This window comes from Medicago truncatula, chromosome 2 (genome assembly GCF_003473485.1).
Source record: "Medicago truncatula cultivar Jemalong A17 chromosome 2, MtrunA17r5.0-ANR, whole genome shotgun sequence".
In the NCBI taxonomy this organism is placed as follows: domain Eukaryota; kingdom Viridiplantae; phylum Streptophyta; class Magnoliopsida; order Fabales; family Fabaceae; genus Medicago; species Medicago truncatula.
In genome coordinates, this window is record NC_053043.1 from 2,645,776 (window position 1) to 2,697,766 (window position 51,991).

The window sequence follows — 51,991 nt, forward strand, 5'->3', positions numbered from 1 at the left end:
CTAAAACGCCTTTTGTTCCTGCTAGTCGATATATTTGAGTAGTATATATCTTTTGAATCATATCATTAATTAAAGGGGGATGCACCCACTTTTAATTTATTATTATTTAGATTAGAAAAAGAAAAATGTGCAAAATGTAGTGGATTATATATAGTATTGTGTGACTATTCATTTGATGTTGGTTTCATTTCTTTGGAATGGTCTGGTGGTGGAGATGGCTTTTGTTACCTCCGTTTTAGAGTTACTTCTTCTCTCAAAGAATGTATTTTTAAATTAGGGCATATGCGACAATGGCTTTTGTAGCACGTATCAAATAATTGTCTCTGGCAGCCAGTGAATCATTATATATATGGTCCAATCTTGTACATTTTGATCTTCCCCATTACGATTCTTATTGTTGAAACATAAAGAGGATCAAATATTACAATTGAATATCAGTATATATTTTTTTTTTGGAGGAATTGAATAATGTTCCATTATTCGATAATATATTTATCTGATATATATATATATATATATATATATATATATATATATATATATATATATATATATATATATATATATACACTTGTATTACAAACCTCACCATTAGATTAAATATTTATAAGGTCATGCTAACAAATGTCAATAGATTATTTTTGAAGGAAATTTTTTTAGTGAAAAGAGATATTGGTGGAGTTTAAAAAGAAATGTTCAAAGATACAGTACTAATTCAATCAAGTAACTAAACTACTAATCAGACTCCATGATAACACACTTGATATTGCATATAACGAAACTTTTTTTTTTTTTTTTTACCTCTAGCATGAATAGCCAAATATAAAAGAACACGTGGAACAAGTGAAATAGATTCGAAGACAAGACTGAAACAATATGTTACCATGTAAAAACAACATACCATAGACCAAAAAGAAAATTTACACCGCATAATTAGATGATTTTCCCCACAAAGTATGCAAAGTGTATCCTTTATTTACATCACCAGTTTCCCTTTTGTGATACATATATATTAACTAATTTTTTGTTTTGTTTTGAAAGAACTAGATTGTGAATCTTATTGAGTAAGATTAATTGTAGTAGAATTGCTCAAAAGCCCCTTAATTTATTGGAACATATATCTTTTGACTGACACTAATATATCAAAGGCTTAATTGCATTTTTCACCCCTATCTTTTGCCAATTGTGCGATTTTGCACCCCATATTTTTAAACGAGCGATTTTGCACCCCATCTTTTTCCCCCTTTCTGATTTGGAGGCCCCCCCACGTATTTTAGTGATGATGTGTCTGATTTTGATGACGTGTCTTCATTTAATGTTTGCCACGTGTGTAAATGTAATTTTCAAAAAACAAAAAATTGATTTTGGAAATTAAAAGAAACGGAAAAAAAAAATTTGGTGACCAAAAAAAAAAGGGAAAAAAATTGACAGCTCTGCCATGAACAGAACCGGTAATCGATATTTTTTGTTTAAAAATAATTCTATGAATAAAATCCAAATGGAAAAAAATTAAAATAAATAATTAGGGTTTTTTAATTGATTTTTGTTTTAATTTTAATTTTATTTTAATTTTATTTTTTTAATTGGTTTTTATTTGTATTTTATTTAATTTTAATTTAACAAGATCTGCATTTTCTTTTAATTTCCAAAATCAATTTTTGTTTTTTAAAAATTACATTTACACACGTGGCAAACATTAAATGAAGACACGTCATCAAAATCAGACACATCATCGCTAAAACACATGGGGGGCCTCCAAATCAGAAAGGGGGAAAAAGATGGGGTGCAAAATCGCTCGTTTAAAAACATGGGGTGCAAAATCGCACAATTGGCAAAAGATAGGGGTGAAAAGTGCAATTAAGCCTATATCAAAACGTATCTTTTGATCAATCTTTTTTTAAAGTTGAACAACCTAGAGGGTCTATAAAACAACCTTCTTAATTTAGTTATACGCTGATAGAATCATCAAATAAGCTCGAATCTCTTACCTCGATTTTTTTTGGGCCAAGATCAAGGACTTCATGGCTCCTTTTTTTTTATTCATCCAACAATATTTTGAATTAATTGTTTATAGATTTTTTAGATTTGTTAAAATAAACAATTCAATAAAGTCATTTCTTTCGGGACAAAATTTATTTATTTCACTTGAAAATATAAAAATATAGTCTAGGGAAAAAGGTTATGTCATGCGGATCAGCTTTAATTTTGGGAGCTTTTTTGTCTTGGTGACATATTTAAATGGGGCAATTTTTATGGTACACTCAATAAAATTGAGTGTATAGGTACACCCATATGTTAAATGAATAGTTTAATGAGTTATTTTTTTAGAAAAAATATATTTTCTATTGGTTACAATTATAATAATTATATTTTATTTCTCAAAAGTGTCGGCAAATCAAAATTCAATTTTTTTTTTAATTTTTAATACCCATCCATAATAGTGAATATTGATTTTTTTTGGATAAAATGTTAAAAAATTAGTATGATTCTTATAAAGGATGAAATGACGTTTTTTCTTATAAAATAATATTTTCTAAAATATAAAAGTTGATAAATATTTATTTATTACATAAAAATGATCGATAACTTATTGATTTATGAAATAGGTGTACTGGTACACTTTAATTTAAGGATGTACCAAAGAAACTCCCTTTAAATGGGGATTCTTTAGTATCAAAGACTTTTTGGCCCCCAAACGTGTGGGTTAAGGTCATAGTTTGAGGCCTTTCAAAATTGATAAGAATATATGCAAGAGTTTCGGAGTTTAGTCGCTTCTTCTACTAATTTTCTCACTCTTCATAGGTTGTAACAAAGTAGTAACCATTAATATTTTTCAATATAAAAAAAAAAGTAGATTAATATTTTTGACATAATTTAATAAGATTTTTTAATTTTTGTTTCTAGGAAGATTATTTAATTCATGGTATTTGTCAATTAAGGGAAAAAAAATAAATATTTTAAACTCGCAATTGGACCGTTGGAGAAGGCTGGACAATGAATCAAATAATCAAAAGAGAAATAAGCTTAAAGCTAAAGAATCCATTTATGAAAAATGACTAATCATAAAAAAGTACTACTTTAGGAAATAAAAAATCTAATAAATGGTAAGTATCTCTTGGCAGAAGGTTATCATTTATATTCATCACTTTTTATGTTGATCGGACGATATGAATTGCATCATACCATACCTTTAATTCAAGCATCTACACATCATTTCCAGTTTCTGTATATATATGTCTGCAGGAGTAATCCATGGATATCAAATCTTTTTAGAAACGTTAGGTTACTTCATGTAAAAGAATATACTTGAAAGGAATTTGATAAAGTGCATGCAATGCAATGCTGTGGAAAGTAAAAGACATGAAGCATCATTGTGATGTTAATAATTAAAGTATGCGTATTATGACTATACAAAAACTTTTCTTTTGTTGTTTTGGCAAATCAATTACAAAGCCTGTGTTACAATCTTGTAATGCAAGTCTTTATGGAAAGCTTGAAAAGGGTTCTTTCTTTTTTGATTTTGCAAATTATTCATATAGCAAAGTACTGCTCAAATTATACTATCAAATTGCATTGACATAGGCCTGTGTCATATTATTCCATACCAAGACTTGACAGGCTCTACCCTTAATTGAATGTACTTTTGACACTTTTTAGGGTTGTCAAGTTATATATGCATCCTTGACCTATGTATGAAATGTTCTCATTTGAAAAGACATGAGGAAATAAGTGTCCAGCACATTCTTATACATATATATATATATATTTGGCAAATACCAACTTGTGCCCTCAAGGACACATGTTAAAGAAATCATTATAAAAATATACGTATGAAAAGTCGTGCAGTCAACATTTTAAAAATTAAAGTATCACTTTGTCAAAAAAAAAAAAAAAAATTTCCAATGCAAAGTTGCTCTTTTTGATTCCTTAACATGTGCCTTAGGGCACAAGTTAATTTTTTTTTTCTTAGTCATACAGATACTTGATACTGACTTGATCATACCAATAATCAGTCTATACAAGAAGAATTTGAAATAAATGCCTTCAACAAAAAATATTATGTGATAAACGTGACTTCTTTTTATGTGTTCCTTGTATTTTTCAATAATGACAAGATGATTACTGTACTGAATATACTCTTTTGGTACAAATATTCGGATTAATAGTTAAGTAAATTATCATTTGTTTTAAGACGAAAGATCCAATTGAGTTCAAAATTTTCTTGTGGCTTAATTAAATTCTTTACAAAAAATATATCTAAGTTGGTCTCTGGTATTATCATAAGGAGAATGTATTAGTCATAATCAGTTGCGGATCTTGATATCATTTATTAGGATGCCAAATATTTATGGAATATATATTAAAACAAAAGTGTGTGTTTAATATGAACCCCTCAATAATGATTGGACATTTACCATGTTCAGCAAAAATTTTATTTTATAATACAATTATGCGGGCTTTAGAGACAAAGAGTATATATGCATGGCCCACAAAAAATAGTATTAGTTGTTCCTTGCTTGTCATTTTTTGGTTGTACATATATCACACCTCTCTATAATAAGAACGTACAAAAAACAAAAATAAAATTTATAATAGCAGTAATAATAATGATAATAATAAACTTAATTAGGGTTCATTTTTTTTTTTTATATAATTAAAATAGGAGGGTCTCGACCGACTAGGTCCATAGTAGACGACTCATATTTTATACATATGTTACATATTAAATATAAATAGGGTTGCAAACGTCCACAAGTACTAGTTCAACTGGCAAAAATGTCAAAATTATTAGGTTAAACGTCGTGATCGAGTTCAAACACCCGCTCCTCCACTTATGTGTGTGAGTTTCTATTATTTTTTTGTCTACCTAAAAAAAAGATTGTAGACTTCGAGTGCTGTCTTGATGTTAGGATCCAAAATTTGTTAAACATTTATGTCAGTCAGGGCCGGCCCAACCGAGGGTGCGGCGGCCTAGGTCCATGCCCACAGGGAGCCTGCATTTTTTTATGGAGTAGGGGGTGTATATAGAAATATTTTGTTTAATGGGGGTGTATATAGCAAAGCTGATCCAAACATTTATCAGACTTCAGCCCATCGGCCGTTTCACCTTTTTTTTACAACCCAACAACATTTCATTTTCACCCCCCAACCCAGCACTTTCATTTTCACCCCACAATTGATTAAGCAAAACGCAAAACTTAGAAGTAAAACGTAAATCGCAAAAGCAGCAACACGTAAAATACAAAGTATCTACTCCTTCCCAGAGACCGAATTTGTTTTTTTTTTTTAAGGATGTTTTTTTGGGGTTTTAGATTGAAGCTAACCTGAATGTGTATTTAGGCATCACAATATAATATGATTTTTATCATGAAAGTTTCATATTTGGGAAGGGACATCAAATTTGGTCTTGTTGTGATTTTCGATAAGTAACATAGCATATTCTATTGAAAAATGATAAAAGGTTTTCATGTTACTGGTTTGAGGGAAGTATATTTTATACTATTGTGAATTTATGATGACGAATGATAATACAACTCTTTAAGAAATTTTAGAGGTAGTAAATCAAATCAATTAAATAATCAAATTAAATAATGAAACTTATATAAAGCTTGACTATCATTTTACTTAGCTTTCTTTGTTGGGTTTGGTTTTTTTTTTTTGGTAAGTGTTGGGTTTGGTTCGACCCACACAAATATTTTTTATTTACTTTTATTAATAATAATATATAAGACGAGATGCATTTGAAATACGATAGTTGAGTGTCAAACTGTCAATATAGTTGGAATTTCAAAACATGGTAAGGGCCCTTTTATTAAACTTGGTATAAGGTCCATAAAATGCTAGGAACGAGCTTGTTAAACCAGTCACAAATATTGTCATTTTTTTCAATATTTCTTCATCACTTTTAACTACAAGTATTTTTATTGTTCATAGAGATTTTTGTTTTTAAATCAGCTGACCCATTTGGTGCAATAAAGTTTGATTGTTGTTGTATGGTACTATTAAATCAGTCATATATTATCCCCGTGAGCATAGCTCAGTTGGTAGGGATATTGCATATTATATGCAGGAGCCGGGGTTCGAACCCCGGACACTCCACTTCTCCACAATTAAATTGTGTGAGCTCTAGCCACTAAGCTACTTGACAAAAAAAAAAATTAGTAACAAATTTTAAAGTTATCAACACAGGTTAATTAATTGTCCAACTCTTTTCCCCCTTTATGTTACAAACATGACATCTTATTTGATTAGACTATATAATAATGGATACAGAAATGTAGTGGAAGATGAAAAATCATTGTGACCCTTTGAGCTTCTTTGCAATTCCAGCAAAGTATTTTCCCTGATGGAAAGCTTGAGCCAATTCTAACTCACTAGGTTCTCCTATTTCATGTTCCCCAAAAGTTCCTGAACCATATGGTGATCCACCCTTCACGTTTTCCATCTCAAACATTCCAGCACCAAATGTGTATCCAATAGGTACAAAAAGCATGCCATGGTGAACAAGCTGAGTAATAGATGTAAACCTGAAAATTTGAAAAACCATAGAACAAATAGTTACTTTGCTTGTGTTGACTTATTTTTGTAATTACATCCTATGGCGAAGCTAGCCTAAATTCTACGAGACAAACAAATAGTATATTTTATGAATCGTTTATTGACATTTTTTTCACAATGACAATTGAGAGAACTCTCTCAATTGTTAATTGAGAGTTTTTTTTTTTGTTGTGTAAATCAGATATCTTCCGTATGAAACTGTAAAGACTAATCTCTCAAGCATTATAGAATTTAATTGGATGGTAAACTCTCCTTAAGAGTTTTAACGCTGTTGGATACCTAAGACTGGATTTCAACCCAAAACCTTGGATAACCTAGAAAGTGTTAGTTGAGAGTTTGAGACCGAAAGTGTTTTTATTTATTGAAGCAATTGTGACGGAAAGTGTTAAAACAAGAAGAATAAATTAATCTATCAAATGATATATTATTTTTTTTCTGTCGGATTTCTACAAACTTTTTATAAATAGGCTTAGTTGGGGTAGTTAAATCTACATTATTAAAATTTAAAATAGTATAGTATAAAAATACACTAACTTTCTTCTAAAAAAAATACACTAACTTATTAAAAAATTATATTATACATATATACTTTTTAAAAGTGGGGGAAGCCTTGGCACACTACCCACCTACCCTTATTCCATGCTAAGTTGATTTATTTGTTTAGCTAAATTTTAGTTGATCGTTTTTAATTTCTTTTTTTCACACACTAACAAGTGAAAAAAAATAAGATTATTAAGGTGCGTTTGATTTGCTAAAAAATGAAGGACAGGATAGAACAACTCTAGTTGTCCAGTGTTTGATTTGTAAAACTGTTTCAGGTACAGGACAAACTGGAGGCAAGGAGAGGACAAAAACTCATATTTTTGTCCCTCACCAAACCACAGCACAACTTTTTGTCCCACATACAAGTTGTCTAAAATACCAAAATAGCATTTTGTTCCTCAAAAATCGTATAAAACAAAAAATTACTCAATGCCATAAAAAATTTGTCCAGTGCTGTTCTGCCTTATGTTGTACTGTTCTATCTTATACTGTTCTATCAAGTACTTGTTGTTTTGCAAACCAAACACACCCTTAAAGTTTGAAATAGTGTGGCAACATATCAAATATTCCTGTAACTTTTTCCTATTTTTACAATACACTATAATAGTTGACTCCTTCTCGAACTATGTATATATGAGAACTTTAATACATTGAGCTGTTCTTATTTTATTACTCAATAATTTATATTCTAAAATTATATTAGATTTTGAATTGAACATGACTTATTTTCTTAAAACCGGCTTGTAAGATAAAAATATAAGAATTAGAAAGATGAGAAGGATGAGTGACTAACGGTGTTTCCTCTTGGCCACTTCCTTGAGAAGCAGTGGAGAAAAAGAAGCCAGCAGGCTTTCCTGCAAGTGTTTGTTTGTTCCATAAACTTCCAGTTGCATCAAAAAATACTTTGAATTGAGCAGACATCATTCCATATCTTGCTGGAAAACCAAACAAAAAACCATCAGCATCAGCAAGCTGTTTAGGTGAAATATCTGGTACTTCACTCCTTGGAGGTGCTTTCATCTTCCTTAGGACTTCTTCAGACAATATTTCAGGTACCTGCCAGAGTTTTGCTTCTACTCCTTCTACTGATGCAGCCCCCTTTAGAATCTCTTCAGCTAGCTTCTCAACATGTCCGTACACAGAATGGTACCTAAACATGCAAAGTAAATTTCATATGAGGATAGAGGATATGATATATATACTCTTATTGATCTTGTGATACTACTAATTAAGCAAAAAACCGAGAAATCTATGTTTGGAGCAGTTGCTAGGATTTGCAACTTTTACGTCTAAACGTGTTTTTACACTGAAATTTATTTTTCAACTTACTTTTACGTATTATGTCAACAAAAACAGTAAAAAAAAAAACACTCATTTTGTATCCAAACATAAAACGCGTCAAAATCAATTTTACAAAATCAGTTTTGATCGATCATCCAAAAACCAATTAGACACTAAGAAGAGAGAGGAAGAAGAGCTTACACAATGTAAACTTTAGTGGCCATTGATATAGAAAAGGAGTTGGTGAATGAAATGAATACATGTTACTCTCTTCTTATAGAAGCCCCGAATTCTTTAACCTAACATTATTATTGTTTTGTTTATATACATAAATATAAACTAAGGTAGTTTTGTTTAAGGAGTATAACATGAACTATAAAAAAATTATTCCATCAGTGCACGACAAGTAGTCACCATTTGGTCAAAAGCAAATAATAATCATTTTTAAAATCTAATCGCCAAGATTGAATGATTGAATAAATCGCCCTTTATAAGATGTATGTTAAATCCTTACAAAAAAAAAGAAGTAAAAAGATGTATGTTAAGAAAAATGCTATAAGCATATTTTTCTCAAAAAATGTATGTTAAATAAATGGTTAATTTCATATATTTTAGTGATTCATAAAATACTTTAATTGATTATTATCACGACTCTACATTTGTGTTATACAAGGTTCTTTTTAGTGTTGTTTCTATAAATAAATTAATTTTTATATTAATTTATAAATATGAAAATTGTATCTTTATAATCAATTTTTATAACAAGCATATTTTTTGTATCCATATATGTACAAGAAGTTGGATCAATTTTCTGTCAAGAAAAGAAAATAAAGAACTCACGATCAGTTGATGTCATCCGTGACTAAGCTAATTTGTCTTTCCTATATATTTAAATATTTGTTTAAAATTGATAGCAGAAAGGGCCGGCAATGAACCGATACAACTCAAATAAAGTTCAGAACTCGACTCGGTAATTAGTTCGTTGAACTTGGTTCATGAACCAAACGAGCCGAACTTGAGCTAAAAATTAAGTTCGTTAACTAAATAAGTTGAACTTGAGTTATATATAGTTCGACTCGTTTGGTTCACAAACTGACTCGATTATATATAGACACACACAAAGCTAGGTAATAGTATTTAACTAATAGTAAAATATAATAGAAGCAATATAAAACAACAATGGTAACAGAGTGGACCTGGATAGTTTTTAGCAATGAAAATATGTTGCTTGTAGTGCCATAGTGTTTTAGTAAAGCTGCACTACTTTGTTTTTGTCCCACATCGAAAGTATTTGAGATAGACACAACAATACTTGTCTATAAAACAAGCGGCTTTGCTACTCTTTGATATGAAGGTGGGCAATCTATTATTTCACGGTTGTGGAATCGCTATAGTCCTCTTTGCTTTAGTTTTTTTTTTTTTTTTTTTATAATTTTTTTTTAAAAATATTAATAGGTTTAAAATATGCAATTTTTTAAATAAAAAAATAAATTTCAAAATTATGTGATTCGAGTAAATGAACCTAACGAGCCGAACCGAGTTGCTCGTGAACTTTAAACGAGCCGAACTCGAGCCCAAAAAAAGGTTGGTTTTGAACTCGAGTCGAGTTTCGAGCCGAACCAATTCTTATCGAGTCGAGCCGAGTTCAGACAAATTCGACTCGACTCGACTCATTTCCAGCCCTAATCGCAGACAAAATAAAGATCTATATCTGATCATGTTTGTCATTAATAGTTAAATTAAAATTGCAAAAATAATTTGTTATGTAGTGCTAAAAGTTTATACTGTTAAGTGTTGGGTAATCGCAGACATTGGCACACTCACGAGGTTAAGATAATTTTTTATTTTTTTAGGGTGGGTGGGTGGGGGTGTTTGTGTGTGTGTAATATTTAAGGTGCGTTGCTAACGATGCCTGAGACCAATAGTTAAAGAATTATAAAAGGCTTTGTTTTTTTTTTCTTTCTTTTTTAATCTCATGAAAAAGAACAGATGAGAGAGAAATGTTGTTGAGACATTTCATAAGGTTGAGAAACACGAGTAAAATACGTTTTTTCCGTCTCGACAGTTACTTGTCGAGGAATTCAATAACTGTATGTAGTTAACTGCCGAGGAAAATCTCGGTAGTTAATTGCCGATGATCTTCTGCTACAAATCTGGCAGAAACTCTCTCATCAATTATTCATCTCATCTTCCAATTTTTTTTACCAAATCTCTCTAAAAAATCCAACTAAATCCAACCTTATTCAACAAAATCACAAGTAAGTAATTATAATGCTATTAACTTACATTTTAGTTGTTATAAATGTTTTTATTTGTTAGTTTTTGAGTAGATTTATTATTTTTAAGTTTTTTAGTAGATTTACATGTTATAATTAATTTTTAGAGTAGATGTTAGTTTAATTAATGTTGTTAAAATATTTGCATGATGTTTATGTTATAATTTAGAATTTTAGGGTTATTTATTATTTTGGTGTTTTTTATTTATTTTTTTATTTTAATTTTTAATTAGATTTACATGTTATAAATCATTTTTAGATTAGATGTTAGTTGATTAATTTAGTTAAAATGTTTGCATGATGATTATGTTATTGTTTAAAATTTTAGGGTTATATTTTAATTTGGTGTTTTTTATTTATTTATTTATTTTAGTAAGAGTATATGATTTATTTTAAGAGTAAATATAAGTTAACTAATTTTGTTATATTTACATTATAACAAAAAAAATACGCTTTTGCCCTCTCGGCAGTTAACTGCCAAGGAATTCAAAAACCGGCTGCAGTTAACTACCGAGGAAAACAATTGGTGTGAGATTCAGGGCTAGTTCTTCGGTCTCCTGGTGTCTTCTATATTCAAAATCGCAATCAAAATCGGTACCCTAATCCTTGGCCGCAGCTGGCTTTATATAGAAAAAATTTTAGGGTTTCAGAAAGCCCACCATCGTGCCACGTTACGATCCAATCGTGACACGATCACCTCATTAATCCTACGTGGCAGCAGACAAATTTTCATATCGTGGCACGTTCCAGACTTTATCGTGGCACAAAATTTCCAGTGGCAAATTCTTTGTCCCACGTTCAACAATCGTGCCACGAGATGTTCTAAACGTGGCACGATGCTTCACTCTTAGGCATTTTTCAATCTTTTCATCAATTTCTCCTCTTAAGCTCTTGTTACTGTTTTGATCTGATTTCACTATGAATTACAAGTAGTTGACTCTCTAAAACCAATTATTATCAAATTCTAAAAACATTTGGTATTTTATTTTCAACAAATAAATATACACAAAAAATAAAGTGTGATGGAAACATAAGAATGAGAAACTCACGGTGTAGTTTCTTGGCCACCTCCTTGACAAGCAGTGCTGTAAAAGATGCCAGCAGGCTTTCCTGCAAGTTTCTGTGTGCACCATAGGTCTCCAGTTGTATCCATAAATGCTTTGAATTGAGTAGCCATCATTCCAAATCTTGTTCCACCTGTGCTTGTTCCTGTAATCACATCAAAGTAATTTGCAAGCCTAGCGGGCTTCGGGCTTTAGCGGACCGGTCCAAAAAGCTCGGTTGACAAAACGGACTTGAAATATACTACCCAAGCCCGGCCCTACACGGGCCGCGGGCTAAACGGGCCGGCCCATATTAAAAATTATATATATTTTTTATTTTAAAAAAGTACTATAAAACACTGCTATAATTTTTTTATAAATAATATTTTTAATATGTTTAAATAATGTCTAGCATAAAAGTAAATTGTAAACATTTTCGTACAAACGTCGTAAACTAAAACGACGAGGAAAATGATTTTAAATAAATTAGATATGTTATGGTTATAGATATTTATATATTCGATCTTTAAAACTATAAATAACGAAATGAATAAATATAATTTTATATTACATTTATATTTGTGTTAATTCATTGAATTTTCACTTTTGTTTTTTACTTTGATAATCAACTAAGTAAATAATTATTTGAAAAATATATATAATTTATAGATTTTTTTTTTGTTATGCGGGCTAACGGGCTACCTGCGGGCCCATTCGGGCTAGCCCTAACGGGTACCGGGCTTTTAAGGACCGGGCTAAAAAGCCCTATTAAAATTCGGGCTCAATATTTTAGGCCCAAGCCCTATATTTATGGGCCGGCCCGTTTTGACAGCTCTAGTTGTTGGTGAGTGTGAGGTGCCGTTTAATTTGGGAAATGAGACTTTTTTCCCATCATGGAAAAGTTTTTTTAAACCATTAGATTAAAAGGGAACATTAATTTTATCATAGGCTATCCACACTATATCTTTCTTCTCATTGTCTTCAAATTTATCTTTTTATTCCCCGAAAACCTTGTTTTTATATACAAACCAATTCCATTTATATAATTTATATTTTTATTCCCCGATAACCTTGTTTTTTGTTTTTACTATATATATTTGTCATACCCCAAATTTGGACCATTTGAAATCTTTTTTGTCCACATTTTTTAATAGTTCAGATTCTCTTTTATTCGTTTTTTTTACCTTTTAAAACTCGTGTTTTTGTCATTAATCATTTAAAAAAACTTTCATCTTGCATTTAAGTCCTCGCTTGCATTTTTTACAACATTTAAAATCACTCCATTTGCATTTTTATAAACGCATTTTATAATCCTTTTAGTCATAACAGACAAGTCATTTTAAAATGGCTAATCGCATTTTAAAAGGCGTTTTTTTTATTAATCTTTTCAATCGAAATTTCGGCAGGGAGGATACTTTGAAGTACCTCATGTCAGATTCCGAAGGGACTTTTTTATTTTCTTTTTAGGCTAGTTTGTTTATTATTATTTATTCTTTTTTATTTTTATTTTTTTTAGAAAAAAACAAAAAGAAGTCACTCACGTGACCTCTTTCTTTCTTTCCTTTTCTTTTTATTTTTTTTTATTATTTTCTTATTTATTTTATTCATTTTGTTTTTTTATTTATCTATTTATCTTTTTGGTCAAATCTTTTTCTCCAAGTCTCAGCTGCAGGGGCATTTTGGTCATTTGTTTGTACCAGAGCCAACCCTAGTTTGTCACTATAAAAACCCTGTCAATCATTGGGAAATGGGCCAGAAAATCACTGTTCACAGAAAAATCAGCAGCAATTCACAAACCCTAATTTTCTACTGTTCCAACCTTTTTCAAATCAAACCCAAAAATTACAAAGAAAATAGTATGAGTTTAGGAAGAACATTCATAGATTCATAGAAAAACCCAGCAACACCATAACTTCAAATACCTTACTCAATAACAACAACAACAACTAGCACAAATCCGAACCACAACAACACAAATCCGAACCAAAAGCAACACAAATCCGAACCAAAACAAGGAAGAACACGCGAACCGGAAGAAGGAAGAAAAGGAGAGAACCGGACTCAAACTAGGAGGAAAGGAAACCGGAAAAAAGAGGTAAAATTTCACGTTTTTCATTTGTAGATCTAGGTTTTTTGGTGTATGTTTTCGAAATTTTGAGCTTGGATTTGTGTAGAGGAAGGGAAGGGGAGTATTTTGATGTAAAAAAAATTTCAAAAAAAAGCAAAAAAAAAACTCCGGCGCGGCGGCGCTCCGGCCGACCACCGCGCCGGAGCAGCTCCGGCCGACCACCGCGCCGGAGCAGCTCCGGCCGCCCCTCTTCTTCTTCTCCGGCCGCGTGTGTTGTTGTGGGAGGGGAGAGCTTCTCTCTCTAAGTTTTAACTTAGAGAGAGAAAGTTTTTGTGTTATATTTGTTTTTTTGGTAAAACCCCTTTATATAGCCTCATTACTTTATTTTAATTCCATGTGTATCGTTCCACTGTATTATCGTGTATGATCACAGCTAGACCGTCAGATTGTAGATCTAACGGTCGATGATGCAGCTTGTTTTTGGTTAAGCGTTTGTTCTTTTGGGTGGAATATTGTGTGCCTGCTGTTGAACCATCAGATCGTTGATCTGACGGTCACTGTGCTTCCAGTATATCCTTCCTTTCTTGCTGTTTATTTTTAAACTGTTGGATCTTAGATCCAATGGCTATGATGAATCCAGGGGTTTGAACTTGGACCATTGATTTAATCCAATGGTCCAGAATTAATCCTGCTGAGCCAATTTGTTTATTATTTTCATTTGTTATTGTTTTTATTTTTTTTAAATGCTGTTTTTTTTATTCTTTTTGACATTTTTATGTTTAGAAAAAATTCCAAAAAATGTTTTTCTCACTATTTTAATTTTCTATAATTGTTAGAAATCTATCCTATTTTCTTTCCTTTTAATTTTTTTATTTTATTTTATTATTTCTTATATGATGATCTTAAAATTTTTTATTTTAATTCTTGCTTATTATTTCTTATGTCTCATTCATCATAATATTTCTTGTGATTACTAATCATTTAATTTTTGTCTTAAATCATAGCATGCATATTTAATTTTCTCATCATTTTATCTTGTCATTGGCTTAGTATGTATAAATAGGGAATTGATGTAATTTTATTTTTTGCATTTTATTTCGGCATAAAGGCCTTAGGTTTGTATTTAGGAATTGATGTAATAATGTAGGTAACACAAGCACCGACACTACCACATTTTATTTACCGCTTTCCGTTAATTTTTACGACGTTACGTTAGTTTTCACCGTTAGTTTAAAAAAAATCATTTTCACAAAAAAATCAAATATGTCAAATTCAAAAAATCTTTTTTCTTAGCAATATTTTCTCTTTATTTTCTTAATCAAATTTTTAATCAATTTTAATTCAACTTCAATCATTTTTAAAATTTAAAATCAATCAACCTCACTCATTTCTTTTATCTCATGCCTTGAGGCCTCTTTCTCTTCTTAAAACCATTTTCAAAAAATCTTAAAATCAACCTAACCCACCAAAGAAATTTTTGAGTGGAACTACGTCGGTTTTGATCCCTTTCTCAAAAGGGTACGTAGGCAGAGGACTCGTCCTTCCAAATCAAATAAAAATAACCAAAAACATGCTTCTTCTCCCTCCATCCTTTCATTTAGACATTAGGCGATAATTTTTCAAATAAACAAGTAACTTAGCACAAGATAATCTAGGTAAGAGGTTCCTACGGAATACCGTAGATGCTTAGGGTGCTAGCACCTTCCCTTCGCATAACCAACCCCCGAATCCAAAGTCTCGATAAGGGTTTTTACTCATTTTTTCCCTTCCCAAGAATAAAAATCGAGAGTTCAAAGATCGACGATTCAAATCAATTAATGGTTTGACATCCGAAAATCGCGAGCACAATATTGCTTCAAATTTTTTATCAATTAATTAATATTTTTTGAATCAAAACTAGATTATATTGAATCTAGAGCAAGCCCATAGGCCTATCCTGAACGTTATGATAAAAAAAAAAAATACAAGGAGGGGTGTCAATTACTTTTGTTTTCTTGTTTTCAAGATATTATGTTCCCGTTCCCCCACGCTGCTCAAAACTTTTGAAGTACTGACATCTTTGATATTAAGCATGCTTTGATGTCCGACATACGTCAGTGTTCAACATCCGTATGACACTCATATAATACATGTCAAACAAGTGTTTCAAAAAGAAAACAAATTTTTTTTTTTGTTTTGATACACTTTTACTCTTAGACATTCCTATGGCGCTTAAAACTGTGTCGAAGTAGTGATGGTCAATGAGGAAATTGAAGATATTAAATTCAATATCATCAATTTTTATTTTTTATTTTTTGGTATAGTAGATGGGATGAATGAGGTGAAAAATTGTCATGTGTTGTTTAAGAACTTTGTACCAAATGGCTCAATTTAGATATTTTATCGAAAATATTCATATCTTACTTAATTATATAAATATAAATGTCCTATATTTTTAAAATTGCAATATAGACATGTCCGTGGCTATGTTTATGTCGGGGTTCATACTTCATAGCTCAAAACCAAGAAAACTACATACTAGAGTATAATTTATGGTATGGTTTTTGAGTAAATATAAGATACCAGAAGATAGCTTCCAGTAAGTTGAGGGCATTTGGAGCAATACAGGAGAGTGGAGCCTCTCGTTCAGTCATTCTTATTTTTCACCCAAGACAAACGAAATTAAGGGCTTTTATTATTAAGGGTCATGTTAACCAGTGCTTCCGGCGCATTAGTTAAGCACCTAAAAATGGAAAGAAAAAACAAAATCTCATTAAAAGCAAAACTTTTTCAAGTTTCAAAATATAAAATACACAATTTTTGAGAAAGTTAACATTTTAATACTCCTTTGTCCCATATTATAAGTTCTCTTAACCAAAATGACAAATATCAACAAAAGTTGATAGTGTAATTAATATGTTCGTTTTGTGTGAATGTTACTAAATTGTCTTTTGTTTATATGTGTATTTAATTTGATTTTTCATATTTTAAGATAAGTTAATAGTATTAATTAGGGTTATGTTTGAAAATAATAATAAATGTACCCAATAATTTACATATGAGATTATATTTAGCGACAAAACTTTTTTTTTAAAAAGGATTCTTATAATTATAAACGGAGGAAAAAAAATCGATAGAATTGCGTCAAGAAATTTCGAGTAAAAGTAAGGATTATAATTTTCATCTTAAGAACCGATGAATGCATAGTTAGACCATGTAAACAAATGTAAACGTTTCCACCAAGTAATTATGCAATAATTTATTTATGTACTGTGTTCATCAAGTGGTTATTTTCAAACTATTTTGTTATATTAATGTTTTGATTAATCCATGTTTGACCGTAAATGATGTGTTGGTTGATTGGGTCTATTGGACTAATTAAGTGTTAAGCTCAACTAGTTAATAAGTGGTGTATTACAAAAAAAAAGTTCTAAGACGTAGAACTAGATTGGTGTTTGGTATATAAGGAAATAATGTTAAATGTATATAGTAGATAGAAATGTGTAGGATATTATGATGTGTCTATAATTCTCCATTGGAATCTATAAAAACGGGAAAGTTTATCATTTGCAACCAAGATAGTAAAAAGCAAGTAGAAGCGAGTAAAAAAGAATAAAAAAATATCATCTCAAGAAATAGATGTGGTCATTCTACCAAATATTATCTCATCCTTAATTCCTTTCAAAAAGCTCAACATAATCTTCTCCTTTTCCAACAAAGTTGCATAAGAGGTTAGGTTATGAGAAAAATCAATCCTTCCATAGCCATGGCTAGCAACGAAGCAACATCCTTTCAAGTTCCATATATCAAATGGAATATCCATGATAATTGATGTATCAAAATGAAGGCTCTTCTGAAAGCACAGGATGTTTAGGACGTTGTTTAGAAAGGCTATAAGGAACCACAAGAGGAGCATTCCTTAACTAAATCACAAGGAGACGTTTCGAGGGATTCAAGAAAGAGAGACAAAAAAATCTTTATTCCTTATATAATGAGCATGGGATGAAGATGCGTTTGAGAAAATTTCAAATGCAACACCTGCTAAGGCTTCAAACCTCTTACAAAGGAGAAGACAAAGTAAAGAAGGTATATATTCGAACTTTAAAAGACGAATTTGAATCCTTAAACATGAAAGAGTCAAATTCTATTTTCAAATACTTTTTAAGAGTCATATCCTATTTTAAATCAATTAAAAAAAAATGCTGAGAATTTATAATATCTTATTGAAATTACATATTTAACCCTAATATATAATGATTAAAATTACATAATCACGACATATCTTTTAAAACAACACTACTAATAAAGTGGATTTTAAGGTGAGGGTTCAATTAAATCCCTCACTGATGGAACACCAAAAAATTACCTTTAGATTTAATGGATGGTCTAAATATGTTATAAATTAAAGTAAAAACTTATACACATTTCCACACATAATAATGCCCCTATCTCCTTCCCCACATGCATCCCTATCTATGGAGTATTCATCATCTTCCAATCACAAAATCTGCGGAAAGTTGTTTCCAAAAATCAAAAGCTCGTGGCCCAATTTGTATGTACACGCATACACCCACACCGATCAAAATAGTTTACATGTTGGGGAAAACTTCTTGACTAGAGATCAACAAACCTCTTGTCTATTCAAAAAAGAAACAAGCAAACCTCTTTTTAAAGTAAAAATATATGTTTAACCCAAAGAAAATGTACATCATCTTTATGGAATTAAAAGTACTTGTATGTTTTGAAATCAATCAAATTCATATATAAATAAAATTCATGTTTTAATGAAGCCACACCAACAACGACCAGTTTTCATCTTTTTAGTGGTTGATTGCATAAATTGGAAGATTATGGAGCCAAATTTAGATGCCAATGAACCGGATTTCATCGTTTCCATGATGCATAAGTGTTAATTAGATGAATGCAAAGCAACCGTTCTCTGCAGAATTTTAGTGAGTCGGGAAGAAATATAGCCAGGATTGTGTGTGGATATATGTGGATATTCTCAATTTTATTTTCAGGAACTTTGTACCCTTGATTAAATCCGAGGGTATTTTCTTGGTGTTTAACCGATGAGGGACTTGATAGAGCCCTCACTCTAGAATCCACCCTACTAATAATGTCAAATAAAACAACAACAACAACAACACCAATAATAATAATAATAAAGTTTACACAAAATTACTCCAACGATCTCTTAACTTAATTTTAAATCACGGTTCAATCCTTTATAACAAAATTATTCATCAAGAGTGCATCGCGAATAGGGATGTCAATGGATACCCAACGGGCAGGGTACTATAGTACCCATCTCTATACCCACGTTTGTAAAAAATGCCCATACTCGAGCCCATACCCTCGTGGGCAACAACTTTAGTGTCCTTCCCCATACCCTATGGGTACTTAAGTGTCCATACCCACACACATTACCTGCACTTTAACCATCAAAAGACAATAAAAAACACCATAATTGAAATAAAATTATGATCCAAAAAATTTCAAATCAACTAATAAAATAGTATGAATCGTAGTATTTAGCCAAATAAAAAAATCCAAAATATCCCTAGAAAGAATGAAAAAATAGATATTTTACATCGGTTATACGTAAAAAAGTTGCAGTTGCATGTTAAAGTCATAATAAATTGTTACTAAAGTTTTTATTAAGTTGTTTTAGGGTTATGGGGTTATGCTTGAATAGTTTAATTAATTAATTAATTGTACGTAAAAAATAAATAAATTATTTATCATATTATATAAATACAAATATGCGGGTTGCGGGACTGAGTAGTACAATGTCCATACCCGTGTCCATACCCATTCAATTTTGCAGGTAATTATCCATGCCCAAGTCCGGACCCATGAAAGTGGGGTTTTACCCTATCCATAGTGGATATTTTTTGCGGGTGCCCATAGGATCTGGGTCCAATTGCCATCCTTAATCGCGAAAGCCAACAGCAAGGGTAACAAAAAAAAAGCCTGGCCCACCATACATGTTACAGGTACAAAAAACATTCAGGAAATAGCTTTTACACATGTCGCGGAGATTTCGTGAAGCATGATTTTGTTGTAAAGAGCATTTCCGAAATTTCTTCTCAAACAACAATGACAACAATTGATTTCCATACTCTATAAATAAGTCCTTTTTTTTTTTTTTCTTTCTACTTTATATTGCAAGCACCAAAACACATGAAAACGTCCACACACAAAAATGTAGCTCAATCCAATGAAATTTAATGCCAAAATCAGAAATTTAATCACAACATAATTGATTAAAATGTACAATATTTTACACATTAAAATGAACAATTTTTTTTTAAGAAGTCAAACTAACCCACCAAAATTGGTATAGGGAGAATCGAATCCAAGCTCTTGAGAATAGCACAATCCATGGTCTCAAGCCAATACCAATAGACCAACCTAACTGAGGGTTTGTAGGATTTTCTTGGGAGTTATTGAAAACAAGCCAACACCACCGGACCCATCAAAGGTTTGGGAGTTATTGAAAACCCTAACTCTAATCACAATCGAACCTGACATTTAAAATCAAGCTTTCTTTTATTGATGTTTTTCACTTTATTCACCTTTGAAGATCGAGATCAAATTAATCCCCTGATATTGAAAATCCTAACTCTAATCACTTTCATTTCCTTATGACATTCAAAATTAACTTTCTTATTGTTTCAAAATCAAGCATATATACTACCCCAAGAGCAAGACATAGAGACCAAAAAACAAACTTATGACCCCTCCTAAAAGCACCCAATCGTGACCCCACCTCAATTGACTAGTGGTCCCAACAGATAATTGGTTCCACCACACACCCATCATAATGGGAACACAAATGACAAAAGTGTCTCCCAAAAAACCAATACCAAGACGTCAACTATATTTTATCAAACAATTGCTCAGCATCTAATGGCCTAATAGAGAAGACCAAATAATTGCGAGCTACCAAATGGACCTCACAACCATGCCTAAAAATACCTACCACGTCCCTTGGAAGAACCACTCCCAACCTAACCACCTAAAAATCCTATACCCCACCTTCGATGGCACTCCACATGTCACAACAAGATAATTGGCAGATTCGAGTTTCTTACCCCCAAAAAGTGCATAAGGAAGCCACCTGATGTCTAATGTTGTTGTTCTTGAAGAAGATAAAGATTTGAGTTTATATGAAGATTTGAGTTCTAGGTTTCATGAAACTTTTAGGTTTCTTTAAAGAAGATGAAAATTCCATTCCTTATTTTTTTTTTAACATAGATGTGTTGTGTTAAAGATATTTATGTTAATATTAAAAAACTTAAAGGCTAAAATAAGAATATATCTGTTTGATAAAAGAGTGAATCGTTGCCTAATGTTTAGTTAAGAGATCATGAGAGCAGACTTGACTAAATATGAAGAAAAACAAATGGAAAAAACAATTTAATTGTTTTAAATTGAATCTTCGGATTGTAACAAAAAGCTGAATCTTCGGATTTGTCATTTGTTTCCTTCCAACACTTCCGCAAAAGTGTTAACCTGTTGTAACAAAATCGCATGAATCCAGGACAAACATTCAAACAAGAATCAAAGCATGACATTCTAACTTTCACAGTATAAATACGAAACTCTCTCCTTATAACAACGAAAAAGAAACAGCAATGTAATGAAATCCAATATCAAATGTACAAATAAAAACTAAAAAGAACCCTATGAGTCTGTAATAACTATGACAACAACAATTTGACCTTTGTCTTTATTGAAAAATAAACAACCAAACCTCCCTTGTCATAAGAATCATTGCTTCCTTGAGCGCAGAACCAGGATCAAATAAGAAGCATTTTCCCTAACTCTAACACTATCATGTTGCATCAACTCCATGCAACTTTCAAAAACCCCAGCACGAACAGCTTCCGTAACACTTTCTTCACTGTTACAACAGAGATATTTCAAAGCCAAAAGAGCAAACTCAACCCCTCTTTTAGTTCTAGTTCTATTCTTCAAAACACCAGCAAGAACCTCAACACACCCACCAAACTTTTCCATCTCTTCTATTGCTTCTTTGCGCTCAGCCAATAACCCAATAACTTCAACACATCGTTCAAGACCGGCGTCGAGCCTTCGAAGCAAAACTGGTACAGCTCCACATGCCACAACGGTTACTCGATTATTTGGAAAACGACAGAGAGTGTAGAGTGCAGTAGCTGCTTCTTTTTTCTCTCTACCAACACCATCGCGAACGAGAGAAACCAAAGATTCAATAGCATGTGGGTATGCCCCGATCGTCGCCCTGTTTAGTTCCAAGAGAGCCAAGCTAGTGATAAGGGTTGCTGCCACAGCGCTACAGTCGGAGACTTCAGAGGAGAGAATGGGAATGAGACGGTCGAGGATGCCTTCTGCCATTAGGCCAACCTTGTTTTCATCTTCAAGGCTGATGTTGAGGAGAAGGGCGAGAGCTTTGTGGCGGAGGGTCTCGTTAGCGAGGCATGAGAAGACAACTGGTATGACGGGGGCGTCGGTGATGTTGCGGCGGAAGAGGGGGTCATGCTTTGAGAGAAAGAAGAGTTTGTTGAGCGATTCGAGTTTGTACTTAGTGGGCGCCTCATCAGAGGTTAGGGCAGAGACTAGGGTTTGGGTTAGGGTTAGGGTTGGGGCTTCGGTTTGGAGAGGGGGAGGGTGGGGAAGAGTCTCGGGTGGAGGAGGGGCAAAACTGGAAATGATGGCACGAAGGGCGTGATTGGGAATGAGGTAAGTATGGAGGAGGGGAAATTTGGTGATTGGACATTTCCGGTGACCTAGGTCAAGCCATTGTTGGATTGAAGAACGGTCAAAGGTCTGACCGGAGGAGAGGATAACCGGATCGGACATAATTTCAAGCGAAATTGGGCACTTCAAGTGTTCAATAAGCTGTTCAGCCACAAGAAGCTGTTCAGCCGCTGCTGATGTCATTTTGGCTAAAACAAAATCTAAACCTAATCTTTGAGTTTGAATGCGCTGTCGATCTCCTTTTTAGTGATTTGCAGGTTAAACAGACTGGTCCGTGTACACCGATTTTTATACCTAGGTCTACTAAAGAGTGTAGTAGTGAGCGAGTAATCATGTTTCTGCATTGGTTGGGCCGATGAGGGTTAAGGCCAGATAATTATATCACGTACCCCTACAATTAGTCATTTACCCTCTACAAACAATAAAAAATGTCATTTTCTTTGCGTGTGACTAAATGAATTGTCCAAATCATTGTGTCAATCCAAGAACTATTCTGGACGATAGCTTATGTTTGTTTTATTCGAACATCAGAAAACCATTATAGATATGCTGCGTAAAAATTGAAGTTGTGCGGAATTTTTGGCCATACCTTATCCATCAAGACCATTGGAGTGAGTTTTGTTGCATTGAGTTGCATAAGTGGTTACATTTCTTATTTGGAAACCGAATCTTTCAAGGGTAATAGGGAAACATTTTTAATTTATTTTACATAGTCCTATGTTTAGAGATTTGGATAATATAGTTTTGTTTTGTTTTAAAAAATTGTATAGAAAGGAATAAAATCAAAATGGAGTAATACAGTAATAATAGAGTAACATAAAGGCGAGCTAACGTTTTTTTTTTTTTTTTTTTTTTTTTTGTGGTGGTTGGGGTTCGAACCTCGGACCTTGCATATATATATATATTATGCATTGTCCTTACCAACTGAGTTAAGCTCACGAGAACAGCTAACGTTTTTTCTTTGTTGGATGATGAGGCTTTTGTTTTGTTTTTATATTTTTTGACAAGAGAGATTTGTCTTGTTATGACTAAAGGAGTTTCTCAATCCCTTTCACATAGACTAAACAAGAGTGTGCATGTTGTAATGCACTATAATTTTCTGAATACAATATATAAACTTTTCTTGAGCTTGGAATTAGAGATATCTCAAAACTTAACCAACAAATTCTTTTTGTAAAAGAATTGAAATCACATGCCTAACATATTGCTATATTCTTATAGAAACATTGCTTGAAAATTTATAGTTGCATTCTCATCATCCAGAGCCTACAATAATATTCACAAACAAATACTAAATATGTATATTATTGTTGTATTAAATAAGAGGCTTTTTATAGCACAAGTAGTGGAGAGGCAAGTACCTAAATAACGACCCTCTACTACAGTTGTGGTAACAGTTATGTCATTGGAACCAGAATTGAGCATACCACGTGATGATGAATCTGTCTCTAAGAAACACCTCTCTGAATACAAACCTGGCCTTCTAGGTTTTGGGAGCAACACACTTTCACCATCCAACATCAATACCACTGATGACATTGTTGGTCTTTCTTCTGGATGTTGTTGAACACATAAAAGACCTATTTGAATACACTTTAAAATGGATTCAGGGGTAGACACTTGATCCTCAAGTAATGGATCCATTAACTCAATGACTTTACCTTCGTTCCAAAGCTTCCATGCCTAACACGTTTTCATGGTACATTATCAATTGATTCAATTCATAAAAATTAAAGTTACTCATTTAATCATATTATAATATGTCAACTATTTTATGGAAACAACCATATTGTAATATTGCAATTTGATCATAAGGTTGAGGATTACGCATTGCCGGTGTAAAACTTAATTGCACCTTCATCCGATCAGATTTCTCTATGATGTCAATTTGTTATTACACTATACCGGCAAACATTTATATGGTAGAATTTGATTGGATGATTGTTACACTGTCAGTGCATAGTTCTCAAACTCTTTGATTATTTCAGATACATGCGCATTCATTATAATACTCACATGGCCTAAGAGATTCAACTTGTGATCAGGGTGAAAAAATCCTCTGTTTTTCTTGCCACTCAACAGCTCTAAAAGTAAAACTCCAAAGCTATAAACATCAGATTTGAAAGAGAAATGTCCATCCATTGCGTACTCTGGAGGCATGTATCCACTGCAACAATTTCAGAACATAGAATAATTTAGTAGTTATAAGATGAAAAAAGTTTGGTAGGTTAAGTCATTTTGTTTTAGTACTTACTATGTTCCAACTACCCTTTTGGTCTTTTCTTCAGTTTGATCTCCACCAAACATTCTTGCCATTCCAAAGTCAGAAATTTTTGGATTCATTTCGCCATCTAAAAGAACATTGCTTGCTTTTAGATCTCTATGAATTATTCTTAGTCTTGAATCTCTATGAAGATAGACAAGTCCCCTAGCAATGCCGTCAATAATGTCTAGCCTCTTTTGCCAACTAAGCGCAGAACGCTTGGTTTCATCTGATTCAGAATATTACTTGAGTTATAAAGTATAAAAATGATCAAGTAAAATACATGTTTGTTCCAATTAACATTGTTTATGCATAATTAGATGTGACAATGATATAGTTGAGAGACCAACCAAATAATAAAGAGTCCAAGCTTCTATTTGGCATATATTCATAGACCAACATTTTATCTTCTCCTTGAATACAACAACCAAGAAGCTTGACGAGATTTCGATGTTGAAGTTGTGAGATGAATATGACCTCATTCTTGAATTCTTGCAAGCCTTGTCCAGAATTCTCCGAGAGCCTTTTCACTGCTATTTCTTGTCCAGATGGAAGCTGGCCCTAAAAGTTACAACAGATCCAAGATATTATCATAGTTGTTGTAAAACTAAGAGGGTAAGTAGCTTTGGTACCTTTTCTTGATGGAAAAATCAACCAAACTTACTAAAACTTGTTTTGCAAGAAATTGGAAAGCTTCAACTGGCACTTTGAATGATTAGATTTGGATCAACTAATTACAACTACTAAAAGATAGATGATAATAACCTCAAACCAAACATGACCTTAAATTTTTATTTGTAGAAAATAGTACTATTTTGAAGTGTACCATAGTGGTAAAATATGTTGGAAAGAAATATAACATCAAAGCTTAAAAGTTTAGATTAAATTAATTGTAGTTGTTGAATTTTTTCCTATCATGCCTACTGGAAGAAAGTTGTTATACATTAGTATGTTTGTGTAGAGGACCAAAATAATCACAAAGAGAAATAGCAATTTACTTTGTATACAGGACCAAATCCACCTTCTCCAATCTTATTGTAAAAAGAGAAATTCCTTGTTGCAGCTTCAATAATGGCAATCTCAAAAAATGGGAGTTCAAACTCACTCTTACTTGTGTCAACACTAAGTCGAATACCAGTCTCTTTGGCTGCATACAGAAGTAAAGAGGCAGTGATTAATTAGTGATACTAATTAAAGAAAATTAAAAGTACATGAAATTTTCATCAACTAGAATAGAATCACAATAAATCTTTAGTTTACCTCTATTTCTTCTCCATTTCTTAATTATCAACCACAATGCTGAGGTAATAATAGTAGAGGCTACTGATATACTCACAAAGAGTAGTATCAGTTTCTTCCTTTTGTTTCTCTCAACATTTGAATCTAACTCCACAAAAGAAAAGAAAAAAATATTATATGCAATATATATAAATGTACTTTAAAATAAATTGTGACTAAATTGATTGACCAACAAAGAATCATTAATGTGATAAATGCAGTATATATTCATACCTAGTTCTGAAGCTGAAACTCTTACAAAGAAATCTTGTTCATTCACAGAATCCTCCCTTATATCAAATAAGTCTCCAAACCAAGCAATACAACCATTACCACTAGCATTTATATCAAGTTTTGCATAAGCAACACAAGAACAATTCTTAGAGCATTCTACCTCACATTGATCAATGTTAATGCTATAGTTTACATGAAACTCTACAGAATCTGGTAGTTTCATTCCTATAAACTTCTTAAATACATCGCCATTTCTACAAACTTTTGAATTTTCCCTAACACATCCACTAGACCAATCAAGCATTTTCCAATCATGCATATTCCTTGGCTCAAAACCATTCAAACACTTGCAAATTGGAGAGTTTTTTATGTTACAAGTTCCATAAGCACCGCAAATACCATAATCATCACATCGGTCGCCTTGAACATTAAACTCAGAAAACCAATTCGAACGATGATCGTTCCATGTGAAATGCTGAATTAAACCAGATTCACTAAGCACAAATCTTGAAACAATGTCGTCTTTAGTCTCAAAAGAGTAATAAACTTCATCAGAATCAAAAACAAAAACCGGTTTGAAAATTGGATTTTCCCTTAGAACTGGATCACCTTTGTATTGTTCCACATACCATGGTCCACTTCTGAAAATTTTCTTCTTACCCTTTTGAAGAAAAAGCTGAGGAAGTCCACGTGGATCAACGCTATAACTATATTCACCTGAAGAAGGATTATCAATGTTCTTCCAAGAAGTTAAATGAATGTTCAAACCAGTTTTGAAGTTCCTACCAAGTTTCATTCCTGGTAACAATGTATTAGAAGGATAATCGAAACTTTGCCACAAAATTTCTTCTGAGTTTTCATCTTCAAAGTTCTTCAAGACAAAGTTTCCAGTGTCTAGAAGCTGTGCTACCGGAGTTTTTGCCGGTCCAGATGAATTTGAGGCCCATAGAACACTTCCTCCGTAGTTAAGAATAATGAGTTTTCCATCATTGTTGAATGTTAATGTACCATTGTGATCAAGAAGTGGTTTATCTCTATTTGCAACCCAAACAATATTCTTTATGTGAATTTGCTTATACCATATTCCAAGATAAGTGTAAGTGGAATTTTTAGGTGTAAAGAAACCAAGTTCAAAATTTTGTGAAGGTGAAATTAGTGTTTGGTTACCAGTGATGAATTGTGGTGGAGTTATGGTATCTTCTGCTTTTGAAGGTATTGGAAACAATGTTGTTAAATGGAAACAAGTAGCAAGAAGTAGAAAGATGAACTCAGTTTTCTCCATGATTAGTTTTTTATCCTTCACATTATTATTATTATTATTAGTACTTATATAAAGAAAATCTGCATTATTTAATCATACTACTGTTCTTAAAATCTTGTGTTGATGAATAGGAGTTTAATTGACCAGTTTAACTTAAATTAAGCAAAAGAATTGTATAATTGGGAGTAGGTGTGTATCTTGAGGGTCCAGTTCTTTTTCTTTTCTTATGGAAAGTCACATAAAAGGACATTAGGTGATTAGGTTCAATAACACCAACTGAACTACGTAATTAAGCAATAATATTTGATGGAGACCCACCCGCGATATGGTTAATCATGCGAAAAATATGATTAATTCATTTGAGTAGATGATCAATTCAATTCACGTTGAAAATTATGCTTAATTGCTAGCCACATTGTTTAACGTAATTAACCAGATGTTGCGGTTGCGCCCGTGTACAAAATAGGAGTGTCCATGTATTTGATAGTTGAGAAAGTAACTACGGCCAAATGGAGGAAATAAGGGAACATAAGTTTGAAATTAGTCACCACAGATTCATCTTGTTCGAGGGTTTGATGTTGACAGTTTTATAATAATCATTGTACGTCGATAACTACGAAGTACGACACTTTTCGGATTAGACGTGCATCATTATCAAACACGTGTTGTGTTCAACACCGACACAACACCCACATATAATTACACTAAATTATGTGATTTTCTAAAATTATTAGTGGTGTTAGACATGTCACTATCTGTGTTGTGTCCGATGTCCATATCCGTATACATGCATAACAAAATATTAAGACAATATTTTAATATGATATGTGAGGGTGATTGTGTGCCTGATGAAGAAAAAAACGCAATCATGGATTGGTTTGTGTAAATAATAATAGAATGTTGAAAGTCTCAAGTTAGTATCCCATGTTCTACACTTCTTTCTTTCTTTCTTTGTTTTCCTCTTTTTCTGCATATGGAATGTAAATTTTCCTTTGACTATTATGTTTAAAAAGAAAAGTGGGGGGGACTAATTTGGGAATATTATTTGAAAGAGAGTCTTTGGTTTGCTTCAAATATGGACTGTCTAATGCCTATGGTTCCCTAGCATATTTACATGTAGTATCAAACAACGACACTTGTATTTTTTGTTTATTCTTTCTGGACCACAACCAGTGTCCAGGATTTATATCATGTCAAACAATCAGTAGGGCCATGCAAAAATTAACGTAGATTGATAAGGTTAAATTGAAGAAGTTAACAATTTTTTTTTTGAAAAAAGGAAGTTAACCAATTTAATATTTATTTTGAAAGAAAGTATAAAATTTAATATTATAATAGTAATAAAATATATGATTTATATATATACTTAAGTAAGTTGGTTTGATAAGCCTAAAATGCTTTTCTTATGATCTAAATAAAAAAAGCTTAGTCTGATTTGAATATGAAGTAGATTAGATAGTAAATTCATGTAAGTTGGTCTAACCTATTTTTATCTATATTTTATTTGTTTTTTTTTAGGAATCTATATTTTATTTGTTAAAATTAAACATGTTAACTTATTTCATTACATACTATTCAGAGCTAAACAAAATTGTCATTAATAAAACAAAATGTCATTAGAGACTATATGGCATAAAGGAAATGTTCATTGTTACAAATAATGATGCCACAAAAAATAAAGGATGTTGATAGGCTAATATCACCCAGAACTAGGAGGAAATCTAATCTAATCTAATGGTTTTGAGCGTTACAACTCATTCGTATGGATAGAATGAAATTTTCCCTCTTGTACTTTAGCACTTTCCTTATATTGGTTTGGTCCATCAATCTTCCTCAATAGTAAAATCTTCAGAAATAAAAAATATAATTGAATTCAAAAAGTTAACGAGCTCTTCTTAAGATAAATAATTCGTAAGAACCTGATTTCGATTTCTGATGGAAATAATTATTGCTAATACTTTATTTATCTTCAGTCAAATTTGAGATTACTAGGGTTCATTTCCCCTAAGAACCGAAGTGTTAACAAAAAAAATGAAAGTTACTCAATAGACACATCAATTTCGCTCTCAATTAGATCTTAACTCCCGATCAACTATTTTTATGTTTAAAATTCGATCGAATCCTATCTCTCAATAGACTATTTTCAAACACGTGAGCAATTAAAAAGTCTCTATTAAGCAACCATCTAAAAATACCGACAAGCACAAATTTCTTAAAACTCTTTTTTAAGTAGGAATTGGGTACAAATCGAAAGCCCCAAACTCCTAGACAAGGGCAAACCCAGACTTTCAATATTGGTGGGATTAAAATTTCAAAGAAACTATATATATATATATATATATTAACAAAGCAAACTTGTAACCATTAAGCACAACAACAAAATGATTTAGCTAAAATCAGTTAAGCTACCAACCATCAACACTTACAGTGTTCGGGGTTCAAACCACAAACCTTACATATATCACGCATTGTCCTTATTAATTGAATTAAATTCACGTAAACAACACTCTTTTATTTGCTAAAACTCACGTTGATTTCACCATTTATGTACTACCTATTGATCCACATGAGTGAGTGCACATGTTAGGAAAAGAAAAAGTTTCTATTACATTCCTCATAATATCTTTTCCCGTTTAAAAAAACACACACATACTAGAATGCTCCACATTTTTTTTCTCTCTCTTTATTATCCTAATAATGGAATGTGTAATGATTCGCCGCCTCTATAGACATTGTGTTCTTTGAACTTTTCTTCATGACCCAAGTTCTGAAGACTGAAGTCTTTCCTTCCTTAATTACCAAATGAAATTGCGTAACGTATATGGTGCTAACTGCTAAGTCAATTTTCGACCATGTTCTGTTTTTTTTTGCGTATGTTTTCTAGAACTACTAGAATTATCTGTCCCACCTGGCTGCGACACTATTGTATGTTGACTTTCTGTTTACACACACACAAACTGCAATTCTAGTTTGGTCAATGAGATATGCAAATATCAATATAATGTTATTTTACTAATTGGAACTCATCTCCTTCAACTCGAGTTAATTGAGCTATCACACTCCATTTCCACCACAAACACAAATTCCTAGTTATATGTTATTGAGAATTTTAGTTTTTGATAATCTATTTTCTTAATTTCCTCAAAAACTTTTATGAATTTTTCTTATATAAAATAACATAATAATTAAAAATTATATATATTTTTATAAATACTATAAAAATTAATTAATTTTTTGATTAAAAAAATAATTAAAGGCAAATACTATTAACTTTTCTTATACTTATCACGACCGGTTGCTTTATCCTTTACCTTACTTGGGAATATTTTTTACTTTTTAGTTGTTCTTTTTCTTCTTTTGTTTGTGTTTGCTAACCATTACGTTTGTAATTAACTTTTTGTGTTCTATTTTAGCACATTTTGTGCAGATATACCACATTTTTTGTTTAATATATTCTATTTTTGTCTGTTAAAAAAATATTTATATATTTAAATGATTATTTATGAATATTTTTTTAAATCAAGCAAGAAGGATAGATATTTTATATTTTTGTTCGAGAAAAAGTACACACATCACTTTTTAAATGGAGAAGAAGATAGATGAAGAGGATCTTCACTGTTTATTTTAGAGGGAGTATAGTGCACATATCTCTTGATGAAGATAATAATGCCACCGTTCCTTCTTTGACGCATATTAAGTGCACGTTCTCATCGCATTTATTTGTCTAGGTGATAAAGCAAGTAGCAAATGATAAGAAATTTAATATTACATTATTAATGTGATCTTACCTTTTCATGGATGGAGGAGTAAATCCATGTCCATCAACCAAACAAACAATTTCATATTTTATTTTTAGGGGGATGAAGTTTTCTGCATTGTGTATGCTATAGCTTCCGGTCTTAAATATAAATAATTTTTTTAAATTTATTGAATAAATGGTATATATGATCTATAATAAAAACTATGTATATCATTTATCCAATGAATTTAAAAAGTAAAAAGTTGATTATAATTGAAAGAACAATGTTAAATAGAGTCCTAAGGCATTGGTTAAACATCTAAAAAAGTAAGTTTTCATAAAAAATGGTGTAGTCATATATACGTACGCGGTCAACTCGAAAATGTGGGTAAGCTTATCTGTACAAATAATAATTTAAAAAAGTCAATAACTTACATCATCTTTTAACATTACATTATTGACGCCCTAAACAGAACGCAAAATAATTTTATCTTAAATTTGTAACATATGTAAAAAGTTTTGATTTTAGGAACAAACATTGCAAAATGAAAAGTTCCACTTCTTCAAAACTCCAAATCTACTTCATCTTATCTCTATATTTTTTCAATGGTGTAATCTCTTCTGATACCTTAACTGCATCACAATCTCTTGGTTCCAACCAAACCCTTATATCTCCACAAAAAGTATTTGAGTTTGGTTTCTTCAACACAACCACTTCAAAATGGTACTTAGGTATATGGTACAAAGATGTTCCAGATAAAATATTTGTTTGGGTGGCAAATAGAGACACCCCTCTTGAAAATTCTAATGGAACTCTCAAGATTCAAGATGGTGGAAAATTGGTTCTTTTCAACCAAACAGATAATCCTATATGGTCATCAAATCAAACTATTTCCTCTGTTACAGACCCTGTTCTTCATCTTTTGGATGATGGAAATTTGGTTCTCAAAGAAGCACAAGAGAAAAACAACAGTAACTATATATGGCAGAGTTTTGATCATCCAACAGATACTTTGTTACCAGGGATGAAACTTGGTTGGAACCTTGACACTGGTGTCGAGATTCGAATAACTTCATGGAAAAGTCAAGATGATCCATCAACTGGAGATAGTCATTTCAGTCTTGATTATCATGGTGTTCCAGATATTTACTTGTGGAACAAGCAACAAAGGGTGTTTAGAAGTGGTTCATGGAATGGTCAATCTTTTGGTGGAGTACCAATACTAAGCACAATAGCTGCTCTTAATGATAAAATAGTTGTTGATGAACATGAAGCTTATTATTATCCTGCAGGGTTGTTGCAGTCTAATTTATCTAGACTTGTTGTGAATTCGACCAGTTCAATGGAACGTTATGCATGGATCGAAAGCACTAAAGATTGGAACAAAGTATGGTCTGCACCAGCTCTTCAATGTGATAATTATGGAACTTGTGGTCCTTTTGGTATATGTGACTCAAATGCTTTTCCAGTATGCAAGTGTGTCACAGGATTTGATATCAAGAATCAAAGGCAATGGGATTTGAGAAATTTCTCAGATGGGTGTGTGAGAAAAACAGAATTGGAATGTGACAAAGATAAGTTCTTGCATTTGAAGAATGTGCAATTGCCAGAAACTAGAAGTGTGTTTGTGAACAAGAGTATGACATTGTTGGAATGTGAAAACAAGTGCCTTAAAGATTGTTCTTGCACTGCTTATGCTAATGAAGAGATAACTAATGGTGGGACAGGCTGTGTTATGTGGAATTATAGTCTTGTTGATATGAGGCAGTTTACTGAAGCTGGACAAGATATTTTTATCAGATTAGCAGCTTCTGACGTAGGCAAGTAATTTATTCAAGTTAATTTTAGCTTAATTAATGACTACTTTTTTCACTATTTTTTATTTGTTTTAGTTTTCTACATGGAATTGTTATTGGATCAAGGTGTAAAAACTTTGGCTAGTTAGGAATTGATTCCTTATAATCAGGACTTTAAAAGATTGTATGCAATGGAAATTGTGTGAAATCTTGAATTTTTATGCCTATCGCCACAGGCTTCATGCAAGAAGGGCGTCTAAGGTTTCCTGAACTAGAAGCATGGCGCCTAGCTCCCACGTATAGCACCCAACACTCCTTGAAACAGAGGCAGGGCACCCAATGTCCAGCGCCCAACACTGCGTTTTTCTCATTCCCTTGTTTTTATTTGCATCATATACTTGACGTTGGATCTTCCGATGCGTCTGCTATAATTCGATTATTTTGAAAATCACTCACAGATTTGAACTCACGTTCTCCCGAACGATTCGTCCTTAATTGGAGTTCATTAACTTTGTTTTGCTTATAGCTACTTTATGTGGATATTTTGATACAAGTAATATACTTGTGCAATAAATTTATGTTTATTTGGGAAGAAGGCTGACTTATGCCAAACTTAATGCAAAATGATATTTTATACTTAAAAGTTAAGCTTCTTCTTTTCAGATGAAGCTGACACAGGATCTTCTGGTGGCTCCAAAAAGAATGCAGGAATGATTGCTGGAATTACAATTACTATAGTTATCCTGATTTTGGGAGTGATCTTATTCATTTTGAGGAAGAAAAGGAGATGGCAGAGAATACAGAAAGTGAATAATAGTCAGAGAGGTACTTGCACCTAATGTTCTCTTAACCATGCTACCTATGTTTTCTTTCTTCACTACATTAGGTGATTCTTGTTGCAGCTTCATATACTGTTTTTTTTTTTCTTTCCTTTTTTCTCTAAACCAGGTAATTCTGATAGAGGTCAGAAAACACGGTTATCTGATTCGAAGTTTTCAAATAGCAGAGAATATTCAGATGAAAGGAACATGGATGACCTTGATTTGCCACTGTTTGAATTCCATGTCATATCAGATGCTACAAACTCCTTCTCTTTAGCTAATAAACTTGGAGAAGGAGGCTTTGGAGCTGTTTACAGGGTAAATAAATTTCCATTATTTATATATACATTAGTACAGTTATAAGTTGATTGAATTCTGTGAAACACCGACACAAACATGAACACGAGACACGATATTGACACGTAGACATTAGTAATAATTTAAAACGGCAAAAATAATTGAATGAAACCATGTGTTGGTGAACAGGGTAGGTTAGTGGATGGCCAAGACATTGCTGTGAAGAGGTTGTCAACAAGCTCTGGACAAGGAAATGTAGAATTCAAGAATGAGGTAAGATCAATTGCGAAGCTTCAACATCGAAATCTTGTACGGCTCTTTGGTTGCTGCATTGAGAAAGAGGAGAAGATGTTGATTTATGAATACTGTGAAAATAACAGCCTAGATTCTATTTTATTTGGTGAGTTTATATCAAGCATTGTCAAGATTATTAATGTTCATTTGCAAAGTCTCTAGCGTATTGTGATATACTCAAATTATTGATATATATTATTCTAACAAATCAAATTCCAGATAAAGCAAAGAGTTGCAAGCTAGATTGGCCAATGAGGTTCAGTATCATATGTGGAATAGCCAAAGGGTTACTTTATCTCCATCATGACTCAAGATTTAGAATCATCCACAGGGATCTCAAGGCAAGCAATGTTCTACTTGATAAAGAAATGAATCCAAAGATATCAGATTTTGGTATTGCTAGAATTTTTGACAATGATCAAACACATTCTAGTACAATGAGAATTGTTGGAACATAGTGAGTGCTACTGTAACCAACTGCTATATTTTGTTTAATACATCATGCCATGCCTAATTGACCTCATTAATAATATATAAATCTTTTTGATATGATATGCAGCGGATATATGTCTCCAGAATATGCAATGGGTGGATATTTTTCTGCGAAATCTGATGTTTTCAGTTTTGGAGTTCTCGTGCTAGAAATCATAAGTGGAATGAAGAATAGAGGATTTCATCAATCAGATGACCTAAATCTCCTTGGACATGTAAGCAAAAACGCCTAGTTTACTTGAATGATAATTTTCTAGCATGATTTTCGACTAGAGTTTAAAGTGTAAACCAAATTTACACATGCATCTAATGAAAATCTACTATTCAGACATCTCATCATATTATTCTAATCAAATCTTAATATCAATGATATGAAGTAGCAAAATAAAATGTTCTAGGTATGCCCTTAACATTATTTTGTGCTAATTTAAATTTTGATTATCCTATGTGTTGTGATAGGCATGGAGGCTATGGAATGAAGGAAAAGCAATGGAACTAATAGATTCATCATATGCAGATTCATACTCAGAAGCTGAAGTTATAAGATGCATAAATGTAGGCCTAATATGTGTCCAAGAAAAAATAGAAGACAGGCCAATAATGCCATCAGTGGTGATGATGTTGAATAGCGAAACATCGTCATTGCCACAACCTAAGCACCCTGGTTTTGTCCTTGGAAGGAATCTAGGTGAATCCGATTCATCTTCAGCAGTTACAATAAACGAAGTCACAGTTACAATAATAAATGGCAGGTAGGTAATTAAGTAACAATCGTGTCGATTATACACATTAAATTTTATTCGTGATCTTAGTATGCCAAAATTTTGTCTCAGATTCATAAAGAGACATAAAATTTTCATGTAAGATCAGTGTATATATAAATACACAGATTTTTTTTAGTGCTCCTTTAGTGAAGTGTAAATTGAAGAGTGTTTTTTTTAGGAGTGTAAATTGAAGAGTGTTTTATTTATTGTTTGTTCCTATCCAATGTAAGACAACCTTTGTTCTGTGATTATTAGATGCTTGATGCAGCAATGTATTAGCAATTTTAAAAATGTTCTGCTTTTGACCAAAACATGAGTCTGTTGGTATTTTTTGTTATTGGGCTGTTGAGTAACATATTAGAAAAGCAAACAAGAATGTGATCTCAATATCATTAATTTCAACCAAGTTCATCATAGTGCCATTATATAGAATAAATATGGAGTCTTCAAAAAAAAAATAAAAAATAAAGTATGGGTTATTTAAGTAAATAATTCCTATAAATATCATAATTTTGTTTTTAGTCACTAAAAAATGGTAAATTTTAATCCTTATAACATCTTCCTTTAACATTTTTAGGAACGAAAAAATGATGACCACAAATTTTACGGGGATTAAAAATGCTAATAAAATTTTTTATGAGGACTAAAAGTGTTGACATAAAAAAGTCTTATATATTGTATTCTATCAAGACTTTTAACAAATATAAACAAGTCTTACAGTATTCAATCAAAACATTTTAAAAGGGACAATACCGTGGTATTCATTTGATATTTCTTATGACTTATAAAATATCCCTTGAACTTTCCCCTAAAAAACGAAAAATTCTCTTGATATTTAAAAGTAGCGTCTTGCTAATTTGTGTCCTTAGGATATAAGATAAGAAACTAAATGTAGAAATTTAATATTGAAAATTGTGCATTCATAATCTTAAAAGTTTAAACATTTATATATCATTTATTTTTTAATTCTATTTTTAGGTTCTTATTTCGTGCCATAAGGGTACAAGTTAACATTTTTCTTAAAGGGTCTTCTTATCCTGTGGCCTTAACAAATTGTTTTAAGGAATGGATTTTATGCGACTTTTTAAATGAAAATATACTACACCAACTCAACAATCTCATACAAATGCACAAGACCTTTTCACAATCCAACTTCTTTTCTGTCATGAAAATTGTTCATCTCACTTCAGAAATTGCTAAGAAACATACTGAACAGAAGTTAACTGCCGTTCGGCTTCTCCAACGCCAGTTAACTGCCGTTGGATATTTTAAGATCGGTTAAACCGATTTAAAAAGTTATTGAACCACTTTAGAAAGTATCCAATGACCGTTAACTGCCATTGAAAAAGCCGAGGGATACTCCGCCATATATGTTTTTGAGCAATTTTAGAAGTGGGATAAGCAATTTTTTTATGTCATTTGCCACATATAGTTTCTCTCTTCAATGCCTTTTCTTACTAGTTTTCTCTCTTCATGGTCATCATCAAGTATGAGATTGACATATCAATATCAATATATAGTTTAGTTCCCGAATTTTGATTTTTTCTAGTCAATTTTAAATGTATGAGATGTATAGAGACGTTTGAGATGTATTTACAATTTTGATATATTTAATAAAACTAAAATGATCCCTCAAAAAAAAAAAAAAAAAACTAAAATGACGGGGTGTCGCACGTCACATGTCAAAAAAATGGGCGTATACTCGAGAAAAATAACTAGTGCTGTGATATTATAAGAATTCTGCTCTTTATTCAAATAGTTTTGTTCGTTCTCAAAGTAAATGATCAAAATAGCCCTACCCATGTTAACTCACGCTAGCTTTCTTCCTTTTATTTAGCTTCCTTCAAAGCTTCATTATGAGTGTCAGCAATATTCTTTCTCTTACACTTTGGTTGCACATTTTTTAATATATTCCGAAGCAACCCTATCATAATAAAGTACCTCTAGCCTTACACGTTGGTTATACTTTTTTTAATATATTATGAAACAACCCTATCATAATAAAATAACTCTAGCCATAATAAAATACCTCTAGCCATATATTCTGAAGCTGAATAGCGCAAATACCAATAAAGAAATGTCACTTCATTTGAAAGTAAACATAACATTATAAATGACAACACTGCCGAAGAAGCTAAATAAAAATAAGAAAACCAACGTATGAATTTTCAGTGGCGTGACTTAACTCACGCAACGTAAGTTAACTTATGCAGGGACAATATGGACATTTATTTTGGGAACGAGCAAAACAGTTTTTATAAAGAGCAAAAATCATATTATAAGGCTTGAGCTTGAATCACAACTTGTTGCTTTTTACACCTGCTTTTGGTTATCAAATTTTAATGGAAGGAACCTTTTCACACCTGCGTGTTTGAATAATATTGAATTGAAAATTGGTACCAATGGATATATTATTTTATACAAGACTGTTATGCAACTATTCTGGATTTTCTTTTGGCATTAGGGGTGATATGATCTAGTTTATTATAATTGAAATAATAATAATGACTTACTTCATCATCACTAATGACCTCACCATGAAGAACAGAAACAATGATCTTCCTTCAATGGTTGGCCAAAATCATTTTGTTAATTCTTTTGTGGAAAAATTCCATGGACTATTTATATCAAAGATCTTTCAAAGAAAAATACAACTCCTTGTCTATCAGATACGCGTGTTTTATTATAGATGAAAGAGTGTCAAGAACAATTGTACCAAATTAATATTTTTTTTTTTGTTGCTAATTTACCTCCCATAGACCTTAATGATTGGCCAAAATCTTTTTGTATAACTAGAATAATAAAAAAGTCAGTCCAAAAATCCCCTTTGTATATAGTATAGATAATATTGTTAATATTGTAGTGGGATAGTCATATTTTAATGAAATTTATTTATTTATAATAAAAATTTAAAATAATATTGTTAAAAATTTATTTATTTATTTATGTCAAAGATCTTTTAATAAAAATGATAAAATAATTTAAATGAAGGGTAAAATAGGTAAGAAAAAAGTCAGTGTATTCTCTTTACATATATATAGTATAGATAAATACAAAACTGTAAGAGTGAAGATCTGTTTTGGTCATTTATAATTTTCGTGCATACCAATTTAGTCTCTCACAAAAATAAAACTCATAGTTTAAAATTTTTTATATTGGAAACAAATTAGTCTCTAACATTAAAAATGTTAGAGAGTAGTTTGAGTTTATTTTTGTCTGGAATAATTTGGTCTCTACTCTTAATTAGATGATACAATTATACTTTTTTATTATTTTTTCTTTACAAACATGACACATATATGATGGAAGGAGAACTAAACAATACAATCATTTATTATTGATAGTTGCAAAAGTAAGCATGAGATTAAAATCATGTGGAGCAATATATAAGTAATTGTTGGGTATAATAACAAGGATGGCTAATTCTAATAAGCACAAGTATTGGTGGTGTTATTACCCTTATAAGCACATGACAACCAAGAAAACTTGAGAAACAAGAACCTTTTCACTCCAGAAAGACCACTTTATCAGGTAAGTAACCCACTAGGAAACAATGGGTTTGACTTTGAGGGATGTTGCAAAAATTGGGTTTTTTTCGAAGTTTCAAATTGCAACCATTATTTTATTCCACAAGAAACTTCTGAGAAGAACACTTTCATTTTTTAAATTGATAAGGTTTTCAAATGTCACATCCTAATAGACTGGTAAATCATCATTCAAGGCTCTTAACATTTAAAATTTCGTCCAAAGTATTGGAACCGTGTGACACTTTAGTTTTTCCACTATTCTCCATATTAGTCATACACAGTGCATTTTATAATAAGAGGTATTAACAAAACTTGTTTATACCATAAGAAACCTTTTATTTGTTTGAAACTCAAAAACCTTTCTCTTTATAATATTATTAGGACATAAAAACTGCAACTGCAATTTTGTTCCAATCAAAATGAAAGTGCTAATTGTTATTTTTGTTTATGTTTGTCTATCAATGCTTGATAAAGCATCTTATGCAGCTGATACCTTGACTCAAAATTCTTCAATTATAGATGGCCAAGAACTTATTTCAGCTGGACAAATTTTTTGTCTTGGTTTCTTCAGCCCAGGAAGCTCCAAAAAGTACTACTTGGGGATATGGTACAAGAATATCACACCTCAAACAGTTGTTTGGGTTGCAAACAGAGAAAAACCACTTAATAACTCAAGTGGAAACTTAACAATTGGTGCTGATGGGAATATTTTACTTGTCGATGGAGTAGGTAACAAAATATGGTATACAAATTCATCAAGGTCAATTCAGGAGCCACTTGCAAAGTTGTTAGATTCTGGAAACTTGGTCTTGATGGATGGAAAGAACCATGATTCTAATAGTTACATATGGCAAAGCTTTGATTATCCTACAGACACAATGTTACCTGGCATGAAGTTGGGTTGGGATAAGGCCTCAGGTCTTGATAGATATTTGACATCATGGAAGAGTGCTGATGATGATCCTTCTTATGGAAGTTTTACCTACAACTTTGATCATAAAGAATTTGCTGAGTTAGTGATTCACCAAGGAAAGAACATCACGTTTAGAAGTGGGATTTGGAATGGCGTTCGTTTTAATTCCGATGATTGGACATCGTTTATAGGAGTTACAGCCTTCAAGCCACAACTTTCAGTAACCAAGAATGAGGTAGTGTATTGGGATGAACCTGGAGATAGATTGTCAAGGTTTATGATGAGGGATGATGGATTGTTGGAAAGATATATATGGGACAGCAGTATCGTTAAGTGGACTAAAATGTACGAGGCGAGAAAAGATTTATGTGATAATTATGGAGCATGTGGGATAAATGGTGTTTGTAATATTGATGATGTGCCTGTTTATTGTGATTGTTTGAAAGGCTTCAAACCACGATCACAAGACGAATGGAATTCGTTTAATCGCTCCGGTGGGTGTATCAGGAAAACACCTTTGAACTGCACAGAAGCCGACAGGTTTCAGAAATTAAGCAGTGTGAAATTGCCTATGTTGTTGCAGTTCTGGACAAATAGCAGCATGAGTCTTGAAGAATGCAAGGTGGAGTGCTTGAAGGATTGTTCTTGCACTGCATATGCAAACTCTGTCATAAATGAAGGGCCTCATGGCTGCTTGATTTGGTTTGGGGATTTGATTGACATTAGGTTGTTTATAAGTGAAGATAGTTTACAACTTGATCTTTATGTAAGGTTAGCTGCTTCAGAAATAGGTATGCACTTAAATATGACATGTTTTGTGAACTTAAATTCTGTTTTTGCCTTAGAATGAAAGAAAGAGAGATAGAATTCAGAAATTTGTGCTCCCTTTGAGGTCTCTTTCTGATCATCTTCTCATGCAAATATCATGAAGGCAACCTGAACCGTTTGATATGACATTTTTACACTGAACAAACAGAAACAGCATATAACAACTTATTTATTTAATTGAATTTCAATACAATTTCAAACTGTATTCTTGATCAGAATTTCTCTTTTATATTATATCAGCATACTATGAAAGTAATATATATGCTAAAACTATTGTGTTTGCTTGCTTCTTGTGAAGAGTCCACTGCTAGTGCTAGTAAAAGGAGAAAGATGGCACTGATTATTTCAGTATCCATGGCGGTGTTTGTCTTGTGTATCATTTTCTACATTTGTATGAAGTATGCTAAAGTAAGAAAACAGAAGACCACTGCTGATTTGGGTAAGATTCTTAAGCAATTCAACTTTTATTTTATTATTATTGGTAATATGAAGTTGATTTTTTCATCCAAAAGCATTTTCACAGCTTTGGTTGATCTAGATGTATACTCTGGAGAAGAAAATTAAAAAATAAAGTAAAACTAGTTATAGCTAGTGCGAGATACAGCATATTGTGATTTAATTTTCTATTCTAAGCTCAAGCCGTGTGAAAATTGTTTTTTCTGGTAGCAGGACATAGAAACCAGAATGAAAAACAAGCGTCGCCTCTTTTTGATATAGATACCATTCTAGCTGCTACAGACAGTTTTTCTATTGAGAACAAGATTGGTCAAGGGGGTTTTGGTCCAGTATACAAGGTACTATAATTCCTATTATTCTTTTCCATTTAGGAGCGAACACCTATTTTTAATTCCTCTATCAACTTGAGTATTTCCACTAAAATTCAGGGTATATTGGCTCAAGGGCAAGAAATAGCTGTGAAAAGGCTATCAAAAACTTCAAAACAAGGAGTCACAGAGTTCATGAATGAAGTTGGATTGGTAGCCAAGCTACAACACCGCAATCTTGTGAGTGTTTTGGGTGGGTGCACTTATGGAAATGAAAGAATGTTAGTCTATGAATACATGCCTAATGGTAGTTTGAACCACTTCATTTTTGGTAAGACCACCAATACAAAACTTGTAACACTTTGAGCCTTTTCTTCATTTAGCTAACATGTGCTGTAATGGCTAAGTGATCTATCATTAATACATTATCCTTCTTTAGATCCTACACAAGGTAAATTTTTACAGTGGAGAAAACGATATGATATTATTATGGGAGTTGCTCGAGGACTACTTTATCTTCATCAAGATTCAAAGCTCACAATCATTCATAGGGATCTGAAAACTAGTAATATTCTACTTGACAGTGAATTGATCGCCAAGATTTCTGATTTTGGTGTGTCACATATCTTGGAAGGAGATAGTTCAGCTGTAACAACGAATAAAATTGTCGGGACAATGTAAGTTACATGACATGATGGACCATTGTGATTTATTTAAGATACTATAAAATTTAATAGTATGATGGATCGTTCAGCGGTAATCTTGTTGTTTGTTGATAATGTACAGTGGTTATATGTCTCCTGAATATGCGGTAAACGGACTACTGTCCCTCAAGTCAGATGTATTTAGTTTTGGAGTTATAGTGTTAGAGATATTGAGTGGCATCAGAAATAATCACTTCAAGAATCAAGATCATCCCCATAATCTTTTGGGACAGGTAACCATAACCATCTCACATGCAACGCAATGTAACATTAACTTTACATTAAAAGCAAATTTATGATTTAACTATCTTGTTTACTATTATTAACCTTTCTTAAACTACATAGGCATGGATATTATGGAAAGAGGGAAGAGCATTGGAATTCATGGATGCTAATCTAGACCTTACAAGCATCCCATCTGAATTACTAAGGTGCCTACAAATTGGTCTCTTGTGTGTTCAAAAGTTCCCTGAAGACAGACCAGATATGTCTTCTGTGGTTTTTATGTTGGGCAATGAAAGTATTGCACTTGCACAACCAAAGAAGCCTGGTTTCTTTTCAGAAGAGATAGAGTTTCATGAGTCTAGTGAGAAGGACACTTTTAGCAACAATACTATGACTATTACCCTATTGGAAGCACGAGATTAGGTTCCATTGAACTTGTTTCTCTAAACATAGTTGCAGTGAAATTTACTAGCAAATTTTATAGCATTTCATAGGTGCATTGCACGAAGGCCTATAGGAAAATTGTATATTTTTTTGTTACTGGAAAACATCATCAAAAGGCAATACTGTGAACCATTTGATTGTAACAGTATCTTATATTCTTATGAAAGAATTTGATATTTGTCCCATCAACAGAAAGTATGTTTTTATCATTGATCAAAGGAGATCATGATTCCATTCATTGATTAAAGAAAAACCATTAACATTACTCCAAGGCAATTGTAAATTCTTTGGTCGAAGGTTTTGCTTTCAACACTTGTTGAAAATTCATTAAATAAGGTATCAATATAAGCTTGGACAAGTACAAAATGAATGTTAACCGTGTCAAAATTAAACTCTATAAAATCGAATTTGCAACTGCCACCAAACCCTTTACAGAAACATTTTATCATGTTTCTGGACTATACAAATATGTTGGATGATGTTATGCTTATTTCCCTACCTAGCATCTAGCAATGTGACTGTAACTTGGTTCACACTCCATGTTTCATCTTGCTTACTTGAAGAGGAATCAGTCTCTTGAGGATTCCTTGACCTTCCAAGCGAAAATCCTGGACTTCTAGGTTCTGGCATTAGTGCAGTTTCACTGCCTAGCATCAAGAGCACTGAAGGCATTGTTGGCCTATCTTCTGCACGTTCTTGGACACATAATAGTCCAACATGTATGCATCTAAGAACTTCAGATTCTGTATATGAATTTCCAATCGATGAATCAATGAGTTCCAATGCATTGCCTTCTCTCCACTGTCCCCATGCCTACAACAAGAAAACATATTATTTCTTCAATTCTTGGTGCTTACTACATAGTAGAAGATAATATCATATCACATCATAGTAGTTTAATTGAAGAATTATTTTCACTTACATTCCTTAGAAGATTCATATCGTCGTCCGCATAGTAGAATCCTCTATTTTTCTTTCCACTTATGATCTCTAGCACAAGAACTCCAAAGCTAAAAACATCTGATTTAACTGAGAAGTTTCCGTCCATAGCATATTCAGGAGACATATAGCCACTGTACATTAACAAAACATACAAAATGATAAGTTATTTTATATTTGGTATTTTATTAAGGAGTACTGTTATGAAACATTGCACTACTCACTATGTTCCAACAACTCTCAGTGTATTTGCTTCAGTTTGATCTCTGCCAAATATTCTAGCCATCCCAAAGTCTGATATTTTTGGATTCATTTTGCCGTCAAGTAGAATGTTGCTTGCCTTGAGATCCCTATGGATAATCCTGAGTCTTGAATCATGATGCAGATAAAGAAGCCCTCTCACTATTCCACATATAATGTCGAATCGCTTTTTCCAGTCCAATAGGGGCTTTCTAGCTTTGTCTGGAAAACATTGATAAGACAATCTAGAATAAGAAAAAACATGTCTACATTCTGCAAAAATAAGAGGATTTAAGTTCCAAAAAATGTTAAAATAACTCACCAAACAAAATGGAATCAAGGCTTCTATTTTCCATATACTCGTATACAAGAAGCTTCTCGTCCCTGTCAACACAGCAACCTAATAGCCGAACAAGATTTCTATGTTGAAGCTTGGCAATTAACTTGACCTCATTCTTAAATTCTTCAACTCCTTGCTCTGAGGTTTGTGACAACCTCTTGACAGCAATTTCTTGGCCTTCAATCAACCTTCCCTGGTATTAGTTTAGCCACAAAAACTCATGTTAGTGTTAAGATGTGTAATGTGTTTTATCTTATAGGTGCTTTGTGATAGAGTTATTTGATGGAAGATACAAAAAGAAAAATAACTTACCCTATAAACACTACCAAAGCCTCCTTGTCCAAGTTTATTTGCTTCTAAGAAGTTGTTTGTAGCTAATATTATGGTATTAAAATCAAACATTGGCAAGTCTAGTTCATCCATGTTCCTTTCTCCTGAGGTTTCTCTTTTACTTGAAAATACCACCTCATTCATTAACAAATCTCTACTTCTTTGGAGAGAACCTAGTTAATGACAAGAAACAAGACACTTTAACCATGAACATATATTCATAATGCATTTAATTTTAAGGAGAGACATACTACTTGTGCATTACCTCTGTTGTCTTTCTTCCCATTACTTAGCAATTTCCTCCTATTGCATAAAAGGAAACCCAATCCCAAAATTATAACAGCTGCTGAAATTGTAATTCCTATAATCTCAGCTTTATGATTTTTCTTGTGAGAGCCACCAGTAGATCCTGAGTTATCTGAGAAAAAAAGGTATTTTTAATAGACATATCCACTTAATACACAAAAGTAAGAAACCAATTAAATTAACTATTCCATTATATTTGTTTACTTCCTTATAGTAAAATCAAACACATGACTATATTTCAATCATGACTTTTCATGTTAAAGAAAAGAAATGACAATTGATAGGGTGAAAAGGTGTCACATGTGGTCTACAGTTGTAGTTGTCCGATATTTGAAAATCACTCAAAACTTTGACAACGACTGACGTTGCTCTCGCCACCCCTTTAATTTTCACATTTTTAGGGTTGAACACACATTTTCCAAGACACTTTTTAATTGATTAAAATTCATATGGGACCCACCGAATTTATACTGGACCCACATGATTTGGTGGAACCCATATAAATTTTAACCAATCAAAAAGAGTGTCGTGAAAAGTGTGTGTTTTATGTTTGTTGCTAGCATTTTTCGTAAAACAATTGAGTCTTGTGTCTTAGTTGTGAGGACTAATATTATTACTATAAACTTCTATTTATAATAAGTAAAGTTTCAAACAATTTTCATGTTGAGACACATTAGTTGCCAACTTAGAAGCCACCTAAACAAAATTACAATCACAAAAAGCTCATGAAAAATGAGAGAATATGGTTTATTTTGAATTTCAAACTCTCCTATTTGACATATCAACGGACATGCAATGTAAGTATGGGAAGGCACCTACTCCCACCAAAAAATATAAAATTAGAAATATTTTGGGTCCCTCAATGGGGTTGGTGCCTTGCTAACCCAATGCTCATTTGCCAAATTCTTTCCTTTTTCATACAAACCAAAATCCTACCAACCATTGCTAAATCATCAAGGTCTCCTATAACATCAATGAATCTTTTTTCTACTTTCATTAAGGACGACTACTTAACTTCTTTCCTACTCCAACCAAATTTCTATTTTGCTTTCCAAATTCAAATTCAAATTCAAAAAACATGTATCAATGCATGCGCAATAATAACGACTTTTATAGTTGTACAACATTAGTCTCTACTTTATGTCAAACTAAACTTTACACAGTAATAACATACAATGTGAATTGAAAAGTCATTTTCTTCTAGAACAACATTTCTAAATATGATTGTAAAAAGCACATGGTAGAAGTATGTATGGGCCAAGAAAGTCAAAAGGTCGGCCCATGTCAGAAAGTGAGGGCCCAGAAAATTGTTGAAAAGGGTCCATTGATTAAGCAATTTATATTCCTTCAACTTATACACGCAACCAAACAAAGGATAAGTGGAGAAATGCAATTTGATAGTAACTTCATTTTTTTCTCCCACAAAACATGAGTCACACGACTGCCAGGTCATATATTTAAACAGCCTAAAAAAATATAAAATATGTGATATTTGAGATTTTTTTTATAACGTGAGTAAATATAGTTATAAGTTGTCCCTATGAGCATTGCTCAGTTGGCAGGAACATGCATAACTCATTTTTAAAATATTTATACAGACAAAAAAAATTAAATATTAAAAGCATATAAAATTCCATTGTGAAGTAATATTCATTTTCACTTTAAAACAATTAGGAAGTCTTCTTTGGTCACAAGTTTGAAGAGAACCTTGATGCAACACACTTTTGGTTGGAAGGACGTGCTTACCCTGTTCTTTCCTTGGTCAAAGTCAGATTCTTTTCCATCCAATTCATGAAATATTAAGTAATAATAATTCAAAATATCAATTAAAAAACTGTATTTTCTTCTTTTCCATGCTCTTTCAATCCAAAATTTAGAGCTAGTTATATTCACACGAAAATTATGTATGTAACTCTAAGGGTTTGATCTGCAACTAGCATCAGACTTTGAGGTCCTGGGTTTAAGTCATTTTTGACTGTCTTTAGAGAAAGATAAATATAATGTTTTTTGAGTCTTAATGTCTTTTTTACCTTGAACTAGACACCGTTCCTTCACCCTTCTAAGGAAACATCAAATATTTTAGGAAGTACGAATATTGTATCAACAAAGTATGTTTTGAAAAACCAAATAGAGCTACATTTAATCGAAAGATATATTCTCCTAAAGGGTTTGAGTTGTGCATCCATGCCATGGAGTGTTTCATTAGACAAAAAGTTTTAAATTTTAATCACATTCAATCAACCAAAATGCATATGCACCAAAACATAGTAGAAAGAAACAATAACAAAAACGTACCTAGCTCAGAAGCTGCTAATCTTACAAAAAGATCTTGTCCACCATCAGGATAATCTCTAATATCATTAAGTTCACCAATCCACATAACACAACCACTTCCACCATTAGTCACATAAACATTAGCATAACCAGTACAAGAACAATTCCTATGACACATATCACCACATTCCTTAATCCCCATTGTCTTGTTCACAAAAACTGAGCTTGTCTCAGGCAACTTCACATTCTCCATACGTAAAAATTTATCACTCTCACATTCCAAATTCTTATTCCTCACACACCCATCAGACCCATCTCTCAATTTCCAAGCTTGTTCATTTTTAGGACTAAAACCTTTCACACATTGACAAACAGGTGAACCATTTGTGTCGCATAAACCATAAGGACCACATTCTCTGTAACTATCACATTGATCTTTTGGTGCATACCAAAAATTTGTCCATGTTTTCATACTTTGTATCCATGTTCGACGTTGAAGTTGACCACCCGAATCCACAACTAGTCTAGAAAAAATCGATGGATTTCCGATGGTAAACGAGTAGTTAACACCGTGTTGGTTTGATGAAAAATTGAAAACTATTGAATCTGTATCATGTTGCATCTCTGGTACACCACTAAACCTTTCACCATTCCATGGTCCACTTCGATATATTATGTTATCATCATTCCGTAGGAAAATCTCTGGTAAACCATGATAATCAATTTTGAATGAATAATGACCTGTTGAAGGATCTTCACCAGTGTTCTTCCATGATGTTAAGTGTTTTTCTGTGTTTTTGTCGAAGTTCCAACCGATATTCATGGATGGTAACAAAGTATCTGTTGGATAATCAAAGCTTTGCCATAGATATTTTGTCGGATCATTCACGTTTGTTTCTCTTAGAACTAAATTTCCATTATCGAAAAGCTGAAGAACAAGTGGGTTGGTAGCTTTTGTTTGATTGGAAGACCATATGAGGTTGTTGTCTGAATCTGATGATGAATTGAGAAGTACTATGTTTCCATTGTCACCGATTTTGAGGTGACTATTGGTTGAATTTTGAAGAGGGTTGTCTCTGTTTGCGACCCAAACAACAGTGTCTTCGATGTTTTTGTACCATATGGCTAAGTAAATGTTGTTGGAATTTGTTCCGGGGATGAAACCAAGAACAAATGTTTGGTTGGGTGATTCAAGGGTCTGATTTGTCAATAGAATTTGTGATGAGGTTAAGGTGTCTGTGATTGTAGAGGTTGAAATTGTGGTTAGAAAAGAAAATGAAGTGATGAACAAGAAGAATAAGAAGAAGAAACCTTGCATGTTTGAAGAGGAAACAACGTAAGAGAATTATTTGTGATGAATGATTGAAGTGTATGTTTATATTTTCTTTTGTGTTCATGTGGAAGAGAAATGCATAGTTTTTATTTATTTATTTTATTTGGAATTATTATTATGATAGGTAGACAAAGAAGAAAAACGAGTTGACCCTGGCACTAGCTGTTGGTCTAAGTTGTTTCTTCTTTGAATAAGGGCTTTTTCTCCACTTTGAAAAGAGAAACTATCGCTGTTTGCTTTGCTTATATCAATAGTCATCTTTTTATAGTGTGTGAATAATTGCTAGGTCAATGGTAGAATAATTGCTTTGCATAAGCTAGAGAGGAAAGAAATGGAAAAAGAGATAGACGAATGGAGGGGTAATAGTCATTTTTGTATCGATGTAATGAGTAGCCACAATATTGTCATATTCAAATTTTATAATAGTTTTCGATTGCGCACTTCGTTAGTCAAATAGTCTTTTGCGAGTGATATGACGGTAAGTAAGTACTTATAAAGATTGATGTGACAATAAGAATGTGTATTCAAGAACAAATAAGACAATATTAACGAAACATTTTAATATTTTTAATATAATAGACTATTTTGACTAACATAATACAAAATCAAAGACTATTTTAAAATTTTGATAAATCGAGTAGCTATCATGGCTATTCATTGTAAATTCAAAGACCAAAATAAATATTACCTCAAAAAAAAGATGTTATTGAGTTTCCTTCCAAGACCTTCTCCGAAAGAAATCATTTATTATCTCGTCTAAGCTCTTGAGTTATAGACTTTTTTTTTGTGGTGTCCAGGGTTCGAACCCGAACTTTGCATATATAATGCATTGTTCTTACCAACTGAGCTAAGCTCACAAGGGATAGTGATAGACTTTATTTGATTGTGGAGTAGTTTTTTATTTTCAAAAACTGTTTTAGAAAATAATTCAATTTTTTTAATGATTCGTATTATTGATTTTGATATTTTAGTTTTGAAAAGAAAGAAATAAACGGTTTGTTTATATTTCCATAATTTCTTTAATACCAAAAAGATATTATTTCAGAAAATAAAAACAATTTTAGAAAATATTTTAATTTTTTTATTACCAACAAAACACATTGATGAGATCATTATATATTTTTAATTTCCATAAAAAGATATTATTTTTTAAAAGAAATTAACAGATTAGAAAGATATTTTTTTTAGGACAGACAATCATAATTGATTGTTCCCCTTAAGTTGATTTTTATTCAGTCAAAAGAAAAATGTTTGATGATTTATTTTTACGACGTTATGTACACAATTTTTTTTTTAACCATGAAATTGTTCTTTTTTAATGATGATCGGAGTTCGAACGCTAAACGTTGTATACATTATTTCTATCAACGGAGCTATGTTCACGAGGATAACCAAGAAATTGTGCTTAAATAGAAAGACAACGTTTTGAAAAAATTCGAATTTAATTACTACATAGAATAATTTTTAGTTAAACTATATTTACTTCAGTGCTGAACTCGAGATTACTGGAATCTCTTCTCTTGAAAATGTTAAGTTGGAAAGACAATATTTTCTTTTTTGGATAAGGAAACAATTTTTATTTTTTCTACAAAGAAACAAAATATTTTCTTCTTGAATTGGAAAGTAAATCATATTTCTTCTACGCGTTTTCGGTCGAAAGTGGTAACTTCTTAATTAATAATTGGGCTAATAAGAGGAGAAAATTGTATATTTAAGATCACTAGTTTTAATTACTTAAAAAAAAAAGATCACTAGTTTTAATTTTTAATTTTATTTTTACGGGATTGAAATAGGTGGTTGAATTAACTTCTTAATTTTTAGGTGACCGAATCTGGGTCCAAGCGTGACACTAGTAGCAGAGAATTTGGTTTTTGTGAAACTATGGTAGAAAATACAAACGCGGAACTGAAACCAGCTAACATTTTTTATTTAGAGTTCTTAAAAAAAAGAAAATTTTATTTATGTAATACTCTGCTTTTTCATCTTTGAAACCATTTTGATGAATAAATATAGGTATTGACATAAAAACCAAAACAATTGATAGAGAAAGTAAAAATACAATATGAATATGAATAAAGTTGTCCCAAAAATTATAACAAAATGACAGTTCAAATATCATTTCTCTTTTTTATATTTGGGATTTTATCTAAGGTGACAACTAGGCTATCCATGAAAGAATGATGAGTAATTTACCCCAACCAATACACATTAGCCACATAAGCACATATTCATGAACTATCTTGACCCTACAAATAAATTGCTAATTTTCATTAATCGGTGGATAAATTACCCACCATTCTTCAAAGGTAATTTAGAAAAAACCTTTATCTAAATTACCTTACTATGTTGGTGGTTACAACCGGCAAGTTATAACGTCCCTTAAATTTATTGCTAGTAATGTAAACAATTTTTTGTTTTTAACGTAATTTATAAATGGTAAAAACAGATTTTAAAGAAAACAAGAAGGGCAAAATTATAATAAAAAATGATAAGTTATAAGTTCAAACGCTACTTGAAATAGCTTTTGGAAAATAAACTATAGCTTCTGAAATAAGCTATAAGCTCATTGTAAAAAGATTGTTGTCAAACGAGATTTTTTTTTTTGTAAAACGAGCTTATCTGCTATAATCTATAAGTTAATTTCTTGGTCTTGCCAAACATAGCCATTACTTCTTGATTTAATAGTAATGACCAATTGCTTTGTTTCCGTAATTCCATTTCAGTAAAGAATATGACTTAATAGGTTTGTCGATCCTCGTGGTTTCAAACCAAGGAATTTCAGGAAAACAACTCCCAAGCAAAAACATGAACCAGAGGAAGCTTCTTGAAAGAAAAGGACTAGCTACTAGTTTAATTTCAATTACAATTGACTACATGAGCAAATACTCCTTTTACCAATGACTACATGAGCAAAACTCCATTAAATTAAATTAAATTAAAATGATTGGCAAGTGTCATTTGCTATTAGTTTATAATTTTTTTTTTTTTTTGACTGACTATACTTTATAATTATAATGAGAGTTTATACATTATAGTCTACTTAATACAGTAGAATTATTATATCACTAGCTTAGTTTTTACCACACTT

At 32.0% G+C, this 51,991-nt stretch overlaps 7 protein-coding genes across 9 annotated transcripts in view; 3 read left to right on the plus strand and 4 right to left on the minus strand.

The window, feature by feature from the left end:
* The window catches only part of LOC11428544 (transcription factor bHLH112), a 3,157-nt gene extending 3,043 nt beyond the window's left edge, over positions 1 to 114 (plus strand). Inside the window, exon 7 of the mRNA XM_003593355.4 lies at positions 1 to 114. This exon is cut by the window's left edge and continues 608 nt beyond it. The gene's annotated coding sequence lies outside the window, so the exon portion shown is untranslated.
* A 6,047-nt stretch (positions 115 to 6,161) lies between these two features.
* On the minus strand, positions 6,162 to 8,720 carry LOC11430362 (NAD(P)H dehydrogenase (quinone) FQR1). Its single transcript, XM_003593356.4, has 3 exons — positions 8,584 to 8,720; positions 7,895 to 8,251; positions 6,162 to 6,527 (listed from the first exon to the last, which is right to left on the minus strand). The coding sequence occupies exons 1-3, from the start codon at positions 8,604 to 8,606 to the stop codon at positions 6,296 to 6,298; spliced, it is 612 nt and encodes a 203-aa protein (XP_003593404.1). The 5' UTR covers positions 8,607 to 8,720; the 3' UTR covers positions 6,162 to 6,295.
* A 12,644-nt stretch (positions 8,721 to 21,364) lies between these two features.
* LOC11425150 (U-box domain-containing protein 8) lies at positions 21,365 to 22,882 on the minus strand. The gene has a single exon (XM_003593360.2). It carries the CDS (start codon positions 22,677 to 22,679, stop codon positions 21,528 to 21,530), a length of 1,152 nt encoding a protein of 383 aa, XP_003593408.1. The 5' UTR covers positions 22,680 to 22,882; the 3' UTR covers positions 21,365 to 21,527.
* Positions 22,883 to 23,664: 782 nt separating this feature from the next.
* Positions 23,665 to 27,554, minus strand: LOC11421613 (G-type lectin S-receptor-like serine/threonine-protein kinase At4g27290). The gene is made up of 7 exons (XM_024776726.2): positions 26,272 to 27,554; positions 26,020 to 26,142; positions 25,758 to 25,906; positions 25,110 to 25,320; positions 24,751 to 24,988; positions 24,513 to 24,663; positions 23,665 to 24,179 (listed from the first exon to the last, which is right to left on the minus strand). The coding sequence occupies exons 1-7, from the start codon at positions 27,551 to 27,553 to the stop codon at positions 23,775 to 23,777; spliced, it is 2,559 nt and encodes an 852-aa protein (XP_024632494.1). The 5' UTR covers position 27,554; the 3' UTR covers positions 23,665 to 23,774.
* A 4,205-nt stretch (positions 27,555 to 31,759) lies between these two features.
* On the plus strand, positions 31,760 to 36,027 carry LOC11424235 (receptor-like serine/threonine-protein kinase SD1-8). 2 transcript variants are annotated; one of them, XM_013606989.3, is made up of 7 exons: positions 31,760 to 33,092; positions 33,732 to 33,893; positions 34,017 to 34,207; positions 34,376 to 34,586; positions 34,700 to 34,937; positions 35,040 to 35,187; positions 35,432 to 36,027. In XM_013606989.3, the coding sequence occupies exons 1-7, from the start codon at positions 31,817 to 31,819 to the stop codon at positions 35,726 to 35,728; spliced, it is 2,523 nt and encodes an 840-aa protein (XP_013462443.2). In that variant the 5' UTR covers positions 31,760 to 31,816; the 3' UTR covers positions 35,729 to 36,027. The 2 variants fall into 2 exon arrangements, with proteins under 2 accessions (XP_013462443.2, XP_039686166.1); XM_039830232.1 differs by lacking the exon at positions 31,760 to 33,092 and adding an exon at positions 33,345 to 33,365.
* Positions 36,028 to 39,488: 3,461 nt separating this feature from the next.
* On the plus strand, positions 39,489 to 43,330 carry LOC11419807 (G-type lectin S-receptor-like serine/threonine-protein kinase At4g27290). Of its 2 annotated transcripts, none has more exons than XM_024776728.2 (7): positions 39,489 to 40,967; positions 41,303 to 41,443; positions 41,671 to 41,798; positions 41,889 to 42,099; positions 42,208 to 42,445; positions 42,555 to 42,705; positions 42,818 to 43,330. In XM_024776728.2, the coding sequence occupies exons 1-7, from the start codon at positions 39,683 to 39,685 to the stop codon at positions 43,118 to 43,120; spliced, it is 2,457 nt and encodes an 818-aa protein (XP_024632496.1). In that variant the 5' UTR covers positions 39,489 to 39,682; the 3' UTR covers positions 43,121 to 43,330. The 2 variants fall into 2 exon arrangements, with proteins under 2 accessions (XP_024632496.1, XP_003593411.1); XM_003593363.4 differs by having other exon boundaries at positions 39,491 to 40,967; positions 41,674 to 41,798.
* A 97-nt stretch (positions 43,331 to 43,427) lies between these two features.
* Positions 43,428 to 48,987, minus strand: LOC11421176 (receptor-like serine/threonine-protein kinase SD1-8). Its single transcript, XM_003593364.4, has 7 exons — positions 47,592 to 48,987; positions 45,256 to 45,408; positions 44,973 to 45,163; positions 44,643 to 44,853; positions 44,305 to 44,542; positions 44,064 to 44,214; positions 43,428 to 43,954 (listed from the first exon to the last, which is right to left on the minus strand). The coding sequence occupies exons 1-7, from the start codon at positions 48,886 to 48,888 to the stop codon at positions 43,637 to 43,639; spliced, it is 2,559 nt and encodes an 852-aa protein (XP_003593412.1). The 5' UTR covers positions 48,889 to 48,987; the 3' UTR covers positions 43,428 to 43,636.
* Between the last annotated feature and the right edge of the window lie 3,004 nt (positions 48,988 to 51,991).

Excerpts from the sequence above, each read along its gene's own strand:
- LOC11430362 (XM_003593356.4), bottom strand. The coding sequence starts at position 8,606 with ATGGCCACTAAAGTTTACATTGT. Across the intron at positions 8,252-8,583 it reads GCCACTAAAGTTTACATTGT|GTACCATTCTGTGTACGGAC; the intron begins GTAAGCTCTTCT and ends TTGCATGTTTAG. Across the intron at positions 6,528-7,894 it reads AGTGGCCAAGAGGAAACACC|GTTTACATCTATTACTCAGC; the intron begins GTTAGTCACTCA and ends TCAAATTTTCAG.
- LOC11425150 (XM_003593360.2), bottom strand. The coding sequence starts at position 22,679 with ATGACATCAGCAGCGGCTGAACAGCTTCTTGTGGCTGAACAGCTTATT.
- LOC11421613 (XM_024776726.2), bottom strand. The coding sequence starts at position 27,553 with ATGGAGAAAACTGAGTTCATCTTTCTACTTCTTGCTACTTGTTTCCAT. Across the intron at positions 24,989-25,109 it reads CTTGGACTCTTTATTATTTG|ATGAAACCAAGCGTTCTGCG; the intron begins GTTGGTCTCTCA and ends ATTCTGAATCAG. Across the intron at positions 24,664-24,750 it reads AAAAGGGTAGTTGGAACATA|TGGATACATGCCTCCAGAGT; the intron begins GTAAGTACTAAA and ends AAATTGTTGCAG.
- LOC11424235 (XM_013606989.3), top strand. The coding sequence starts at position 31,817 with ATGAAAAGTTCCACTTCTTCAAAACTCCAAATCTACTTCATCTTATCT. Across the intron at positions 33,894-34,016 it reads AGTGAATAATAGTCAGAGAG|GTAATTCTGATAGAGGTCAG; the intron begins GTACTTGCACCT and ends TCTCTAAACCAG. Across the intron at positions 34,587-34,699 it reads CCTAGATTCTATTTTATTTG|ATAAAGCAAAGAGTTGCAAG; the intron begins GTGAGTTTATAT and ends ATCAAATTCCAG.
- LOC11419807 (XM_024776728.2), top strand. The coding sequence starts at position 39,683 with ATGAAAGTGCTAATTGTTATTTTTGTTTATGTTTGTCTATCAATGCTT. Across the intron at positions 41,799-41,888 it reads GTTTTGGTCCAGTATACAAG|GGTATATTGGCTCAAGGGCA; the intron begins GTACTATAATTC and ends ACTAAAATTCAG. Across the intron at positions 42,100-42,207 it reads TTTGAACCACTTCATTTTTG|ATCCTACACAAGGTAAATTT; the intron begins GTAAGACCACCA and ends ATCCTTCTTTAG.
- LOC11421176 (XM_003593364.4), bottom strand. The coding sequence starts at position 48,888 with ATGCAAGGTTTCTTCTTCTTATTCTTCTTGTTCATCACTTCATTTTCT. Across the intron at positions 45,409-47,591 it reads ATTAGCAGCTTCTGAGCTAG|ATAACTCAGGATCTACTGGT; the intron begins GTACGTTTTTGT and ends TTTTTTTCTCAG. Across the intron at positions 45,164-45,255 it reads TGGGAAGAAAGACAACAGAG|GTTCTCTCCAAAGAAGTAGA; the intron begins GTAATGCACAAG and ends GTCATTAACTAG.